The sequence below is a fragment of the Salmo trutta genome, chromosome 20 (genome assembly GCF_901001165.1).
Source record: "Salmo trutta chromosome 20, fSalTru1.1, whole genome shotgun sequence".
In the NCBI taxonomy this organism is placed as follows: domain Eukaryota; kingdom Metazoa; phylum Chordata; class Actinopteri; order Salmoniformes; family Salmonidae; genus Salmo; species Salmo trutta.
The window spans coordinates 51,932,406-52,004,494 of record NC_042976.1 but is presented as its reverse complement, the minus strand read 5'-3'; the positions used below and the strand labels follow the sequence as shown (position 1 = coordinate 52,004,494).

The window sequence follows — 72,089 nt, the reverse complement described above, 5'->3', positions numbered from 1 at the left end:
AGCAAGACGAGCTAAAATCTAACGAAGGAACATTAGATAAACCCTCTCAAATGTTTTCAGCTAGTTGGCCATCAAAATTGCCCTGAAAAACGATAGGAATTGTAGCCCCCTTGTCTTTCTGCAGCTTAACTGACAATGCATGCTTGTCCCAACCAAGCACCCAAGCTAACTTGCTAAAGTCATCTAGCTTGCTAGCTACTTCCAAACACAAATGAGAGAACACTTCACTCTGAACATTTTACTCGCCGAAGCAGAGATGGGAAGGCTGTTTACATGTTATCTTTAGCGTTATTGTATTAGTATTCCTTTATTTACCTACATTTACTGACATCTGTCATGTTCAGCTGCACATTTGTAAATCCAGCAGTTGTTCTGCACTCTGGCACACTCAGACGAGAGTGCTCTGAAATCAGAGTAGATGGCCAGAGGGAATTTGCGAAGGCAAGAGATATGCTAACTGGATAACAATCCTTCAAGTTCTTGCTAGCTAATCAAATTACATGTGCATCTCTAGCTGTGTATAGCCACTGAAAAACGATATGAGGGGAAAAAGTCAGTCACTCCCCCACTCCTCCAATGGCATGACATGACATCCTCCTAGCAGCTAGCTAGTTATCTAGCTAACGTTAGGCTCCATGTTTTTAGTTTGCTACTTATGTAACAAGGGTCGTCTAAAGGAGACCAAGGCGCAGCGTGTACAGTGCTCATTGTTTTCTTTAATGGAAAAAACACTTCAACAAAACAACAAACGACCGACAACAGTTCCGTAAGGTACACTTGACAAAACGGAAAACAACTTCCCACACCCACACATGAAAAACAAGCTGCCTAAATATGGCTTCCAATCAGAGACAACGATATACAGCTGCCTCTGATTGGAAACCATATCTGGCCAAAACATAAAAAACAAAAACATAGAAATAGAAATCTAGAAAACCCCATATAGAAACAGAGAACCAAAACCACCCAAAACACCCACGTGTCACGCCCTGACCACTCTACTATGGAAAATGACCTCTTACAAGGGTCAGGACGTGACCAAACCTTCCCCTAACTCGGACGATGCTGGGTCAATTGTGCGTCACCTCATGGGTCTCCCGGTCGCGGCCGGCACAGGGCTCAAACCAGCATCTGTAGCAACGCAATTTGCACTGCGACACAGTGTATTACACTGCTGCACCACTGGGGAGGCTTCATCAACAAAGTTTTTAATGCTTATCAAAGTATGAAAATACTAAAATACTATTAAAGAATTTCATTTAAATGTTAATTGGTTTTTTTCATCACAGAAACAATGAAAATATGGAAAACTAAATAATGAAATGTTAATTATATTAACCAGCCCGTGTAATCATCTGCCAGAGAGTAGCCCCAATCGGCCCAAGCCCCAAGTAATACATTTGGGCCAGATAGTGTCATGCTCTGAACTGTTTCACCTGTCCTTGTGATTGTCTCCACCCCCTCCAGGTGTCACTTATTATCCCTTGTGTATTTATCCATGTGTTTCCTGTTTCTCTGTGCCAGTTCATCTTGTATGTTTAAGTCAAGTCAACAAGTGTGGTTTTCCCTGTACTCCTTTTGCTATTCTCCTTTTTCTAGTTCTCCCGGTTTTGACCCTTGCCTGTTCTCTGGACTTTGTACCCGCCTGCCTGACCATTCTGCCTGCCTTGACCACAAGCCTGTCTGCCACTCTGTACCTTCTGGACTCTGATCTGGTTTTGACCTTGTTGCCTGTCCACAACCATTCTCTTGCCTACCCCTTTGGATTAATAAACATTTAAAGACTCCAATCATCTGCCTCCTGTGTCTGCATCTGAGTCTCGCCTTGTGTCATGATAGATAGCTCACAACAGAATAGGCCCAAGCTCAATCCCCACATCCTGGCCATAAGTAATACTGCCAAAGGCGGCCCAGACTGGGCCACATGACGTCAGCCGTGTCTGACTCTCAGCCGAGTGCCCCGACTCTCAGCCGGAATCGGTCCAGATCCACTGTGCTAGCTGGGTAATAGACAAGGCTGTTAAGATATTTTTGTTTCAAGAAAGGAGTGTATATATTTGGCTTTGTGAAGCGGTTTTATGCGCTGACTGAATGGAAGCTGATAATGGGTTTTATACTCGGCTGAGAAGAAATGTTGAGTCCTCAGTGTCTGAGATCAAGTACAAATGTATCTGACATCGAGACAAGACGATGACACTCAAAATGACAAGACTAAGACACTCAATATGTGGTCTCGATACCGGACTCGAAGCCAGTCTCGAGCACTACAACACTGGCAGTACTTGCTGCATTATGCAGGTAGCTAGATTAAAAACATTAGCTAAATAGCCAGCCAATAGCTAGCAAGCTAAATGAGATCATTGAAAAGAGAACTAATCAGCAAAGCAGTTCAGCTAATCTAGATGTCTTCCCATTTCAGTGTTTTAGACGGTTAGCTCGTATAAAATGAAAATAGCCTTGTCATTTTTGTTGTTTTTAGATGCAATGTGCTTACCATTTTGATGTGGGAAAATAGATATTCTTGCTCAAGTGCACGATAGCACTTTTTCATTTTGAATTTGATTGGCTAATGGGGAAGAATGGACAGAGTTGCTTAAACATCAGCCTTTGAGGAAGAAGCTCCTCCCAGACGACACCTAAATCACTTGAGCCAGAGAAGGAGGCCCAGCTCGGCAGAAAATCTGTCTCCCTCCAGCAGGTGGTGTTTTTTTCACTGTTTCACCTACCAAGCAAGGAGTTTTTGTATTGGGGTCATGAGTGTCGAATTTGGTCAACAAAAACATTTATGACTTATTTGCTACGTTTGGTTTATTTGACTGAAAATACATTTTGTAATGCTTAAGTTGTTATGAGTGTACTAATATAAGTAGGACACATGACATTCCGACAACTTTGAGAAAAAACACTTTATATCGGAGTTGTCTTGATTGCTATGCATATTCATGGCATTAGGCTTGTAGTATAGCATCTCTCTCCATTGAATACAGGTGGTTGAAGTCAACAACCCTCATCGAATATTCAAAAATGATTACAATGATGAGATGTATCCACCAATCCAAAGAGAGGATAGGCGGGAGCAAGACAGCCCACCATGCCGCTTTGTGGACAACAACTCTTATTGTTAGGGCAGAGAGACATGTGTCTTGTCAGTATGTTCATAATCTTTGCTTTAGTTCTCGCTTCGCCTCATCCTGTCTTGTGTGACTCACAAAATGTCAGTTAATTACTATAGCTCCCTCCTTGGGCCAATCAGTGTAATTTTGTTTAAATGCCGGATCTCTATGGCAACCCTTACAAAAATGAATGTGTTGCTTCAAACTTCCTGAAACTGTGTGGAAAATTTGCTGCAAACTAAATAGTGTGCCACAAAATGTTGCAAATGTTTGCCACTAGTGGTAAACATTTCACCAGAGGATTTTTACTTGCAAACAATTCCCTTAAGAATCTATTTTAATGTGAGAGAATTGTATTTTCTACTTAAAGTTTTACCAAATCATTGGCATTGATTGATTAATTCAATTTGCTTTTGCAAATTCATTCACGTCCAACTTCCACAGTACCGAACAATACTGATGGTTCATTAACATCTATAAATAGATTAAAATTGTCTTTGCAGCTCCCAACATTCCAAAACCAAATTTTGGAAAATTAGGAAAAACATTTTTCCTTTCAAATGTTCTAATAATGTGCAAGCTATCAGAGGGGGTAGTCCCCACTCGCCCGCTAAGTAGTGAACCTCCACCCATAAAAGGATTGATCTCTGACCTCAGCAGCGATACCAACCCTAATTATGCCATTAGTGGAAAAGCAGACAACGCTTTCCAAAATCAACCATCGGGCGCAGGCCTCGTAAAGGTTCTCTCCAGTCTAGCTCTGATGTCTTGCCATCCGAGATTGGCATCTGTCCAATACCGCAGTGCACAGCTGAAGCACGAGCAGGTAACGGTAGACATAAACGGACAGGTGGAGAGAACCGGGAAACAAATGACAAATGCAGAAAAGGGAAAAATTCTGCTAGCTGTGGAACTGCGCTTGAAAACTGAACAATTAAATGTAATTGCAAAAATGTATGACGATGAACAAGCACAAGCTCTTCAACAAAATCGTTTTCTACAGGAACAAGCACAAGCTCTTTAACAAAATTGTTCTCTACAGGAACAAAATAATATGCTACAGGAACAACTTGATTTAGCCAAAACTAAATACGATGATGTCCACGCCAAACTAGATAAATCTGAAGAGTTATCTACAAACAGGAGCGCTCAACTTGACAACATGCATGCTGTTTTGTTGAATGTTACTCAAAATAACACGGTTCTCCTCAAAGCGCTGCAGACCAAAGATGATCAGCTAACGAACACAATGACAAAGTTGGATGACATATCAGCAGAACTTATTGAAGTCGCTGACAAAATTAATGATGAGAGAACTCAGGTGATTAGGATGGAAATATTGATTTCTAAGCAAGCAGAGGAAATCTCATCACTGAATCTCTCGCTCCGTACTCAAGACCTCTATCTGCAAACCATGACAGATAAGTTTGAGACCGAAAGGAGCAGATGTGACACTCACGTGTCCAAAATCGGTAATCTAAGCGCTCAAGTGGACTCTGCAATGCAGCAGAATACCACCCTTAGGTACCATCTGGAGGAAATCCAGAATGGTCACGCTCTACAGCGCGACTACCCATCCAAGCAACCGGAGCCCTGTACTCACAGGAGTAAAGACAATAGGTTTCAGACCTTGCCTCCCTCATGTGTCCCCCAGTCTTCTCCTCTTGGCCCTTCGGCACTGAGTAATATGGCGCCTCTTGGCCAACAACAACAAGGCTTGGCTTCTCCTCTTGGCCTTTCGGCCCCAATCTCTCCACAGGATGAAGCCAACCCTCTCCGCCCGCTTGGCGCGGAATACCTTGACAAACTCGTCAAGAATTTCCCCACGTTTGACCCCGTTCCAGGTCAGCCAAACGATACTGAGACGTTCCTAGCTGACATAGAGGACGCGTTGGATGGCTACCCGAACGCTACGGGTTCTGACAGGGTTTACCTGTTGAAGCGAACGTCGAATAGACACGTGACAAGGTTCATTCGTCTACAACAGCAACACGTGCTAAATGACTACGCTAAACTTGCCACAGCTTTGAAATTAGAATTCAGTGGTTCTGCGACTCGCAAACACGATAGCTCACTGGCTAACACCGTCAAACAAGCTCGGAACGAACACCCACAAGCTTACTATCATAGGCTTCGTTCAGCTTACTTTGGCCTACTCACTGAAACAGGAATTGAAGAGCTGTTACCATTCAAACAAATGTTATTGTCGAACATGTATCCCACCTTCATTACCTATTTGGGCCCTGCCGCCCACGTTGGCTTGCCTATCTTACAACTCAGAGAACTTGCAAGCACAGCTTTTGAGGCATCTAAATTTCACAACGCTAAGAGCCCTGACCACTCGGTTTTGAAGTTTGACCAGGAGCACTCACTCCAGTTAGAGGGTGCATTATGAGGTATTGGAGCGTCGAGAGATGACGCACAACAACAGTTTCTACCACGAAACCATGATTCCAAAAACCGCCGCGGTCGAAATAACTGTAAAGTACGTCGCCATCAACATGACTACTGCTACAATCAACCTGTTTGCTACGTTCCTGCACCCAACCCACAAAAAGTGTCAGAGCACAAGGGTAACAAAGGGTTGAAGGGCAATCAAAACATAGACCAATGTTCTCCAGAAGTCCCAATGTTCTCCAGAAGAACCAATGTTCTCCAGAAGAACTAAAGCGAGAACAATTTCAGAAAAGGGTAAAAGATAAGTCACAAGGACTAGACGGGGAATTACCGGACACCAGGTCCGCAGAAATTAACACCCATAGCAAGGACGTTAAAGTTCAAATTTCTCCCGCTCTCATTCAAGACCCTATCCAGGGCCCACTTGATCAAGAAACAAGCCCACAGGCTTTGTCTATAGACTCTGATACAAAGGTTGCGAAGAAAAAGGTCAAACGCTTCGTTAAAGCCAAGCCCACTCAAAATCGGAAAAGTCAATCTGCTTCCACCTTGAACAGAAATGGCACATCACGTCATTGCGAACGACCACTCCACTTTGTGCGGAATATGTCCACTAAGCACGATTCTAAACGGCGATACCTGGAAACAGTCCTGGAGGACTGGGGCTAGAGGGCAGTATTTTCTTGTCCGGATAAAAAACGTACCCGATTTAAACTGGTTACTACTCTTGCCCAGAAATGAGAATATGCATATAATTAGTAGATTTGGATAGAAAACACTCTAAAGTTTCTAAAACTGTTTGAATGGTGTCTGTGAGTATAACAGAACTCATATGGCAGGCCAAAACCTGAGAAGATTCCATGCAGGAAGTGCCCTGTCTGACAATTTGTTGTCCTTCTGTTGCATCTCTATCAACATTACAGCATCTGTGCTGTTACGTGACACTTTCTAAGGCTTCCATTGGCTCTCTAAAGCGTTCAGAAAGCGGAATGACGTGTCTCCTGTCTCTGGGCAAAGTACAGCATCAGAGTTTGTAAGTGGCCTGCCTGTGGACAGTGAGACTGAGATGGGCGTTCACGAGACTTTTTTTTTCAGTCTTTGAATGAATACAACGTTGTCCGGTTGGAATATTATCGCTATTTTACGAGAAAAATAGGATAAGAATCTATTTTAAAATCTGACATAGCGTTTGCATAAAGGAGTTCTGTATCTATAATTCTTAAAATAATTGTTATGTATTTTGTCAACGTTTATCATGAGTAATTTAGTAAATTCACCAGAAGTTTTCGGTGGGTATGCTAGTTCTGAACATCACATGCTAATGTAAAAAGCTGGTTTTTGATATAAATATGAACTTGATTGAACAAAACATGCATGTATTGTATAACATAATGTCCTAGGAGTGTCATCTGATTAAGATCATCAAAGGTTAGTGCTGCATTTAGCTGTGGTTTTGGTTTTTGTGACATATATGCTTGCTTTGAAAATGGCTGTGTGATTATTTTTGGCAGGGTACTCTCCTGACATAATCTAATGTTTTGCTTTCGCTGTAAAGCCTTTTTGAAATCGGACAATGTGGTTAGATTAATGAGATTCTTATCTTTAAAATGGTGTAAAATAGTCATATGTTTGAGAAATTGAAATTATAGCATTTTTTGGTATTTGTATTTCGCACCACGTGATTCCACTGGCTGTTGACTAGGGTGGGACGCTAACGTCCCACATACCCCAGAGAGGTTAACTTGTCATGCGCTAATTGATTCGGGTGCGACAATATCACTCATCTCTCAAACATTGTTCGATGATCTCAAAAGGGCTTTGAAGCCAACTAAACGTTGGAACGAGTGCGACACTACACTTCGAGGGGTCACTCAGACTACCGCGCCTCTCACATTGAGAGTCATGCTGAAACTACACTTCCAGGACGTATCGCTCGTTCACCCTGTGTATGTTACCAGCCTCGAAACTGTACCCCTGCTACTTGGAGCAGACTTGATGGATCAGTTACTCCCATTGATGGAATGGAAAACCAACCAGGTATGGTCACAGACCACAGTGCCTTCTCCACTGACCACACTGTCTTCCCCTAACGCTAGCTGCAATGCAGTCATTCACGAGGGGTATCTGTCGAAAGCACTCCTTGGGAAAAAGACGTTTAGAAACCTCTTGGTACAGAATCCGATCCAAGGAGATAGTACGATATCTCGACACATTCCATCAGCCAACCTGATTGACCATTCTTTTCATGATTTCGAGCCAGCTGTCTCTGTGAATAAGCAACTTCCCTCCTCCTTGCAGTCGTGCAATACGATAGTTGAGATGAACTTCTCTTGCCCTTCAGACACTTCCGCAAGCACTGCGGCCGTCTCAGCAATAAAAACATCGATGCACAGAGTATACTCTGCTTCCGATGATACACCTTCCGCTTCGTTGGGGACTGTCACCCCTTACAATGACACTAATGGCGTCAGTCCAGCAACTGAGCCGATGACTCCCACTGGTGAAACACTTTGCGATGTCACAGACCGCTATCCTCGTCTCAGTTCGCAGGTACTGAAGAGGTTGCCACACGCGGACGCGGTGGTGACTGACATGCCTCGACAGCCACTGAGCGTTTTGAAGCACAAACACCAGGAGATTTGGTTGAAAGGTTACAGCCATTCTCATAACAACGCGGCCGCTGACAACTCGTACATAGGGTCCGACCTTTTCGTTTGCGCCTCGGACACCAACACCACCCGCTGGTGGGGGGGTCCCGAGACACAAAGGGGGGGAATAGTAGCCCAGACCCATGATGAGCCTCATTGAGGCCGGTGGGGGGGTCGAGGCTACGGACAATACCGTACGAGGCCGCCAGAGCATAAATCAAATCTAGTTGTAAACTCCCCTATGAGAACCGTGAGGAGCAGACAGGCCCCTAGATGGGGGTTATCTTAGAACACATCTAAGATAGTACTGAGGTGTACCACACTGGTCGTAAAGGAAGTCCAGTGGACTTGTCCACCTCCAAAACAAATGGCAACAATAATCATTCCTTGCCATTTGTAGGTTCAACTACAATACAACTAGTAAAATGCTCCAATCATGTGTTCCGGTACATAATATTTCATAATAAATCGGTAGGATAACTGGTCCCCTTGAGTACCAGTACCAATACCAGCAACAGTCAGTCCAGCTACAATCAGTAAGAAGGTTAGAGACCTAACCAATCAAATTACCCTTGACAACAGCGACATAGGAGTCACTCAGAGTGCAACATGTGGAAGGGAATCTCCAGTGCACTCTTCCAATGGTTAACACACATGTCACTAATAAATAGAATCCTCCATTCAGGAGGAAAATTATTACAAGTCATTAACCATGATCACACCACGTAGAACTGGTCCAATACTTAAAGAGTACTTCAGTCGTGAGGTTAGCTCCTCCGTGGATAACATAGCTATGAAATAGACTTCATACCTATCGCCCCTACAATAGTGGAAGACACATTGACTTGTAGAAAAACTACTACAGACTCCCTTGACACCAATTCTGACTGACCTCCAGGCATTGACCTGAAAATTACCTGACTACGTCAGACTCATTCTGAACAAGTTGTAATCTGCCAGGATACTTGGTTTTCTTCCCTTGACATGCGCGATTGTGTAAGCATAAACGCACATGCACAACGGAACATCCAATTAGGATTTATGCTAGGATCACTTAAGGGCCCAAGCAATATACCAGCCTTAGTAAAGTTGAACATTTACTTCTAGGCCTTTGACTCTACAGCACTCACCAGTATTCTTCCCAGAAGTCCATAGGTCATCCCTGTAGACTGCCCAAAACTAGTGCATTACAGCTGTAGACTTATCATATAGTTATCAACTTAGGATAGTGCCTAAGCAACACACCAAGTAGGAAAACCCTAGATATGGCATTGGAGACAATGCCATGATAATCATTTTGCCAGAACATTGGACGTATATAGAATAAAGTCCAATTAGATGATTTTTGTTTGAGAACTATATTTTGTATATCTTCTGTTTATGCTTTCATTCCTTTTCGGTTCAGTTCCTTTGACACTTAGGAAGTGATAGAGCCATAAACAAAGTCCCCATACAACCATCACTTAGTGCCACAACGCCACTCATTGGGGAATTAATGTAATTATATATATTTCATGAGTGTGTGCGTTGTTAACATCTGCCTAAGTTACTGCCCAGATCTTCCAGTCTGGACGACGGGTCCGGAACGGCGACCCCAAATCCGGACACCCACGGCCTATCCTTGTGGCGGCATGCCCGCTGTCAGAGAGCCTACCAAGGTAAACCACCAGAGGGGGGGACCGCAACGGCGATCACCAACCAGGACATCCCCTGGCCCTTCCTGGGGTACTTTGCAGCTTCCAGGGAACCTACCAAGCTACACCACTAGAGGAGACTGCAACGGCGATCACCAACCGGACATCAACTGCCCATCCTTGTGGTGGACTGCTCCGCTTTCAGAGAGCCTACCAAGTTCAACCACCAGAGGGTACTGCAACGATGATCTACAAATGGGACATCACATGGTCATGATTTTATGTTGATTTGTAACTTGCAGGATAAACAAGATCCAAACCACCAGAGGGGATATGTCATGACGTTGCCCTCTTTGAGTACAGCGAGCACAGTTGACCCCCTCCCCCTCTACCATCCCCCTACTTCTGCACCATCTCCCTCTGTCTCCTACACCCAGGCTGCTGTGGTCAGAAGGCGGTCGTAAATTCCAATTCCTCATGGCACCAGTTTTGACACAGAGTGGTCTCATAGAGAGACAAAGGAATTCTACCACCTCACAGGACGGGGGAACCGAATGACATTTATGTTCTGGAGAAGGTATAAAAGATCGGTGAAGAATCCAGCTACGAACTGGTCCGTTTGGTACATTTTTTACATTTACGTCATTTAGCAGACGCTCTTATCCAGAACGACTTACAGTAGTGAACGCATACATTTCATACATTTTTTTTCTGTGCTGGCCCCCCGTGGGAATCGAACCCACAACCCTGGTGTTGCAAACACCATGCTCGACCAACTGAGCTACAGGGAAGGTACAATGTTGTGAAACTCATGAGAGACAATACGGCCATATTACCATAATAATGTTTATATGATAGCCTCAGCTATGAGACTTACATCTAAATGGTTGTATAAAATTAATGAATAAGGATAAACCTATTTGGAATATGTTGGGATGCTTGTAAGATGTTAATGTGAGAGAATTGTATTTTCTACTTAAAGTTTTACCAAGTCACCGGTATGCCCCCAGGGACACAGACAGGACAAGGCGTCATGTGACAGCCTTTTCTACGTTCAGTATATGAACTCCCACCCAGGGTTTCTTTCTTTAGACCAGCTTACCTCGAGAAGAGAGGGCCAAGGTTTGACCATGTATTGTTCTACTGAACTTTAACCATAGCACGTGGTTAAACTATCGATACAGAATAAAAACAAATCTTTGATATTAATTACTAGTCTGCAGCTAGGAATTCAGTATCATTGAACGCGACAACCGACGAAACATCCATTCTATAACGACATTAATGAATGTCGCTTTGAAAGATCCATTCTAACCAAGAGAGAGAGAGAGAGAGAGAGGACGAAACTCTCCAACAAAGATCATGACGACACACTGTAAATATATATATTGATTGCAATTGTTTCCGAATGAGTGAGCGTTCATGTTCAAAGGATTAGCATATCAATTGTTAATATTTATCAACTCTGTAGTGTCTTCTCAGCTGACCCCCACTATCAACTTTTGTTTAACAAGCCGCCATGCCGGTTTAGCCCACTAGGGCACATTCCTCTACCATTTCTTTGTAACGATACCTACTGTATGTATGCTTTCTGTGAATTACTTAGTTTAGTAAATAAATTATTTTAAGACAATTGCTGTATGGATGACTTAGTGAAGACTGGGTTTGTGCAGATAACAACAATTTACGACGTTTGGAATGAGACTGACGCAAGGTAAAAATAATAAGTCATTAAATCAGAAGACTCATAGATCAGATATTATGATATCTGGAAAGTTATATTAGGAAAATTATAACTTTGTAATCTGAATATTTTCCTTGGTGCCCCGACCTTCTAGTTAATTACAGTTACACGATTAATCAGTTTAATCGCGTAATAATAATTACAGAGAGTTATTTGATAAACATGTCTTCAGTTTAATGATGCCCAAAGACACGACACTTGATACGATAAGCAAATGCATGTATTATTCTAGTAGCTAGTGCATCTTGATCATGTCTTGTTTCTTCTCTCTTTCTAGAAGCAATCAGTTACAAGGCAGAGACAGGCCTTGAATCAAAACTGAGGACATAGAAATGTGTCCACCAGGTCAAGGCTTCTTGTATGCCTGGCTTTGAGATTGTAAGTTAACGATAATTCACTTTGGGAAAATAATATGAATTGCCATATTAGGAATAACTAAATTTTATGTTGCTTTTCTTTCACCCAAGCCTTATACACCTGAGTCAGGAAGAAGAGACAACTAGTAAATGACTGTCTCCTTGTGCTTGGCCTGCATACTCACCAGACATGTCACCCATTGAACATGTTTGGGATGCTCTGGATCAACGTGTATGACAACGTGTTCCAGTTTCCACCAATATTCAGCAACTTAGCACAGCCACTGAAGAGGAGTGGGACAACATTCCACAGGCCACAATCAACAGCCTGATCAACTCTATGTGAAGGAAATGTTACGCTGCATTAGGCAAGTGTTGACCAACAGATGCATATCTGTATTTCCAGTCATGTGAAATCCATAGATAAGGGCCTAATGAATTTTTTTCAATTGACTGAATTTCTTAAATGAACTGTAACTGTAAAATATTTGACATTGTTGCATGTTGCATTTATTTTTGTCCAGTGTATATAGAATGCCAGTTTAATTGAGAAGCATAGCAACATCAAGGCAACTTTGTAATAGCTGACCCTGTTTTCCCAAAGCCAAACCTGCAGAGTCTACCTTAAGATGCCACAATAGAAAATGTTTTCAGTATCCTAGTTGTATTTTTGTTTTGCTTTTCTGGATTGTTTCAGTGCATGCATTCAACAAGCTTTGGACAAAGGACTTCCACTGGGAAGTCAAAGTTAGCTCAAAAAGGCAATGGTTCTGAAATGGGTTTTATTTAGTATTTTTTTATTTAATTATTTACATTTTGTTAATTATCTTTTAAGCTTCCACTGGTTGAAAGCTATTGCTCAGTTATCACTTGGCTCATGTAAATTCTGTAGTTTCCCCTTTAAACATTTTAAGGTCAAGATCCCCATAGTGTTCACATTTCTCTCATGTAAATGTTGTAGCTACATAAAAAGATTCAATAAACAATCTATTTGGGAAATATCCCATCTTTGCTCTTTTCTTCACTAGCATGCAGATGATTTCAAGTTGTATTGCACTCATTTTAATCTGTTAAGACATTGAATACATGTTTAGTATATTTAGTACATTTATACTGAACAAAAATATAAACACATCATGCTTCAATTTAAATGATTTTACTGAGTTACAGTTCATATAATGAAACCAGTCAATTGAAATAAATTCATTAGGCCCCACCCTATGGATTTCACATGGGTGGGCCTGGGCCAGAATATTTTTTTTTCCCCCACGAAAGGACTTTATTACATTCAGAAATACTTCAGTTTCATCATGCTCCCTCAACTTGAGACATCTGTGGCATTGTGTTGTGACAAAACTACACATTTTAGCGTGTCCTTATATTATCCCCAGCACAATGTGCACCTGTGTAATGATCATGGTGTTTAATCAGTTTCTTGATATGCCACACCCGTCAGGTGGATGGATTATCTTGGCAAAGGTGAAATGCTCACTAACAAGGATGTTAACAAATGTGTGCACAAAATGAGAGAAATAAGCTTTTTGTGCATATCAAACATTTCTGGGATCCTTTATTTCAGCTCACATGGGACCATTACTTTACATGTTGCATTTATTTTTGTTCAGTATAGTATGTTTAGTTCTTTGTGAGTAGCAAGTTTATTTAAAATTAGGTGATTTGGTTTATGTAGATACATCTAAATGTTAACACACAGTAACCAAAAATCTGATCTTATTTGCATATTCATACAGAGTTTGAAACAAATTTGCAAACAGTAGAATGTTCGCCACAAGTTTCCCCAGAATTGTTTTCCAAAAGTTCACAATTCGCCTTAAATTTGCCACAAAACTAATTTGCATGTGAAAATGTTTTTTTTTCAGTAAGGGAAGACGCATCATTCACCCAAGTTTACTTAAAATCGGGCCAGTGCTGTCAGACATCGTGTGTGACTGATGTACGAACAGACGGAGACCGATCTTGTCCCCTCCCCAATTTCATCGTGGGGGACAAGCAACAGAACTTGTTACACAGAACAGTCTTTATTTCTTAAATAGAATGGAAACGGTACAAAGCTGGAATGAATGAACGGTTACTTGTGTATGTGTGTGTGTGTGTGTATGTGTGTGTTGCAGCATGCAGTCAGTGGTTGAGTCCCTCAGGGTGGTGTGGTCCTGTAAAGCTGGTCCAGTTTGCGTCGCAGCATGTTGTAGTTGTCCCGGGTGCCTGGGGCTTCTGGATCCAGCTTCAGAGACAGCTCGTAGTGCTTCTTCGCCAGCTCCAGCTTCCCCCAGCGATGGTACAGCACCGCTAAGATGGAGGGGAGAGAGAGGAGAAACAGACATATTATTGTGAAGCCAAAGACACGGTGTGGAACACTCAGAATAAACATGCCTCTGATATTGAGAATAAGGAATCACAATTCATGTCAGCCTCTATTCATGACATTTCTACCTGCAACGTTCCACCTTGTATCTACTGAAGGTGGCCCATGCATTTACTTCATATGATGTTTGACCAATAATGTTTCTAAGTGTTACTCTTGCTTGAGACCAAACCCATCACATTATCCCAAAACAATTAATTAAACACACCACATTGATCACATTGAATTTCATGGAGGTATAATGGATTTATTTACGTGGCAAGTGTCTTAATACAAAGGACAAATACTGTATATGGAAAAACATTTCTGTGGGTCTATAAGAACTATGGGTCGACATCAAACGTATCTCGGAACCCACTGGTCTTACCCAGATTGCCATGGCAACTGGCAGCATTTGGGTTGATCCTCAGAGCCTGGAGGAAGAAGCCTTCGGACTCCTGATTGGGCACAAAACACAGGACATGTTTCAGTGTGTGTGTGTGTCTGTGTGTGTGGCTGAAATTAGGAGTGCAGTCACACACACACAGACACACCTGTACCCCTGCACATTGACTCGGTACCAGTACCCCCTGTATATAAGCCTCATTTTAGTTATTTTATAGTGTTATTTTTTATTTTAGTTTATTTAGTAAATATTTTCAGAACTCTATTTTCTTAAAACTGCATTCTTGGTTAAGGGCTAAGGGCTTGTAAGTAATAATTTCACGGTAAGGTCTACACCTGTTGTATTTGGCGCATGTGACATAACATTTGATTTGATTTTGATTTGAGTCCAAAAAATAGTTTAAATCTCATTGACTTCAATGCTGAATGTCAAACATGCACTTATCTGAAGTTTGGATTGAGTTGAGGTGAGGGCTGGCACAATTACCAGCTGAGTGAAGACGGTCGGACATTCATGCGGTTAAGTCCGTTTCTGCGCTAACATGGACTCTTAACCACGTGATGAAAATGTGTTGCTCCTTGCAGAAACAAGCAAGGTGTTGTAGCAAACGAGTGTTAGGTTGCCTAGGCAATGCCCCCATCCCTGCAGGAGCAGCACACACACAGAAATAGAATGAATAGAACGGGCTTAGAACCTCTAACCCTGAAAATGTGACTGGTAAACTCATGGGTACACTCGCAATGGCTGCCTGGTACTGTGATACAATCATTTCCATGGTAAATGTAGAATGTTCATTAAAATTATGTTAACTGATGGGGCTCATGCAATGTAATGTATTTTTTGTAATGTCAGTTGAGTTGAATCAACAAATCACAGCACAAATAGACAGGTACACTTCCTGGTTTCAGTTCCTGCCTTACTCCTAGCTTGAAGATAAAAGTTAGGACTCCATGTGAAAGCTTTTAGAAAATAAACATTCACGTGACCAGCGCCGTTGCAAACTACCAGCGCCGTTGCTAACTTGCATAGCTGGTCCCATTGCTGCAGAGTTATGGGGTATTAGAATCCTCGTTTTAACCTTTGTCATCTTCAACCTAGCTTTTCTCCTTTGCTGCTATACTTGCAATGGCCGCCAGTCCACTCATTGTGCCATCAATGACTTGAATGAGGATGTCCATTTTACTCATTCTATTTCTATGGCAGCACATGCAGTCAGGAGCGGAGGAGAGGAGAAAATGTGTCTTAATCACATGATTATAATTTTTTTACTAAATTGCTATTCCAACGGTTAAAATGTGACCGTGGTCATTTGGCTGACCAATTACTGTCATCCAAAAATGTCATGACCGTCACAGCCCTATTTGAGGTAAATTATTGTAAGTAATTTCTCTCGCCGGGCTTACTGACCTTAAACTTCTGTAGTTTGCCCAGGACGTTGGCCAATGAGAACATGATGGTGTGGTCGTTAGGGAGGAGCTTTAGGGCCTCTCGGCCAATTGCCTCCGCCTGGGCTAGGTTGCCTAGACGACAAGAGAGAGAAGGGATAGACATGAGAAGGACAGACGGATAGTCAGACACAGACAGGCGAGATTGAACTTGCTAGTTCAAAGCCTGTGAACATGCAAGGTGGAAATCCAAGTCATGAGGAGAACAAAGTTTAAAACCGACAGACTATAAGTCAGCTTTAAAAGTCTTAATTGGAAGTCGATGCATTCATAGAATACAAATGTCAACTGCTTGTACGAATGTACAGAGCTTTAAAGCAAGTGCTTATACCGTTATACTGTGGATAAAATGATGAAACCCAATATAAACTGAGCGCCCAGTGTGTCCATGTGTGTGTTGTCTGTGGTGTGTAGAGCAGAGTTTTTCCTCTCCACACATGGAAGAGCGCTTTAGCTTCCTAATTAGGAGCTGAACACAAGGACCACTGGCTTATTGATCTCTGTCAGACCTGTCTGACCAGGGAGGGAAGGTGGGAAGGAGAGAGATAGAGAGCGGGAGGGAAGGTGGGAGGGAAAGAGAGCTAGAGGGAGGGAGAGAGATGGGTGGGGGTGGAGAGAGGCCCTGAGTCATGCTCTGCGTGCACGTGTGCTATATGTGTGCACATAAACTCAGCAAAAAAAGAAAAGTCCCCTTTTCAGGACCCTGTCTTTCAAAGATAATTCGTAAAAATCCAAATAACTTCACAGATCTTCATTGTAAAGGGTTTAAACACTGTTTCCCATTCTTGTTCAATGAACCATAAACAATTAATGAACATGCACCTGTGGAACGGTCGTTAACAAACTATAGTTTGGCAAGTTGGTTAGGACATCTACTTTGTGCATGACACAAGTCATTTTTCCAACAATTGTTTACAGACAGATTATTTCACTTATAATTCACTGTATTACAATTCCAGTGGGCCAGAAGTTTACATACACTAAGTTGACTGTGCCTTTAAACAGCTTGGAAAATTACAGAAAATTATGTTATGGCTTTAGAAGCTTCTGATAGGCTAATTGACATCATTTGAGTCAATTGGAGGTATACCTGTGGATGTATTTCAAGGCCTACCTTCAAACTCAGGGCCTCTTTGCTTGACATCATGGGAAAATCAAAAGAAATCAGCCAAGACCTCAGAAAATAAATAGTAGACCTCCACAAGTCTGGTTCATCCTTGGGAGCAATTTCCAAACGCCTGAAGGTACCACGTTCATCTTTACAAACAATAGTATGCAAGTATAAACACCATGGGACCACGCAGCCGTCATACCGCTCAGGAAGGAGATGCGTTCTGTCTCCTAGAGATGAACGTACTTTGGTGCGAAAAGTGCAAATCAATCCCAGAACAACAGCAAAGGACCTTGTGAAGATGCTGGAGGAAACAGGTACAAAAGTATCTATATCCACAGTAAAACGAGTCCTACATCGACATAACCTGAAAGGCCCCTCAGCAAGAAAGAAGCCACTGCTCCAAAACTGCCATAAAAAAGCCAGACTACAGTTTGCAACTGGACATGGGGACAAAGATCGTACTTTTTGGAGAAATGTCCTCTGGTCTGATGAAAAATAGAACGGACCATCGTTATGTTTGGAGGAAAAAGGGGGAGGCTTGCAAGCCAAAGAACACCATCCTAACTGTGAAGCACAGGGGTTGCAGCATCATGTTGTGGGGGTGCTTTGCTACAGGAGGGACTGGTGCACTTCACAAAATAGATGGCATCATGAGGTAGGAAAATGATGTGGATATATTGAAGCAACATCTCAAGATATCAGTCAGGAAGTTAAAGCTTGGTTGCAAATGGGTCTTCCGAATGAACAATGACCCCAAGCATACTTCCAAAGTTGTGGCAAAATGGCTTAAGGACAACAAAGTCAAGGTATTGGAGTGGCCATCACAAAGCCCTGACCTCAATCCTATGGAATAATTGTGGGCAGAACTGAAAAAGCATGTGCGAGCAAGGAGGCCTACAAACCTGACTCAGTTACACCAGCTCTGTCAGGAGGAATGGGCCAAAATTCACCCAACTTATTGTGGGAAGCTTGTGGAAGGCTACCCGAAACGTTTGACCCAAGTTAAACAATTTAAAGGCAATGCTACCAAATACTAATTGAGTCTATGTAAACTTCTGACTCACTGGGAATGTGATGATAGAAATAAAAGCTGAAATAAATCATTCTCTCTACTATTATTCTGACATTTCACATTCTTAAAATAAAGTGGTGATCCTAACTTACCTAAAACAGTGAATTTTTACTAGGATTAAATGTCAGGAATTGTGAAACTGAGTTTAAATGTATTTGGCTAAGGTGTATGTAAACTTCCGACTTCAACTGTATATGTACATAAATGTTTAAAATCCATAATATTTCTGATTATTTATTTGAATTGCGCACCCTCCAGTTTCACCGGAAGTTGTCCCGCCAGGGAAACACCGATCCTTAAGAGGTTTTAAGACACTAACAGCTTACAGACGGTAGGCAATTAACGTCACAATTATGAAAACTTAGGACACTAGAGGCCTTTCTACTGAAGAGGCCTTTCTAGGGTCCCTGCTCATCTGCGTGAACGTACCTTAGGCATGCTGCAAGGAGGCATGAGGCCTGCAGATGTGGCCAGGGCAATAAATTGCAATGTCCGTACTGTGAGACGCCTAAGACAGCGCTACAGGGAGACAGGACGGACAGCTGGTCATCCTCGCAGTGGCAGACCACGTGTAACAACACCAGCACAGGATCGGTACATCCGAACATCACACCTGCGGGACAGGTACAGGATGGCAACAACTGCCCGAGTTACGCCAGGAATGCACAATCCCTCCATCAGTGCTCAGACTGTCCGCAATAGGCTGAGAGGCTGGACTGAGGGCTTGTAGGCCTGTTGTAAGGCAGGTCCTCACCAGACATCACCAGCAACAACATCGCCTATAGGCACAAACCCACCGTCGCTGGACCAGATAGGACTGGCAAAAAGTGCTCTTCACTGACGAGTCGCAGTTTTGTCTCACCAGTGGTGATGGTCGGATTCACGTTGATCGTCGCAGGAATGAGCGTTACACCGAGGCCTGTACTTTGGAGCGGGATCGATTTGGAGGTGGAGGGTCCGTCATGGTCTGGGGGGGGTGCGTCAGCATCATCGGACTGAGCTTGTTGTAATTGAAGGCAATCTCAACGCTGCGCATTACAGGGAAGACATCCTCCTCCCTCATGTGGTACCCTTCCTGCAAGCTCATCCTGACATGACCCTCCAGCATGACAATGGCACCAGCCATACTGCTCGTTCTGTGCGGGATTTCCTGCAAGACAGGAATGTCCGTGTTCTGCCATGGCCAGCGAAGAGCCCGGATCTCAATCCCATTGAGCACGTCTGGTACCTGTTGGATCAGATGGTGAGGGCTAGGGCCATTCCCCCCAGAAATGTCCAGGATCTTGCAGGTGCCTTGGTGGAAGAGTGGGGTAATATCTCACAGCAAGAACTGGCAAATCTGGTGCAGTCCATGAGGAGGAGACACACTGCAGTACTTAATGCAGCTGGTGGCCACACAAGATACTGAATGTTACTTTTGATTTTGAACCCCCCTTTGTTCAGGGACACATTATTCAATTTCTGTTCGTCACATGTCTGTAGAACTTGTTCAGTTTATGTCTCAGTTGTTGAATCTTGTTATGTTGATACAAATATTTACACATGTTAAGTTTGCTGAAAATAATCGCAGATGACAGTGATAGGACGTTTCTTTTTTTGCTAAGTTTATGTGTGCTAACTCAGCTTTGTCTCTGTACAATAAAAGAATAAAGGAAGCACACCCCGGTTACTTTATGGTTTTTGGTGACATGTAGTCTTGGCAGATTTGGGGCAGAAATTATGTGGAGAGGGGGTGGAGGAGGGGGATTCTGAATTCTGAGGGGGCACTTCTCTGTGTCTGCCTTGCGTTTGATCATGGGCACGCTGGCTGGCGATTGGATGGTTCTAGAGCCCTCCTGGGAGACCCCGCCCCCCTCGGGAGAGGCTTCTGACAAAAGCGGCGCCAACGTCTGGAAATCAGCGCATTCTCCACACGGCAGGGAAGAGTGCCTTTAGAAAACTCCACACACAAAGCTTTAATACATAAATTTCAAGCATTGCCGGTTCCTGCTCTTCCAGTCTAATCACATTGGGCGCTAAGATCAAATTTCCCCAATTTTTTTTATCTTTGTCTCCGTCTTCACTGCTGTTAACGTACAGAAACAATCTTTGAACAACTGTGCGTACGGATGAATGAGTAAAAATATGAGGCATTTGACTAACTCTGCGGCGCATGTAATCAATGGAAATTCATCCATTACTCAACTATTAAAGATTGATTTTGAATACCAAAATAGTTTGGGCACAAAACAAAGCAAGTGATGGGTATTGTCACTCATAGTATCTCCCATTAGGCAGCAACTGTGGTGTGTGTTTCAAAGTGTGTGTTTGTGGTGTGTGTGTATGATGTGCGCACAGGGCTCTAAAGTACGACCATTTTGGTTGCTTATGCTCCTAGATATATGCTCCCAGATAATAATTGTTGTAATGATAGTCTTCATTGTGCAGTTGTTTCCAAGTGCCCTAGAGAAGAACATGAACGCAGATTCGTGCAATCCAAAGCCTACTTGTAAAGAATGTTAAAGAATGCATCAGTGACTTGTATTTCTTGCAACTTTCTGAAGACGTAACGGCATGGAAATGCCTGTGTCTACCACTTTGTGTAGCCAGGTAGTGATGCCGAAATAGTCATTTCTAAAGGCTTTCCCATAAAACTTTCCAAATTAAACGTTAACTGTAAAGTAAACTTACCTGGCACAACAATATAATATTATGATGATCTGTATCAATCGAGTGCCTTTTGTTTCATAAACAGAATTGAAATTAAAAAAGGGCAAATATGTGCTTTATTGTCTTCCCCAGACCTCAAATGTGGTCTCCTGATGTGGTTTAAGCATTCTTGTGGACTTAGAACATCCAATTTTGTTGTTTCTCTATTAAAAAAAGGTGTGATTTTGAGAGTGAAAACCTGAAGAAAAGAAAACTAGGGAAATCGGAAACATGGAGAGAAAAAAACTAGACCATTTTTTGGAGTGATTTTTGGTGTTATTATGGCGAATAAATGTATTGACTGGTAAGAATTATGAGTGGCTGGTAGATTTTTTCATCTACCTGCAAAAGTGCTTGGTGGACCAAACAAGGTGTAAACAAATGTGTGGTTTTTGACAAGAGCCTAAAAACGTACATTTGTTTACACCTTGTTCAGTCATGTTACCTCATTAGCTAACAACTCGGTTACTTTACCAGTATATCTAAACATTTGGGGGCACAGAAAGAAAGAGAGAGCTTGGGATGAGAGAGGGTGCTTTAGCGGGTGGAAAAGTGGAAGTCAATTGTAGCAATGCAAATATCATGGCACAGCTATATGGACACTCAATCACTATGGTACATTTACAAACATATCATGATAAATAGATTTGAAACTTGTATCTCATTATGGTAAATGGTGAAATAAGTTTTGCCAGTTTTAATTGTAATGGTTTAGCAGATAATAAGAAAATAATAACAATATTTACCTGGCTCAAAGAGAAGGAATATAATATCTATTGTTCACAGGAAACTCATGAAACAATTTTAGATGAAGTTGTGTGGAAAAATATACACTACCGTTCAAAAGTTTGGGGTCACTTAGAAATGTCCTTGTTTTTGAAAGAAGAACACATTTTTTGTCCATTAAAATAACATAAAATTGATCAGAAATACAGTGTAGACATGGTTAATGTTGTAAATGACTATAGTAGCTGGAAACGGCTGATATTTTATGGAATATCTACAAAGGTGTACAGAGGCCCATTATCAGCAACCATCACTCTTGTGTTCCAATGGCACGTTGTGTTAGCTAATCCAAGTTGATCATTTTTAAAAGGCTAATTGATCATTAGAAAACCATTTTGCAATTATGTTAGCACAGCTGAAAACTGTTGTTCTGATTAAAGAAGAAATAAAACTGGCCTTCTTTAGACTAGTTGAGTATCTGGAGCATCAGCATTTGTGGGTTCGATTACAGGCTCAAAATGGCCAGAAAGACATTTCTTCTGAAACGCATCAGTCTATTCCTGTTCTGAAAAATGAAGGCTATTCCATGCGAGAAATTGGCAAGAAACTGAAGATCTTGTACAAAGCTGTGTACTACTCCCTTCACAGAATTGCGCAAACTGTCTCTATTCAGAATAGAAAGAGGAGTGGGAGGCCCTGATGCACAACTGAGCTAGGGGACAAGTACATTAGAGTGTCTAGTTTGAGAAACAGACGCCTCACAAGTCCTCAACTGGCAGCTTCATTAAATAGTACCCGCAAAACACCAGTCTCAATGACAACAGTGAAGAGGCGACTCCGGGATACTGGCCTTTTAGGCAGAGTTGCAAAGAAAAAGCCACATCTCAGACAGGCCAATAAAAAGAAAAAATGAAGATGGGCAAAAGAACACAGATACTGGACAGAGAAACTTTGCCTAGAAGGCCAGCATCCCGGAGTCACCTCTTCACTGTTGACATTGACACTGGTGTTTTGTAGATATTCCATAAAAATAAAAAAATCTGCCGTTTCCAGCTACAATAGTCATTTACAACATTAACCATGTCTACACTGTATTTCTGATCAAAAACAAGAACATTTCTAAGTGACACAAAACTTTTGAACGGTAGTGTACTTCTCCCATGGGCAAAGAAACTCAAAAGGGGTGATATTAATTAGCAGTAATTTTGATCCGAATGTGCAATATGTTTATGTTTAAATATGTTATTGGACCATAAATAGATATGGCTCATTAACCTTTACGATCCAAATAATTATGATCCACGCTTCTTTGAAAATATAAATAATCAATTATCAACCCTGCAAGGAATACAATACTCTATTATTATGGTGGGAGATTATAATATTGTTTTAAATACCTCAATGGACCGTAAAGGAAATCACACTACAAACTATCACCCTCATGCTCCTAAGGAAATCATGAATGTCATGGATATATTGGAACTAGTGGATATATAGAGGCTTAAATATCCTGACCAAGTTAGATATACATGGCAGAGACTCAATCAAGCTAGTCGTCTTGACTTCTTTCTTATGTGTCATTCTCATTGGCACCAAAAGTTTAAAAAGTGTTGATAGGGGTTATAATGCAGTCACACCATCAGATAATTTGCATATACATTACTCTTACTGAATTTCCACGTGGGCGAGGATATTGGAAACTTAATCAAAGCCTTTTGGATGACAACTTGTTTTTAACTAGGACAGAGGAATTTATAACAGAATTTTTCCGAAGTAACATACAGTTCAAGTCGGAAGTTTACATTCACTTAGGTTGGACTCATTAAAGCTACTTTTTTCAACCACTCCACAAATTTCTTGTTAACTTCTTATGGATACGTGGGACGGTAGCATCCCACCTGGCCAACATCCGGTGAAATGGCAGAGCGCCAAATTCAAATTAAATTACTATAAATATTAAACTTTCATGAAATCACAAGTGCAATACATCAAAAACAGCTTAACTTGTTGTTAATCCAGCCAAGGTGTCAGATTTCAAAAAGGCTTTACGGCGAAAGCAAACCATGCGATTATCTGAGGACAGCGTCCAGCACACAAATGCATAACAAATCATTTTCAACCAGGGAGTTGTGACACAAAAGTCAGAAATAGCGATATAATATATGCCTTACCTTTGAAGATCTTCTTCTGTTTACACTCCAAAATGTCCCAGTTGCATTACAAATGGTCCTTTTGTTCGATAAATTCCTTCTTTATATCCATAAAAACTCAGTTTAGCTGGCGCGTTTCAGTCAATAATCCACTCGGTTTCCCTCCTTCAAAATGCATATAAAATGAATCCCAAACGTTACCAATAAACTTATCCAAACAAGTCAATCAACGTTTATAATAAAACCTTAGCTACCCTAATACGCAAATAAACAATAAAATTTAAGACGGAGAATCGTTATTGTCTTTACCGGAGATAAACAAAAAGAACGAGCTCTCTCGGCCATGCGCTTGGAAACACTACAGCCCAAATGGGAGCCACTTAGAAAAACTACAACTTCTCCCTAATTTTTCCAAAAACCAGCCTGAAACTCTTTCTAAAGACTGTTGACATCTAGTGGAAGCCCTAAGAACTGCAATCGGGGATGATTTCGCCCTATTGAAATCAGATGGTTTGTCCTCGGGGTTTCGCCTGAGCAGCCTGAGTAGCAGGCAGTTTACTTTGGGCACGCTTTTCATCCGGACGTCAAAATACCGCCCCCTATCCCAAAGAAGTTAAACTGTAGTTTTGGCAAGTTGGTTAGGACATCTACTTTGTGCATGACACAAGTAATTTTTCCAACAATTGTTAACAGACAGATTATTTCACTTCTACAGACTGATTCATTCACTGTATCACAATTCCCGTGGGTCAGAAGTTTACATACACTAAGTTGACTGTGCCTTTAAACAGCTTGTAAAATTTCAGAAAATGATGTCATGGCTTTAGAAGCTTCTGATAGGCTAATTGACATAATTTGAGTCAATTGGAGGTGTACCTGTGGATGTATTTCAAGGCCTACCTTCAAACTTAGTGCCTCATATCATAGGAAAATCTAAAGAAATCAGCCAAGACCTCGGAAAAAAATTGTAGACCTTCCCAATCTGGTACATCCTTGGGAGCAATTTCCAAATGCCTGAAGGTACCACGTTCATCTGTACAAACAATAGTACGCAAGTATAAACACCATGGGACCACAGAGCCGTCATACCGCTCAGGAAGGAGACACGTTCTGCCTCCTAGAGATGAATGTACTTTGGTGCAAAAAGTGCAAATCAATCCCAGAACAACAGAAAATGACCTTGTGAAGATGCTGGAGGAAACAGGTACAAACGTATCTATATCCACAGTAAAACGAGTCCTATATCGAAATAACCTGAAAGGCCACTCAGCAAGGAAGAAGCCACTGCTCCAAAACTGCCATAAAAAAGCCAGACTACGGTTTGCAACTGCACATGGGGACAAAGATAGTACTTTTTGGAGAAATGTCCTCTGGTCTGATGAAACAAAAATAGAACTGTTTGGCCAGAATGACCATCGTTATGTTTGGAGGTTGTCATCTGAATCATTCAGATGTTCATTGGCAAACTTCAGACGGGCATGTATATGTGGTTTCTTGAGTAGGGGGGACCTTGCGAGCACTGCAGGATTTCAGTCCTTCACGGCGTAGTGTGTTACCAATTGTTTTCTTGGTGACTATGGTCCCAGCTGCCTTGAGATCATTGACAAGATCCTCCCGTGTAGTTCTGGGCTGAGTCCTCACCGTTCTCATGATCCACGAGGTGAGATCTTGCATGGAGCCCCAGGCCGAGGGAGATTGACAGTTCTTTTGTGTTTCTTCCATTTGCGAATAATTGCACCAATTGTTGTCACCTTCTCACCAAGCTGCTTGGCCCATTCCAGCCTTGTGTAGGTCTACAATCTTGTCCCTGACATCATTGGAGAGCTCTTTGGTCTTGGCCATGGTGGAGAGTTTGGAATCTGATTGATTGCTTCTGTGGACAGGTGTCTTTTATACAGGTAACAAGCTGAGATTAGGAGCACTCCCTTTAAGAGTGTGCTCCTAATCTCAGCTCGTTACCTGTATAAAAGACACCTGGGAGCCAGAAATTTTTCTAAATGAGAGGCGGTCAAATACTTATTTCCCTCATTAAAATGCAAATCAATTTCTAACATTTTTGACATGCGTTTTTCTGGATATTTTGGTTATTCTGTTTCTCACTGTTCAAATAAACCTACCATTAAAATTATAGACTGATCATTTCTTTGTCAGTGGGCAAATGTACAACATCACAGGGGATCAAATACTTTTTTCCCTTGCTGTAAGACTCCAGCTTCAGTGATTTTTGCACTTCGTTACCATCATTGGCAGCAGAGAACTGGAAGGAAAGGCGGCCAAAGCAGGAGTTGGCTTTGGGGATGACCAGTGAAATATACCTGCTGGAGCGTGCGCTATGGGTGGGTGCTGCTATGGTGACCAGTAAGCTGAGATAAGGCGGGGCTTTACCTAGAAAAGACTTATAGATGACCTGGAGCCAGTGGGTTTGGAGACAAATATGAAGTGAGGGCCAGCCAACAGGTCGCAGTGGTGGGTAGCAAATGGGGCATTGGTGACGAAACGGATGGCACTGTGATAGACTACATCCAATTTGCTGAGTAGAGTGTTGGATGGTATTTTGTAAATTACATCGCCGAAGTCAAGGATCGGTAGGATAGTCAGTTTTATGAGGGTATGTTTGGCAGCATGAGTGAAGGATGCTTTGTTGCGAAAGCCGATTCTAGATTTAATTTTGGATTGGAGATGCTTAATGTGAGTCTGGAAGGAGAGTTAACAGTCTAACCAGACACCTAGGTATTTGTATTCTAAGTCAGAACGTCCAGAGTAGTGATGCTGGATGGGCGGGCGGGTGCGGGCAGCGATCGGTTGAAGAGCATGCATTTAGTTTTACTTGCATTTAAGAGCAGTTGGAGGCCATGGTAGAGTGTTGTATGGCATTGAAGCTCGTCTGGAGATTTGTTAACACAATGTCCAAAGAAGGGCCAGAAGTATACAGAATGGTGTCATCTGCGTAGAGGTGGATCAGAGAATCACCAGCAGCAAGAGCGACATCATTGATGTACACAGAGAAAAGAGTCGGCCCGAAAATGGAATCCTGTGGCACCCCCATAGAGACTGCCAGAGGTCCGGACAACAGGCCCTCCGATTTGACACACTGAACTCTGTCAGAGAAGTAGTTGGTGAACCAGGCGAGGCAATCATTTGAGAAACCAAGGCTGTTGAGTCTGCCGATAAGAATGCGGTGATTGACAGAGTCGAAAGCCTTGGCCAGGTCAATGAAGACGGCTGCACAGTATTGTCTTTTATCGACGGCGGATATGATATCGTTTAGGACCTTGAGCGTCGCTGAGGTGCACCCATGACCTGCTCGGAAACCACATTGCATAGCGGAGAAGGTACGGTGGGATTCGAAATGGTTGGTGATCTGTTTATCTTGTCTTTCGAAGACTTTAGAAAGGCAGGGTAGGATAGATATGTCTGTAACAGTTTGGGTCTAGAGTGCCTCCACCAGCTTGTGTCTCCACCAGCTTTCCAATCTTTAGGGATGTCAGACGATACGAAAGAGAGGTTGAACAGGCTAGTAATAGGGGTTGCAACAATTGCGGCGGATCATTTTACAAATAGAGGGTCCAGAATGTCTAGCCCAGCTGATTTATAGGGGTCTTGATTTTGCATCTCTTTCAGAACATCAGCTATCTTGATTTGGGTGAAGGAGAATTGGGGGAGGTTTGGGCAAGTTGCTGTGGGGGGTGCAGAGCTATTGACCGGGGTAGGGGTAGCCAGGTGGAAAGCATGGCCAGCCGTAGAAAAATGCTTATTGAAATTCTTGATTATCGTAGATTTATCGGTGGTGACAGTGTTTCCTAGCCTCAGTGCAGTGGGCAGCTGGGAGGGGGTGCTCTTGCTTTCCATGTACTTTACAGTGTCCCAGAACGTTTTGGAATTGGTGCTACAGGATGCAAATTTCTGTTTCAAAAAGCTAGCCTTTGCTTTCCTAACTGCCTGTGTATATTGGTTCCTAACTTCCCTGAAAAGTTGCATATTGCGGGAGCTATTCAATGCTAATGCAGCAGTATGCCACATTATGTTTTTGTGCTGGTCAAAGGCAGTCAAGTCTGGAGTGAACCAAGGGCTATATCTGTTCTTAGTTCTACATTTTATTTACGATGGTGAGGAAAGCACTTTTAAAGAATAACCAGGCATCCTCTACCGACGGAATGAGGTCAATATCCTTCCAGGTTACCCGGGCCAGGTCAATTAGAAAGGCCTGCTCGCTGAAATGTTTCAGGGAGCGTTTGACAGTGATGAGGGGTGGTCATTTGACCGTGGACCCATTACGGACACAGGCAATGAGGCAGTGATCACTGTGATCCTGCTTGAAGACAGCAGAGGTGTATTTAGAGGGCAGGTTGGTCAGGATGATATCTATGAGGGTGCCCGTGTTTACGGATTTAGGGTTGTACCTTGTAGGTTCCTTGATAATCTCTGTGAGATTGAGGGCATCTATCTTAGATTGTAGGTCGGCCGGGGTGTTAAGCATGCTCCCAGTTTAGGTCACCTTACAGTACAAACTCTGAAGATAAATGCGGGGCAATTAATTCACATATGGTGTCCAGGGCACAGCTGGGGGCTGAGGAGGGTCTATAACAAGAGGCAACAGTGAGAAACGTATTTCTGGAAAGGTGGACAGCTCGAACTGTTTGGGCACAGACCTGGAAAGCATGACATAACTCTGCAGGCTCTCTGCAGTAGATTGCAACTCCACCGCCTTTGGCAGTTCTATCTTGGTGGAAAATGTTGTAGTTGGGGATGGAAATTTCTGAATTTTTGGTGGCTTTCCTAAGCCAGGATTCAGACACGGCTAGGACATCAGGGTTTGCGGAGTGTGCTAAAGCAGTGAATAAAACAAACTTAGGGGGGAGGCTTCTGATGTTAACATGCATGAAACCAAGGCTTTTATGGTTACAGAAGTCAACAAATGATGGCGCCTGGAGAATAGGAGTGGAACTGGGGGCTACAGGGCCTGGGTTGACCTCTACATCACCAGAGGAACAGTGGAGGAGTAGGATAAGGGTACGGCTAAAGGCTATAAGAACTGGTCGTCTAGTGCGCTGGGGACAGAGAAAAGGAGCAGATTTCAGGGCATGGTAGAATAGATTCAGGGCATAATGTACAAACGATGGTATGGTAGGATGTGAGTAGAGTGGAGGTAAACCTAGGCGTTGAGTGACGATGAGAGAGGTTTCGTCTACGGAGGCACCAGTTAAGCCAGGTGAGGTCTCCGCATGTGTGTGGGGTGGGACAAAAGAGCTATCTAAGGCATTTTGAGCGGGACTGAGGACTCTACAGTAAAATAAAACAATAAGAACTATCCAAGACAGCAGTAGACAAGATATATTGGCATTAGACAGAGGCATAAAGCAATCACAGGTGTTGATCAGGAGAGATAAGACAACAACGGGTAAATGGCGATGGATGGGCAGAGCGGGTCAGTTAGGTACATACAGGACCTGAGTTCGAGGCTGGGGCCGACAGGTAAACAAAATGAGGTATCGTGTTATTGAAACAGTCCAGGGGGCATCAGCTGTGTAGCCTAGTGATCTTAGGGTCAAAAGAGCAGCAAAAGGTGAGTCAGGGTGCCGTTCGGTAATCGCTACTACGCTAGCGGGCCGGGGATAGTAGATGATTCTTTGGTAACATTTTTACAGAATAGCCTGTTAAGACCACATCGGACGATCACGTCAGCAGTCCAGTCGTGATGGATCGGCAGGGCTCCGTGTCGACAATAAAAGGTCCAGGCCAATTGGCAAAGGAGGTATTGTAGACCTAGAATTAGCTGGTATATGGGCCTAGCTCCAGGCTAGCTGGTGCTTGCTCCGGGACAGAGGCGTTAGCTAACAGTAGCCACTCGTTTGCAGCTAGCTAGCTGCGATGATCAGCTGTAATGGTCCAGAGCTTGCGGCAGGAATCCGGTGATGTGGTAGAGAGAAGCAGTCCGATATGCTCTGGGTTGATATCACGATGTACAGACAGGCAAGTGTTGTCCGAGCTAAGGCTGGCTGGCGACCGAGAAAAAGGTGAAGACCGTTAGCCGTGGCTAACAAAGACTAGCAGCTAGTTAGCTGGCTAGCTCCTGATGGAGGTTCCAGTTATAAGGTATAAAAATAGCAGATCCGTACCACATTGGGTGAGGCGGTTGCAGGAAAGTATATTTAGTTCGTAGATAGAAAGTGAGATTAAAATATATACGAAAAAGACTGGCTATTTACACGGGATAAGACAAAGACAAACACACACGTCCTACTGCTATGCCTTCTTGGATTCATATGGGATCCACAATTTGGATCCACAATTTGGATCCCTCCACTATCAGCATGTCTATTTATTATGGCCATCGAAATGTTAGTTATTAAAATCAGACCCAACAATAATATCAAGGGTTTAGAAATCCAGGGCTTAAAAACAAAGGTGTCATTGTACGCTGATGATTCATGTTCTTTTACATTTAAATCCACAATTTGGATCCCTCCACAGCCTCATAGAGGATCTAGATACTTTTTCTAACCTCTCTGGATTACAACCAAATTATGATAAGTGTACTATATTATGTATTGGATCACAACCTCTCACTTTCAGTTATTTGAAAAGGAAACTATCTCCCAAATATCGTCATTTTTAAAACAAGCCATAGAAAGTTGGTTGCAATTTCAATTTAATCCACCAGAAAAGACAGAACAAATAATACAACAAATATTGTGGTTAAACTCATATAATATTTGATAAAAAAATATATATATATTATAAAAAAAAAGGTATAATCTTCGTAAATTATATCAATAGGACTGGTGAAGTTGTCACACACGCAGATAACAAAAACATATGGAAATGTTTGCTCTACACAAAATTACAACCAACTAATTGCAGCATTCCTGTGAAAATGAAAGAGGAAGGGGGAAAATGTAAGGAACTTGTCTGTCGGCCCTGTATTAAAGACCAGAATTGGTTAAAGAAAATTGTGATAAATCAAAAAGTATACTCGTTTCATTCGATCAATAACATATGTTTACTTTCAATATACAATCTGTAGAAACAATGAGAATAGAAAGGTTCAGAACTTTTGAGAAACTTCACAGCTCAGTTGAAAAATACATGGCAAATAAAAATCCAATATGGTTGGTGTTAAGCGATAGATAGGAGGGGTTCAATGGAGCTGAAGGTTGAGACTAACAACAACTAATAACACAAGGTAACTTACGTAAAAACATACTGTGTCCGTAAAACGTATATACACTACCGTTCAAAAGTTTGGGGTCACTTAGAAATGTCCTTGTTTTTGAAAGAAAAGTACATTTGTTTGTCCATTAAAATAACATTCAATTCATCAGAAATACAGTGTAGACATTGTTAATGTAAATTACTATTGTAGCTGGAAATGGCAGATTTTTTATGGAATATGTACATAGGCGTACAGAGGCCCATTATCAGCAACCATCACTCCTGTGTTCCAATGGCATGTTGTGTTAGCTAACCCAAGTTTATCATTTTAAAAGGCTAATTGATCATTAGAAAACCCTTTTGCAATTATGTTAGCACAGCTGAAAACTGTTGTCCTCATTAAAGAAGCAATAAAACCAGCCTTTAGACTAGTTGAGTATCTGGAGCATCAGCATTTGTCAGTTCGATTACAGTCTCAAAATGGCCAGAAACAAAGACCTTTCTTCTGAAACTCGTCAGTCTATTCTTGTTCTGAGAAATTAAGGCTATTTCATGTGAGAAATTGAAGATCTCGTACAACGCTGTGTACTACTCCCTTCACAGAACAGCGCAAACTGTCTCTAACCAGAATAGAAAGAGGAGTGGGAGGCCCCGGTGCACAACTGAGCAAGAGGACAAGTACATTAGAGTGTCTAGTTTGAGAAACAGATGTTATGTTGTGCTTATGTTGTGTTCACTTTAGGTGAACCAGTGCTACCAATTTAAATGTTTTTATTTAGAGCCCTCGGTGCGCATGCATGTGGTAGTGTGTGTGTGTCTGTGAAAGTGTGTTAGTAGTGTGTATGTGGTGTGCGTGCACGTGGCAGTGTGTGTTTACCAGTGTTGTCCAGTAGTATGACCATGTTGTTCCATGCCAGGCTGTGGTCAGGCTTCAGCACTGTAGCATTCCTCCACGCATTCAGAGCATCTAGGTGTCTGTTCAGGTCTGCATACTGGAGAGGAAATGAGATTGAAAATTGGTTATAATTTATACATTTCAAATAAAAAGCATGAGCACACCCAGAGAAAATGATTTAGGTGCTGACTAACGGTGAATAAACTGTAAGCTATAAAAACAAAGAGCTGCACACTCCATATGTATAACCTCCCAGTAATTTATTGGGTACTTCCGGATGCTGGAGTGAGTGGTCGTGCTGCACCTCGCTCCGCGGGTAATATTACATTTCATTACATTACATTACATTGGAACGATTTCATTAGTGTATTGTTAGCTAGCTACATAGTTGTATCTGCTGTCTTTGTATCAAGGATAAAGATGTAGCTCTGAGGAACTAACAAGGTTAGCTAGCCAGCTGTATTCGTTCGTTCGCGCCGTTTTCAAAACGGCATCAACACCATAACACCACAGCCACTGCTAGCTAGCCAACTTTACCAATTAGCAGTACTGTAGAAACTATATACATTACAACGGAACGATTTGACTAGTGTAATGTTAGCTAGCTACATAGTTGTCTTTGTATCAAGATAAAGGCGTAGTACAGAGTAACTATCGAGGTTAGCTAGCCAGCTACATTTTCTAACATAGTCTACAACGCGCCCACTGCTAGCTAGCTAACCCTACCAGCTAGCTGTATCATTTTTACATCAATTTTAATTTCTAGTGGTAGCTAGAAAAGTTATATTTTAGCGTTTAAGTGTTTCAGTGAATTGTTAGTGAGAGAGGCCCTGCTCTCTCGCTTCCCCAGTTGTTTAGTTAATTTTCATGCCAATCTCCTTTGCATTAGCGTAGCCTCTCCTGTAGCCTATCAACTATGTGTCGGTCTATCCCTGTTCTCTCCTCTCTGCACAGGCCATACAAACGCTTCACATCGCGTGGCCGCTGCCACTCTAACCTGGTGGTCCCAGTGCGCACGACCCACGTGGAGTTCCAGGTCTCCGGCAGCCTCTGGAACTGCCAGTCTGCGGCCAACAAGGCAGAGTTCATCTCAGCCTATGCTACCCTCCAGTCCCTCGACTTCTTGGAGCTGAAGGAAACATGGATTACCACAGAAAACACTGCTACTCCTACTGCTCTCTCCTCGTCTGACCACGTGTTCTCGCACACCCCGAGAGCATCTGGTCAGCAGGGTGGTGGCACTGGAATCCTCATCTCTCCCAAGTGGACATTCTCTCTTTCTCATCTGTCTATCTCCTCATTTGAATTCCATGCTGTCACAATCACTAGCCCATTCAAGCTTAACATCCTTACCATTTATCGCCCTCCAGGTTCCCTTGGAGAGTTCATCAATGAGCTTGACGCCTTGATAAGTTCCTTTCCTGAAGATGGCTCACCCCTCACAGTTCTGGGTGACTTTAACCTCCCTACGTCTACCTTTGACTCATTTCTCTCTGCCTCCTTCTTTCCACTCCTCTCCTCTTTTGACCTCACCATCTCACCGTCCCCCCCTACTCACAAGGCAGGCAATACGCTTGACCTCATCTTCACTAGATGCTGTTCTTCCACTAATCTCACTGCAACTCCCCTCCAAGTCTCCGATCACTACCTTGTATCCTTTTCCCTCTCGCTCTCCTCCAACACTACTCACTCTGCCCCTACTCAGATGGTATTGCGCCGTCGCAACCTTCGCTCTCTCTTTCCTGCTACTCTCTCCTCTTCCATCCTATCATCTCTTCCCTCTGCTCAATCCTTCTCCAACCAATCTCCTGATTCTGCCTCCTCAACCCTCCTCTCCTCCTTTTCTGCATCCTTTGACTCTCTATGTCCCCTATCCTCCCGACCGGCTCGGTCCTCCCCTCCTGCTCCGTGGCTTGACGACTCATTGCGAGCTCACAGAACAGGGCTCCGGGCAGCCGAGCGGAAATGGAGGAAAACTAGCCTCCCTGCGGACCTGGCATCTTTTCACTCCCTCCTCTCTACATTTTCCTCCTCTGTTTCTGCTGCTAAAGCCACTTTCTACCACTCTAATTTCCAAGCATCTGCCTCTAACCCTAGGAAGCTCTTTGCCACCTTCTCCTCCCTCCTGAATCCTCCCCCCCCCCCCTCTCTGCGGATGACTTCGTCAACCATTTTGAAAAGAAGGTTGACGACATCCGATCCTCGTTTGTTAAGTCAAACGATACCACTGGTCCTGCTCACATTGCCCTACCCTATGCTTTGACCTCTTTCTCCCCTCTCTCTCTAGATTAAATCTTGCGTCTTGTGACGGCCGGCCGCCCAACAACCTGCCCGCTTGACCCTATCCCCTCCTCTCTTCTCCAGACCATTTCCGGAGACATTCTCCCTTACCTCACCTCGCTCATCAACTCATCCTTGACCGCTGGCTACGTCCCTTCCGTCTTCAAGAGAGCGAGAGTTGCACCCCTTCTCAAAAAACCTACACTCGATCCCTCCGATGTCAACAACTACAGACCAGTATCCCTTCTTTCTTTTCTCTCCAAAACTCTTGAACGTGCCGTCCTTGGCCAGCTCTCCTGCTATCTCTCTCAGAATGACCTTCTCGATCCAAATCAGTCCGGTTGCAAGGCTGGTCATTCAACTGAGACTGCTCTTCTCGGTGTCACGGAGGCTCTCCGCACTGCTAAAGCTAACTGTCTCTCCTATGCTCTCATCCTTCTAGACCTATCTGCTGCCTTTGATACTGTGAACCATCAGATCCTCCTCTCCACCCTCTCCGAGTTGGGCATCTCCGGCGCGGCTCACTCTTGAATTGCGTCCTACCTGACAGGTCGCTCCTACCAGGTGGCGTGGCGAGAATCCGTCTCCGCACCACGTGCTCTCACCACTGGTGTCCCCCAGGGCTCAGTTCTAGGCCCTCTCCTATTCTCGCTATACACCAAGTCACTTGGCTCTGTCATATCCTCACATGGTCTCTCCTATCATTGCTACGCAGACGACACACAATTAATCTTCTCCTTTCCCCCCTTCTGATAACCAGGTGGCGAATCGCATCTCTGCATGTCTGGCAGACATATCAGTGTGGATGACAGATCACCACCTCAAGCTGAACCTCGGCAAGACGGAGCTGCTCTTCCTCCCGGGGAAGGACTGCCCGTTCCATGATCTCGCCATCACGGTGGACAACTCCATTGTGTCCTCCTCCCAGAGTGCTAGGAGCCTCGGCGTGACCCTGGACAACACCCTGTCGTTCTCCGCTAACATCAAGGCGGTGACCCGATCCTGTAGGTTCATGCTATACAACATTCGCAGAGTACAACCCTGCCTTACACAGGAAGCGGCGCAGGTCCTAATCCAGGCACTTGTCATCTCCCGTCTGGATTACTGCAACTCCCTGTTGGCGGGGCTCCCTGCCTGTGCCATTAAACCCCTACAACTCATCCAGAACGCCGCAGCCCGTCTGGTGTTCAACCTTCCCAAGTTCTCTCACGTCACCCCGCTCCTCCGCACACTCCACTGGCTTCCAGTTGAAGCTCGCATCTGCTACAAGACCATGGTGCTTGCCTACGGAGCTGTGAGGGGAACGGCACCTCCGTACCTTCAGGCTCTGATCAGGCCCTTCACCCAAACAAGGGCACTGCGTTCATCCACCTCTGGCCTGCTGGCCCCCCTACATCTGCGGAAGCACAGTTCCCGCTCAGCCCAGTCAAAACTGTTCGCTGCCCTGGCACCCCAATGGTGGAACAAGCTCCCTCACGATGCCAGGACAGCGGAGTCAATCACCACCTTCCGTAGACACCTGAAACCCCACCTCTTTAAGGAATACCTGGGATAGGATATAGTAATCCTTCTAACCCCCCCCAAAAAAGATATAGATGTACTATTGTTAAGTGGTTGTTCCACTGGATATCATAAGGTGAATGCACCAATTTGTAAGTCGCTCTGGATAAGAGCGTCTGCTAAATGACGTAAATGTAAAAATGTAAATGTAAAAAAACACCAGCGTTTCGGCATCGCTGTGCCTTCTTCAGGGTAATGTCATGAATGCTTGAACCAGGTTATGTAGATCTCATACATTACCATTCTAGCAAACCACAATCTGCAGTCTGTGTTTGAGGCTCACAGCAGCCTTGCTACTAGGTTTGGAACAGAACAAGCTACAGTACCTCATCGGGAAGAGTTACCACTCTCAAATCTATTGAATTAACTTTTTCTGCATAGACTGGTCAACATGATAGATTTAAACATGTAGTTTATTTAACCTTAGATTTTGGGTTACAACAGTACTAAGCTCATAAGGCATTTAATAACATATTCATCAATAATTAATTAGTGCAAATTGTATTGACTGTTTAAAAGTAGGAAATCTTACAGATTGTGGCTTTAAATCCAACCTCGGATTGTGGCTTTAACCTGTCTGGGGTATGTGGGACGCTAGCTCTTATTCTCTCCCTATTCTATGTCTTATTCTCTCCTCTCCTTTATTCTCTCCCTATTCACAGTAGAAGCATGAAAAAACAAACGTTCTAAAGACAGTTTACATCTAGTGGAAGCCTTAGGAAGTGCAAAATGAACCCTAAATTACTGTTTACTGTATAGGCAATCACTTGAAAAACTACAAACCTCAGATTTCCACACTTCTTGGTTGGATTTTTCTCAGGTTTTTGCCTGCCATATGAGTTCTGTTATACTCACAGACATCATTCAAACAGTTTTAGAAACTACAGAGTGTTTTCTATCCGAATCTACTAATATGCATGTCCCACCTTCTGAGCCTGAGTAGCAGGCAGTTTACTACGGGCACACCTTTCATCCGGACGTCAAAATACTGCCCCCTACTCTAGAGAAGTTAAGTCCAACATTTACTCACCAGGCGTCCCAGGTTGTAGTAACAGTCAGGGTATTTCTTCCGGAAATGGATGGCGTTCCAGTAGCTCTGTTCTGCTTCCTTAAACTTCTTCAGACTGTTTTGTACTATTCCCAGATTCATCCACGCTGCTGCAAAGTCCGGCCTTTCTCAGAAGAACACCACAGTTGCATTTAATGTCAAGAATGTTTTATTTTGTGTGAAGTCAAAGGCTAATAAAGTTATTTCTGTGATTTTTTCTGTGCGCATGTACATTGAGGGAAAAAAGAATTTGATCCCCTGCTGATTTTGTACGTTTGCCCACTGACAAAGAAATGATCAGTCTATAATTTTAATGGTAGGTTTATTTGAACAGTGAGAAACAGAATAACAACTAAAAAATCCATAAAAACGCATGTCAAAAATGTTAGAAATTGATTTGCATTTTAATGAGGGAAATAAGTATTTGACCCCCTCTCAATCAGAAAGATTTCTGGCTCCCAGGTGTCTTTTATACAGGTAATGAGCTGAGATTAGGAGCACACTCTTAAAGGGAGTGCTCCTAATCTCAGCTTGTTACCTGTAAAAAAGACACCTGTCCACAGAAGCAATCAATCAATCAGATTCCAAACTCTCCACCATGGCCAAGACCAAAGTGCTCTCCAAGGATGTCAGGGACAAAATTGTAGACCTATACAAGGCTGGAATGGGCTACAAGACCATCGCCAAGCAGCTTGGTGAGAAGGTGACAACAGTTGGTGCGATTATTCGCAAATGGAAGAAACACAAAATAACTGTCGATCTCCCTCGAACTGGGGCTCCATGCAAGATCTCACCTCGTGGAGTTGCAATAATCATGAGAACGGTGAGGAATCAGCCCAGAACTACACGGGAGGATCTTGTCAATTATCTCAAGACAGCTGGGACCATAGTCACAAAGAAAACAATTGGTAACACACTACGCCATGAAGGACTGAAATCCTGCAGCGCCCGCAAGATTCCCCTGCTCAAGAAAGCACATATACATGCCTGTCTGAAGTTTGCCAATGAACATCTGAATGATTCAGAGGACAACTGGGTGAAAGTGTTGTGGTCAGATGAGACCAAAATGGAGCTCTTTGGCATCAACTCAACTCACCGTGTTTGGAGGAGGAGGAATGCTGCCTATGACCCCAAGAACTGCATCCCCACCGTCAAACATGGAGGTGGAAACATTATGCTTTGGGGGTGTTTTTCTGCTAAGGGGACAGGACAACTTCACCGCATCAAAGGGACGATGGACGAGGCCATGTACCGTCATGTTCCTTCCAAGATGGCGTAGCAGTTCAGACGTCCTGTCGTGTCCCGTGTATATATATATATATTGACATATTTTTTTCATCACTTATCTTTTTACATTTTTTTTTATTCTAAATACTCAACCTCAAAGCACTCTCCTGCAACCCGCCTCTTCAATTAAAAAAAAAAAAGAAAGTATTATTTACCTCATCTGAATTCCACGACAGAAGCTAACCAGAGGTTAGCCAGAGGTTAGCCATTTTCACTGGCTAACGTTGAAGTTCAGCTAGCTACGGTTAGCTGTCCTCAGCTATCCATTAGCTCGAAAAGCTATCGCCAGTTTGTGTATAGCGCGACTCAGACCAGAGCATATCGGACCTATTCTCTCTCCTTTCCTCGATTTCTACCGCAGGCTCTGGACATTTACACCTGGATCTTGCAGCTAACTAGCTGCTACCTGAGTGACTATTGGCAACGTCGGTCACGGAATTTAACACACACTATTACGGAGCTTGCTAGCTAGCCAGCTGAAGAGTTCCGTCAGCCACTCGTGGGCTATTCCTGAGCTAGCCAGCTGAAGTGTCTCCTGGGCTACAACTCACCTACCCTGACCCGTTTTACTGCCGATGCGGAGCCCCTTTGGGTCTTCACGACTGGATCACCGACGTTATCTGCCCGAGGGAGTTGTCCAACTGGCCCTCCGTCGCGACGTAACCTGATCGCCCATCTGCGGCCAGCTAATCGTTAGCTGTCTTTTCGGCTGCGATCTGAATAGGTCTGTCGGACACTTTTCTTGGGCCACTATAACTAACTATTTTGCCAACTTGGACAGGTCCCCACTTCCACACGGAACCCCACTAACCCACAGACGGAAACGCACGAGGCGGCTAAAAACAGACCTCCCTCCCATCTTCCACCAGCTTGCTACCTATGGCCCGGCTAGCTGTCTGAATCTCACTGGACCCTCTGATCACTCGGCTAAGCATGCCTCTCCTTAATGTCAATATGCCTTGTCCATTGCTGTTCTGGTTAGTGTTTATTGGCTTATTTCACTGTAGAGCCTCTAGCCCTGCTCATTATACCTTATCCAACCTCTCAGTTCCTCCACCCACACATGCTATGACATCTTCTGGTTTCAATGATGTTTCTAGAGACAATATCTCTCTTATAATCACTAAATGCCTAGGTTTACCTCCTCTGTACTCACATCCCACCATACCTTTGTCTGTACATTATACCTTGAAGCTATTTTATCGCCCCCATACACCTGCTCCTTTTTCTCTCTATTCTGGACGTCACAGACGACCAATTCTTATAGCTTTTAGCCGTACCCTCATACTTATTCTTCTCTGCTCCGCTGGGGATGTAGAGGTGAATCCAGGCCCTGCAGTGCCTGGCTCCACTCCTACTCCCCAGGCGCTCTCTTTTGATGACTTCTGTAACCGTAATAGCCTTGGTTTCATGCATGTTAACATTAGAAGCCTCCTCCCTAAGTTTGTTTTATTCACTGCTTTAGCACACTCTGCCAACCCGGATGTCCTAGCTGTATCTGAATCTTGGCTTAGGAAGTCCACCAAAAACTGTGAAATCTTCATCCCTAACTACAACGTTTTCAGACAAGATAGAACGACCAAAGGGGGCGGTGTTGCAATCTACTGCAGAGATAGCTTGCAGAGTTCTGTCCTGCTATCCAGGTCTGTACCCAAACAATTTGAACTTCTACTTTTAAAAATCCACCTCTCCAAAAACAAGTCTCTCACCGTTGCCGCCTGCTATAGACCCCCCTCGGCCCCTAGCTGTGCTCTGGACACCATATGTGAACTGATTGCCCCCCATCTATCTTCAGAGCTCGTGCTACTAGGCGACCTCAACTGGGACATGCTTAACACCCCAGCCATTCTACAATCCAAGCTTGATGCCCTCAATCTCACACAAATTATTAATGAACCCACCAGGTACAACCCCAAAGCCGCAAACACTGGCACCCTCATAGATATCATCCTAACCAATGTGCCCTCTAATTACACCTCTGCTGTTTTCAACCAAGATCTCAGCGATCACTGCCTCATTGCCTGCACCCGTAATGGGTCAGCGGTCAAACGACCTCCACTCATCACTGTCAAACGCTCCCTGAAACATTTCAACGAGCAAGCCTTTCTAATCGACCTGGCCCTGGTATCCTGGAAGGATATTGACCTCATCCCGTCAGTAGAGGATGCCTGGTTATTTTTTAAAAATGCCTTCCTCTCCATCTTAAATAAGCATGCCCCTTTCAAGAAATTTAGAACCAGGAACAGATATAGCCCTTGGTTCTCCCCAGACCTGACTGCCCTTAACCAACACAAAAATATCCTGTGGCGTTCTGCATTAGCATCGAACTGCCCCCGCGATATGCAACTTTTTAGGGAAGTTAGAAACCAATACACACAGGCAGTTAGAAACGCCAAGGCTAGCTTTTTCAAACAGAAATTTGCTTCGTGCAACTCCAACTCTAAAAAGTTCTGGGACATTGTAAAGTCCATGGAGAATAAGAACACCTCCTCCCAACTGCCCACTGCACTGAGGATAGGAAACTCTGTCACCACCGATAAGCCCACTATAATTGAGAATTTCAATAAGCATTTTTCTACGGCTGGCCATGCTTTCCACCTAACTACCCCTACTGCATTCAACAGCACTGCACCCCCCACAGCTACTCGCCCAAGCCTCCCCCATTTCTCCTTCTCCCAAATCCATTCAGCTGATGTTCTGAAAGAGCTGCAAAATCTGGACCCCTACAAATCAGCTGGGCTTGACAATCTGGACCCTTCCTTTCTAAAATTATCTGCCGAAATTATTGCAACCCCTATTACTAGCCTGTTCAACCTCTCTTTCGTGTCGTCTGAGATTCCCATAGATTGGAAAGCAGCTGCTGTCATCCCCCTCTTCAAAGGAGGTGACACTCTTGACCCAAATTGCTACAGACCTATATCCATCCTACCCTGCCTTTCTAAGGTCTTCGAAAGCCAAGTCAACAAACAGATTACCGACTATTTTGAATCCCACCGCACCCTCTCCGCTATGCAATCTGGTTTCAGAGCTGGTCATGGGTGCACCTCAGCCACGCTCAAGGTCCTAAACGACATCGTAACCGCCATCGATAAGAAACATTACTGTGCTGCCGTATTCATTGACCTGGCCAAAGCTTTTGACTCTGTTAATCACCACATCCTCATCGGCAGACTTAGTAGCCTTGGTTTCTCAAACGATTGCGTCGCCTGGTTCACCAACTACTTCTCTGACAGAGTTCAGTGTGTCAAATCGGAGGGCCTACTGTCTGGACCTCTGGCAGTCTCTATGGGGGTACCACAGGGTTCAATTCTTGGGCCAACTCTTTTCTCTGTATACATAAATGATGTCGCTCTTGCTGCTGGTGAATCTCTGATCCACCTCTACGCAGACGACACCATTCTGTATACTTCTGGCCCTTCTTTGGACACTGTGTTAACAACCCTCCAGACGAGCTTCAATGCCATTCAACTCTCCTTCCGTGGTCTCCAACTGCTCCTAAACACAAGTAAAACTAAATGCATGCTCTTCAACCGATCGCTGCCTGCACCTGCCCGCCCATCCAGCATAACTTCTCTGGACGGTTCTAACTTAGAATTTGTGGACAACTACAAATACCTAGGTGTCTGGTTAGACTGTAAACTCTCCTTCCAGACTCACATCAATCATCTCCAATCCAAAGTGAAATCTAGAATTGGCTTCCTATTTCGCAACAAAGCATCCTTCACTCATGCTGCCAAACATACCCTCGTAAAACTGACCATCCTACCAATCCTCGACTTCGGCGATGTCATTTACAAAATAGCCTCCAATACCCTACTCAACAAGCTGGATGCAGTCTATCACAGTGCCATCCGTTTTGTCACCAAAGCCCCATATACAACCCACCACTGCGACCTGTATGCTCTCGTTGGCTGGCCTTCACTTCATAATCGTCGCCAAACACATTGGCTCCAGGTCATCTACAAGACCCTGCTAGGTAAAGTCCCCCCTTATCTCCGCTCACTGGTCACCATAGCAGCACCCACCTGTAGCACGCGCTCCAGCAGGTATATCTCTCTGGTCACCCCTAAAGCCAACTCCTCCTTTGGTCGTCTCTCCTTCCAGTTCTCAGCTGCCAATGACTGGAACGAACTACAAAAATCTCTAAAACTGGAAACACTTATCTCCCTCACTAGCTTTAAGCACCAGCTGTCAGAGCAGCTCACAGATCTCTGCACCTGTACATAGCCCATCTTTAATTGAGCCCAAACTACTACCTTTTCCCCTACTGTATTTATTTATTTTATTTATTTTGCTCCTTTGCACCATATTATTCATATTATTTATATTTTAACTTTTAACTTTCTTCAAACTACAAATCTACCTTTCCAGTGTTTTTCTTGCCATACTTTATTTACTCTGCCACCATGGCATTTTTTGCCTTTACCTCCATTATCTCACATCATTTGCTCACATTGTATATAGTCTTATTTTTTTTTTCTAGTGCATCATTGATTGTATGTTGTTTTACTCCATGTGTAACTCTGTGTTTTTGTATGTTGTCGAACTGCTTTGCTTTATCTTGGCCAGGTCGCAATTGTAAATGAGAACTTGTTCTCAACTTGCCTACCTGGTTAAATAAAGGTGAAATAAAAAAATAAAAATAAAAATCTTGGGTGAGAACCTCCTTCCCTCAGCCAGGGCATTGAAAATGGGTCGTGGATGGGTATTCCAGCATGAAAATGACCCAAAACACACGGCCAAGGCAACAAAGGAGTGGCTCAAGAAGAAGCACATTAAGGTCCTGGAGTGGCCTAGCCAGTCTCCAGACCTTAATCCCATAGAAAATCTGTGGAGGGAGCTGAAGGTTCGAGTTGCCAAACGTCAGCCTCGAAACCTTAATGACTTGGAGAAGATCTGCAAAGAGGAGTGGGACAAAATCCCTCCTGAGATGTGTGCAAACCTGGTGGCCAACTATAAGAAACGTCTGACCTCTGTGATTGCCAACAAGGGTTTTGCCACCAAGTACTAAGTCATGTTTTGCAGAGGGGTCAAATACTTATTTCCCTCATTAAAATGCAAATCAATTTATAACATTTTTGACGTGCGTTTTTTGGATTTTTTTGTTGTTATTCTGTCTCTCACTGTTCAAATAAACCTACCATTGAAATTATAGACTGATCATTTCTTTGTCAGTGGGCAAACGTACAAAATCAGCAGGGGATCAAATACTTTTTTCCCTCACTGTACATGCATGCCTACGTTCGTGCATGTCAGTGTGTGTGTGTCCACCTACTGTATGAGTACAGCTTTTGCCAGAAGCTCCTCTGCCTCCACCAATTCGTTCCTCTCTTTCAGGATGTTGCCTAGGTTGTTCATAGCATGGACATACGTAGGGTGCAACCTGACACAAAACACAGCTGAGAGGTTCAATGGTTTCGGTCGTAGGTTTGATAAAGTATTATCGTGACGTGCTTTCCAATGCGACTCTGTTCCAATATCCACAGTACCATAACACCTAGTATGAAACAATGTTTTGGGTGTAAGTGATATACAAGTATGGACATTGGAATGTAACCTACACGTACCCAAGAGCCATACTATAGAACTAGAGAAAAACTCATATTGAGAGTGTGAACCTGTAGTACTCGTACCTGACTGCCTCTCTGTAGTACTTGATGGCAGCACTGGTGTTCCCTCTGTCTGCTAGGTTCTTACCCACATTATAATGCACCTGGAGAGGGAAAGAGGCAGCAAAAGTGAAAACGAAATAAATAAAAACAAATCAAATTAAAATCAAACTTATTTTGAATAGTTTGGGAATCATTTTCATGACTGCTTGAGGACCCAATATGGTCTGACAAAGACGCAGACAGACAGACACACCAATCGATGCACCAGTAATCCTGACAGACAGACAAGCCAGCCAGAAAGATAGACACATCAGACAGACAGACACCACCTTGGCATTGAGGGGACAGACTGACAGGGCGCTGGTGAAGAGGCTCTGCTCGGAGCGCCACTGGTGACTGCGCAGGGCACAGCGAGCCACATACACACATAGCAGGGCCAGCAGAGAGGCACGGAGCAGACCCTACAACACACAAGATTGAGGACCATCCGTTACGCCAGGACAATGAAGTGAAGGCAATGAAGTGAACCCTGTTTGATTCAGCTCCATCCTAACAGTCTTAAAATCCTCCATCTCTTTTCAATGTCCAACAAAAGACTAGATCATGTGACAAGAAAATTGGGAGAACCTCAAATGTATGTGATGTGTAGCTTTTAGCTGGGCGAGGATGTGTGTGTGTGTATATTCTCTACCTTGTGTCTGCTCCAGCGGCCGCAGCAGTGTCCCAGGGCGTAGGCCAGTAGCAGACAGTAGCCAGCGGAGGAGAGGTAGAGGACCCTCTCTGCAATGACGAAGCCAACCCTGAAGAATATGTTGCAGGCGGGCAGGAAGGGGACTACCAGAAGCACTAGACCCAGGGTCAACGTCCTGACAAGATTTACAGGGTCAAAGTAACACTTTATAATATGTCATGAAAAAAGTATTCATAATCCATTTATAAAAAGCTTACATGCGATTTAATTGATCGATTAGTATTTGAACAGTCCCATCCGACAATGAACTCAAACTGATCATAAAAAAGGGCAAACCATATGTCAGTGTATCAGGTTGTTGAAGACCCTGAGATGAGGTGCAGTCATCCAATACTACAAGTGAACTCCCCAAAGTTCTGCTGCAAGAAAGTCATTGGTTCCAGTTGCTATTCACAATGGTCTGTCTGCAGTTCTTCTCCGTAATCACGTACCAAATCTTTCCAGGCCATTTCTTCAACTTTTGTATTTGACAAAACAGCTACTGTATGCTATGCAAAACTCTCTCACTTAACAATCTGCAATGGAAGGTAAAGTTTGGCTGAGAAGAAGTGCTTTCCCCACTTTAATAATGTTTTTTGTTTCGCCGGTCTGTCTCTTTCTAATAGTCTTCGACTCCTATTTATAGATTGTACAAATACTTCGAGTGAAACCACAAATCGTATGTGTACATTTTGAGATTAACCAATATAAGGTCTGTATCGGAGTCAGTGGGTCCTTCTTCTCTCCTATAATAAGTACACTTTAATTGCTATTTGCTAAACAAAGATATCATTCAGCTTTACAAAACATTTCTTGGTTAAAAAGGTTTTTAAAAAGTGTCAATCAAAAATTTGACATACCAGTTAGGATCTGTCAAAAAATGCCTGAGGACTACCTGGCCTGATGACGCCTTGCTGTCCCCAGTCCACCTGGTCATGCTGCTGCTCCAGTTTCAACGGTTCTGCCTGCGGCTATGGAACCCTGACCTGTTCACCGGACGTGCTACCTTATCCCAGGCCTGCTGTTTTTGACTCTCTCTCTCTCTCTCTCTACCTACCTCACCTGCTGTCTCAAACTCTGAATGCTCGGCTATGAAAAGCCAACAGACATTTACTCCTGAGGTGCTGACCTGTTACACCCTCTACAACCACTGTGATTATAATTATTTGACTGTGCTGGTCATCTATGAACATTTTAACATCTTGGCCATGTACTGTTATAATCTCCACCCGGCACAGCCAGAAAGCGGGAAAAATCCATATATTAGCCGCGTCATTGTTTAAGCCGCGAGGTTCAAAGCCTGGGAAAAAAGTTGCGGCTTATAGTCCAGAATTTACGGTATGTAAAACATACTGTGCCCGTAAAACGGGTGGCAAAGCGGTCTAAGGCACTGCATCTCAGTGCTAGAGTGTCACTACAGACCCTGGTTCGATTCTAGGCTGTATCACAACCGGCCGTCATTGGGAGTCCCATAGGGCGGCGCACAATTGGCCCAGCGTCATCCTGGTTAGGGTTTGGCCGGAGTAGGCCGCCATTGTAAATATGAATTTGTTCTTAACTGACTTGCCTAGTTAAATAATGGTTAAATAAATTGAAAAAATAACTTTTTGGAAAGAGTTTGAAACAGTTTGAAAGATATGGCATAGAAAAAAAGCTACCAGAAATAGATGGGAGAGATGGGATATATATCTTTAAATATATATATATTTATATCTACACGTATATATATATATCTACATATATATCTACACACACACACACACATACATACATACACTACCGTTCAAAAGTTTAGGGTCACTTAAAAATGTCACATTTTTGTTCATTAAAATAACATCAAATTGATCAGAAATACAGTGTATACATTGTTCATGTTTTAAATTACTATTGTAGCTGGAAACAGCAGATTTTTTATGGAATATCTGTCTCAACAGTCTCAACGTCTACAGTGAAGAGGCGACTCCGGGATGCTGGCCTTCTAGGCAGAGTTCCTCAGTGCAGAGTGTGTTCTTTTTCCCATCTTAATCTTTTCTTTGTATTGGCCAGTCTGAGATATGGCTTTTTCTTCGCAACTCTGCCTAGAAGGCCAGCATCCCGGAGTCGCCTCTTCACTGTTGACGTTGACACGGGTGTTTTGCGGGTACTATTTAATGAAGCTGCCAGTTGAGGACTTGTGAGGCGTCTGTTTCTCAAACTAGACACTCTAATGTACTTGTCCATACCGCCCCTGGTATGTAGATCCACTGCTTTGTCCCTCTTCACAAACCATCCAGTAGAGCTCCCCTGCTTCGCACAGCTCAGTAAGACACATCTGATGTGACAGTTGATTTTCAAGTATCTGTGGCCATGGATGCACAGTGAGAACAACCTTAAGTACTTGAGTGTGTCCAGCGTAGAAAGAGTGAAGTGTGTTCCATCCTGCCCTGCCAGTGGTAACTCTTTTGTCAAGAGTGTGTTATATAGTAGCCACCATCCCAAGTTCCTGTGTGCAGACACACTGATGTGCATGCAGACACACTGATGTGACCTCACTTACATAGTAATTTATTAGAAAAGCCAAGCACAGTTGTGATAAACTCTTTTTTTTAATCGCAAGCGGTCTTTTCTGATTCACACCTTTATCGAGCACCCCTCCTTTCCTTTGTTCATTGAAGCACAGAGGCCCAAATCAAATCAACGTTTATTGGTCGAGTGGTGACTGTTCAACAGTCTGATGGCCTGGAGATAAGCAGTTTCTCAGTCCAGATGGTAGCAGGGTGAACAGGCCGTAGTTCGGGTGATTGATGATCTTCTTGGTCTTCCTGTGACACCAGGTGCTGTAGATGTCCTGGAGGGCAGGCAGTGTGCCCCCCGGTGATGTGTTTGGCTGACCGCACCACCTACTGGAGAGCCTTGCTGTTGCAGACGGTGCAATTGCCATACCAGGCGGTGATAAAGCCCAACAGGATATTTTCAATGCTGCATCTATAGACGTTCTTTAGAGTCTTAAGGGCCAAGCCAAATTTATTCAGCCTCCTGAGGTTGAAGAGGTGCCTTTGCGTCTTCTTCACAATACTGTCTGTGTAAATGGACCATTTCAGGTTGTCAGTGATGTGGATGCAGAGGAACTTGAATCTTTTGACCCTCTCCACTGCGGCCCCGTCAATGTGCTCTCTCGACTGTCCTGTAGTCCATGATCAGCTTCTTCATCTTGTTAACGTTGAGGGAGAGGTTATTTTCCTGGCACCACTCCGCCAGGGCTCTCACCTCCTCCCTGTAGGCTGTCTCATCATTGTTGGTAATCAGGTCTACCACTGTTGTGTCATCAGCAAACATGATGATTGAGTTGGAGACGTGTGTGGCCACGCAGTCATGGATGAACAGGGAGTACAGGGGGCCCCCATGTTGAGGATCAGAGGGGCGGACGTGTTGTTGCCTACCTTCACCACTTTTGGTCGGCCCACCTGAACTCACACCTATTATTTGAATGAGGGTCTGCAGTGATCAGGACGTGAGAAGGAAGAGGTGGGTGGGTGTTTCACTGCTTTCACCAGTCTATAGAAAAGGTCATGGTTTGTGTTCATGGTCATACCGAAATCATTTTAAAAAAAACTTGGTGGAAGTGGAAACATAACACTGGACTAATGAAGAATAGTAGAAAAAAACAGAAAGGCCTGCACACTATATATGCTTCCAATTACCACCTTTATTGGCAACATTTCAAAGGACCTTCATCAGAGCATATTCAGTGTGCTGGCCTTTGTTCTTTTCACTGCTTGGATCCCTAAAAAACACTGTTACATAATACTTACAACAAATAGACATACTGTGTAATATACAGTTGTAAGTCAGCTGAAATTATTCTGAATGTTTCTATAAAGTGATCAGAGTTGATGCTTGAGTCACATTCGATCCACTGTTCATAACTGAGTAACCAACATTGTAACCAAACATGTTTTATCTTGACAACAGTGTGTGTGTGTGTGTGTGCGCGCACACGTGTCGGCTGAGCTCTCTCCTACCTCCTCCTCTGGCTGTCCTGTGAGCATAAGGCTTGGCTTATCAAGCCTATCAGGAAGCACCAGAGCAGCAGCAGCCAGGCCGTCCTCCAATCAAACGCTGACTTAATGAGGGGCACACAGCCCATGGACCAATCAAAACACAGCCACCAGGGACACAGCAGCACCCAGGCATTCAATGAGTAGTAGTAATTATAGTTGACTATCTGCCAATCACACAGAACAGGACAGGGGATGAGAATGAAAGAGGGGAGGGAGAGAGTGGGAGGGAGGGAGGGATAGAGAGAGAGCAGAGCGAGATGGCAGAGTGTGAGGGAGAGAGGGAGGGAAAAAATAAGAACATTTCAAATAAAAAAGCACAGACAATCAATGGATTGATACGATTATGATTAGTGTAGAGGTCGACCGATTAATCGGAATGGGCGATTAATTAGGGCCGATTTCAAGTTTTCATAACAATCAGTAATCGGTATTTTTGGCCACCGAATTGACAATTATTATTATTTATTTTTTTACACCTTTATTTAACTAGGCAAGTCAGATTAAGAACACATTCTTATTTACAATGACGGCCTAGAAACGGGGGTTAACTGCTTTGTTCAGGGGGGATTCGTTTTTGCAACCTTCGGTTACCAGTCCAACGCTCTAACCACCTGCCTTACATTGCACTCCACAAGGATTAACAGGCTGACTACCTGTAACGCGAGGGCAGCAAGAAGCAAAGGTAAGTTGCTAGCTAGCATTAGTTTTTTATAAGTCTATCAGTCTTAACATAATCACTAGTTAACTACACATGGTTGATGATATTACTAGTTTATCTAACGTGTCCTGCGTTGCATATAATCGATGCGGTGCCTGTTAATTTCTCATCGAATCACAGCCTACTTCGACAAACGGGTGTTGATTTAACAAGCGCATTTGTGAAAAAAGTACTGTCGTTGCACCAATGTACCTAACCATAAATATCAATGCCTAACAGGAATATTTAGACTTAGTCACCCGTTAGATAAAATACGGAACGGTTCCGTATGTCACTGAAAGAAAAAAACTTTTGTTTTCGAGATGATAGTTTCCAGATTCGACCATATTAATGACCCAAGGCTCGTATTTCTGTGTGTTTATTATATTATAATTAAGTCTATGATTTGATAGAGCAGTCTGACTGAGCGGTGGTAGGCAGCAGCAGGCTCGTAAGCATTCATTCAAACAGCCCTTCGCTGTGCTTCAAGCATTGCGCTGTTTATGACTTCAACCTGGATGGGTATAATTTGTGGAACGTTCCAACAGGAATCTATTCCAAAAACTTCGTAAATAACAAGGTTTCCAAAAAACAACGCATACAAAGTTGTATAGCGGCAGAATAAGATACCGGGTAGGGAGTGGTCCATTTCATTGCGTTTTTCACTCATCACGTTTATTCCGAAAAATGTCTGTCCTCACATGTCTGTTTGCCTATGGACAAACATTAAGAATAAGCTACGTGGTGAGTTGATGCCAATTCGGCAGCTAGTTAGCTAGGTTTGTATGCGTTGCTACTTTGTATGCGTTGTTGGTTGGCAACCTTTTACTTTACGTTTTTTGGAACAGATTCCTGTTGGAACGTTCCACAAATTATACCCACCCCTTCAAGCCTATCAACTCCCAAGATTAGGCTGGTGTAACCGATGTGAAATGGCTAGCTAGTTAGCCGGGTGCACGCTAATAGCGTTTCAAATGTCACTCGCTCTGAGACTTGGAGTAGTTGATCCCTTCCTCTGCATGGGTAACGCTGCTTCGAGTGTGGCTGTTGTCGATGTGTTCCTGGTTTGAGCCCAGGTAGGAGCGAGGAGAGGGACGGAAGCTATACTGTTACACTGGCAATACTAAAGTGCCTATAAGAACATCCAATAGTCAAAGGTATATGAAATACAAATTGTATAGAGAAATAGTCCTATAATTCCTATAATAATATAATAACTACAACCTAAAACTTCTTACCTGGGAATATTGAAGACTCATGTTAAAAGGAACCACTAGCTTTCATATGTTCCCATGTTCTGAGCAAGGCACTTAAACAGCTTTCTTACATGGCACATATTGCACTTTTACTTTCTTCTCCAACACTTTGTTTTGCATTATTTAAACAAAATTGAACATGTTTCATTATTTATTTGAGGCTAAATTGATTTTATTGATGTATTATATTAAGTTAAAATAAGTGTTCATTCAGTATTGTTGTAATTGTCATTAGGGGGGAAAAAATAGAAAATAATCGGCCGATTAATCGGTATCGGCTTTTTGGTCCCCCAATAACCGGTATCGGCGTTGAAAAATCATAATCGGCCGACCTCTAGATTGGTGTACTACTATAGAGGTCTGCGCGGTGATAGATGTTTTCAACTATTAAGAGCACGTCCTAAAAAGACAATTCAAAACCCCAAAAATAATTTCCTTCCATAGAGGAGGGTGAGATTACAAATTACCATAAGAGTCGTTATTTAACCTACATACTCCATCCAGTATCATTCAAATAGGTAAAACATGACTCACTCTGAGAAAGACATTTTCTGCAAAGGATGCTGGGTTGTCTACTTCAGTGAAGGCGGGGGGCCCAGTTCCCATGATTCTCCAGCGGGCGTACAGCAGGGAGGCTCCGCCCATAGCCAGCAGAGCCAATCGGATCAGGAGGCCCGTCTTCACCCGCTCACTCACCTGACACGACACACACCAGACAAACATAGTAATAATTCCTGCATCTTGCAAAACTAATCATGTTTGCATCATTCAGTGTAGAGGAGTCCACAACAACAACAACAGCCCGAGTCCAAATTAAGTACACTTACCTAACCATAACCATAGGGTACATGATCAGTACATGTTAGAAGGCTATTCTGGTGCATTTCCATGCAGGATTTACCCCAGTGTTTTACCCAAAAGGCTCAGACATTTTTTTCCATCTACGCGGGGCCGACATGTCTCTCACTCGACCATGGCTCCACCGGACATGCTCTCACTTTGGGTCAAAGCCAAGCAACTGGTACTTTTCAGCCTTCATTTACATAACAATGGCAAACTGTGAACTTTCTCATTCTCACAAAGCCACTGTTATTATTATGCAGAGGTTGTTGATTCTGCTTTTCACAAACCCTTACTGTCAGCCCTAGCTACGGAAATACAACTTCCTTAGTATAACATAAGGGCATATACAGTAGTGTAGCACGAAACGCAACATAATTAGTGTAAGAGGTAGAGCCCGACCAATATTATCAGACGATATTATCCTTTTACTGATGTATTTGTATCGCCGTTTGATCCATTGGAAAGGACGTATGTAAGATGCGGAGAAAGTAGTAGTTCATAGAATTTGACTTTATTGTGCATTTCATTATTTGTCTTGAGGGCGGCAATAGTAGTACTTGTCCATTTTGAAACGCTGTAGCTAGTATACACTTCCTCAAAATAGTCAGAATTAATCTACGATAACTCAAGAAATCTCTCATTAATTTTGATGTTTTTGCAGAGATCTTCGTCCCTCAGTTTTACATTAACTAAGATGTTTGTTGCAGAAAAACTGAATGAAAACGAGTCATCTCTCGTTGAATGACAACAAAGACTTGAAGAATCCCTACTGTTGACCAATCACCGACGAAAGGGCGTAGACTTCGGCTTGCCTCGAGAAAAGATGGCTTGTGCCCGAAAAGTACAAAAACGGCACAAAATGTCATCATAATATACGCACAAACACTTCCAAACTGTTTCAGCTGGGAAGCATGAAGATACCTTAAGTCAGAGAGGAGAGTGAACAACTGTGAACTAACTCTTAGTCTTACTGCTACCACTTTATTGAGCTGGCCAGAAATGCACTCTGGGCATATACCATTACGTGAAGTGTCATGGTAGGGTGTCAGGTGTCTTGACAGACAATTGATGGTACACCCAAATGTAAAGTAAGAGCAGTGCTAAGAACATTCAGCTCTGTGGTAACGTTAATGCCCTTTAGTGAAGCCAGCGAAATCTAGTGTTATATTTGTTCTTTGAGAAGCTTATTCCTCAAGCTCTGTCATTCAAATGTTTTCTGAGACACACAAAAAAATAATAACTTTGCAGTTTACAAAGTAGCACTTTGTAGCTACGTTTTGATGTATGGATGCATTGTCACTTGATAGGGATTGGTTCAAATTCACGTTTCGCCAATCGCAAATTTTTTTTTTTTTTGGGGGGGCTATACTCGGCCTTGTCTTCGGACGGTAAGTTGGTGGTTGTAGACATCCCTCTAGTGGTGTGGGGGCTGTGCTTTGGCAAAGTGGGTGGGGTTATATCCTGCCTGTTTGGCCCTGTCCGGGGGTATCATCGGATGGGGCCACAGTGTCTTCTGATCCCTCCTGTCTCAGCCTCCAGTATTTATGCTGCAGTAGTTTATGTGCCGGGGGGCTAGGGTCAGTCTGTTTCATCTGGAGTATTCTCTTGTCTTATCCGGTGTCCTGTGTGAATTTAAATATGCTCTCTCTAATTCTCTCTTTCTCTCTTTCTTTCTTTCTCTCGGAGGACCTGAGCCCTAGGACCATGCCTCGGGACTACCTGGCATGATGACTCCTTGCTGTCCCCAGTCCACCTGGCCATGCTGCTGCTCCAGTTTCAACTGTTCTGCCTGCGGCTACGGAACCCTGACCTGTTCACCGGACGTGCTTGTTGCACCCTCGACAACTACAATGATTATTATTATTTGACCATGCTGGTCATTTATGAACATTTTAACATCTTGACCATGTTCTGTTATAATATCCACCCGGCACAGCCAGAAGAGGACTGGCCACCCCTCATAGCCTGGTTCCTCTCTAGGTTTCTTCCTAGGTTTTTGGCCTTTCTAGGGACTTTTTCCTAGGGAGTTTTTCCTAGCCACCGTGCCTCTTTCACATGCATTGCTTGCTGTTTGGGGTTTTAGGCTGGGTTTCTGTACAGCACTTTGAGATTTCAGCTGATATACGAAGGGCTATATAAATAAATTTGATTTTTGATTTTGATAATTCTTTCCTTGACAAGTGCTAGCTAGCCAGCCATCTAACTAGCTGTGTGAGAGTTCTTGATGCCATTCACTGAAGCTTAGTAGTATCAAGAATCCTTGGGACGTCCCTACGCTAAACCTGAACCATTACACTAAACACTTGTTTGGAGGTCCCAAGGATCCCAGATAGCACAAAGACAACAGTTGTTTTTCCTTTCAAGTGATTACCAGAATTCAGTGGCTACAGCCTTACAATCGATGAAAACATAGCTAAATACTAATACACTGAAAATGTGTCCTGTCGTTGTTTTCCAGCTGGCTAGCATGAGGCAGCTCATTCTTCAGAGCCTAGGCATTTATTTGTTGATGATGGAATCAGTGCAGTTTATCCTCCTTTCACTAGATTAAAGTAACACACAATTTTTACATAAAAAAATCTCTTTCTGGTGCTCCTAAATTATTACATTAATGTTCTTTCCTCAAATGTAAGAAATCAACGTTGAGTATCTTTTGTACGGATGTTTTTTTTAAATTTCAGCTAAAATAAAAAGAAATCTGCACATATCAGTTATCGATTAATATTTCCACTCTCTAAAATCGGAAAAACTAAAAATCCCATATCGTTCGGGCTCTAGTTAGACTCAGAGGGCTTAGTATGGATGGTTTACATGGTTATATGAGTATATGGTGAAATTATGTTACAATGGCTACGTTACAAAATCCAAACCTTCATTCTACCGACGGTATGATTTTAAATACCGTACAAAAAATGTTGCTGAAATATTCAATTGAGCCAGTTACATAAGTGTATGTTTCTTTACAAAAAGCTAATGGAGCAAACGTTGACGATCCACTGTTGAGCAGCCCAAGAGAGTTGATCAGTTTACACTTTAAATTCACTACTAATGTTTGCCAGCTAAATATCTTATAACTATAAGTTAACTACGTAAGAAGTGCCAAATACATTTTCTCCAGCTCAGGGCTCCGGCTATGCATTTAGTTTGCTAGTTTTCTAGCTAGCCCAGAGCATTCGAAAAGTATTCAGACTCCTTCCATTTTCCCACATTTTCTTACGTTAAAGTCTTACTTTAAAATACCCCATGATGGCAAAGCAAAAACTGTTTCTTAGAAATGTTTACAAATAAATAAAATAATACCTAATTTACGTAAATATTCAGACCCTTTGCCATGAGACTCAAAATTGAGATCAGGTGCATCTTGTTTCCATTGATACTTCTTGAGATGATTCTAGAACTTGATTGGAGACCAGCTGTGGTAAATTCAATTGATTGGACATGATTTGGAAAGGCATACACCTGTCTATGTAAGGTCCGACAGTTGTCCATAGATCTCCGAGACTGGATTGTGTCGAGGAACAGATCTGGGGAAGGGTACCAAAACATTTCTGCAGCATTGAAGGTCCCCAAGAATACAGTGGCCTCCATGATTCTTAAATGGAAGAAGTTTGGAAACACCAAGACCCTTCCCAGAGCTGGCCGACCAGCCAAACTGAGCAATCGAGGGAGAAGGGCCTTGGTCAGGGAGGTGACCAAGAACACGATGGTCACTGAGAGAGCGCCAGAGTATCTCTGTGGAGACGGGAGAACCTTCCAGAACGACAACCATCTCTGCAGCACTCCACCAATCAGGCCATTATGGTAGAGTGGCCAGACGGAAGCCACTCCTCAGTAAAAGGCACATGGCAGCCTGCTTGGAGCTTGCCAAATGGCACCTAATGACTCTCAGACCATGATAAATAAGATTCTCTGGTCTGATGAAAACAAGATGGAACTCTTTGGCCTGAATGCCAAGCGTCACATCTGGAGGAAATCTGGCACCATCCCTACGGTGAAGCATAATGGTGGCAGCATCACGCTGTGAGGACGTTTTTCAGTGGCAGGGACGGGAAGACTAGTTAAGATCGAGGGAAAGATGAACAGAGAAAAGTACAGAGATCCTTGATGGAAACCTGTCCAGAGCGCTCAGGACCTCGGAAGGTGAACAATCGCCCCAGTCTAACAGGATAACGACCCTAAGGACACACCTGTATTTGGGGAGACAACGTAGGAGTGGCTTCGGGATAAGTCTCAATGTCCTTGAGTGGCCCAGCCAGAGCCCGGACTTGAACTCAATCTTACACCTCTGGAGAGACCTGAAAAAAGCTGTGCCGCGATGCTCCCCATCCAACATGACAGAGCCTGAGAGGATCTGCAGAGAAAAATGGGAGAAACTCCCCAAATACCAGTGTGCCAAGCTAGTAGCGTCATACCCAAGAAGACTCAAGGCTGCCAAAGGTGCTTCAACAAAGCACTGTGTAAAGGTCTGAATACTTATGTTTAATTTTTTTTTACATTTAACAATTTTTTATTTTATTAGGTAAGTCAGTTAAGAACAAATTCTTATTTTCCATGACGGCCTAGGAACAGTGGGTTAACTGCCTTGTTCAGGGGCAGAACGATAGATTTTTACCTTGTCAGCTCGGAGATTCGATCTTGCAACCTTTCTGTCACTAGTCCAACACTCTAACCACTAGGCTACCTGCCGCCCCAAATGTGTAAATGTAAATGTGATATCAGTTTTGTTTTTAATACATTTGCGCTTGTTAGCATTTATCTAGCGCCTGCTATGGGAATTCGCGGGTACTTTGTTAGCATAATATACACTACAATTAAAAAGTTTGGGGTCACGCAGAAATGTTCTTGTTTTTGAAAGAAAATCAATTTTTTTGACCATTAAAATAACATCAAATTGATCAGAAATACAGTGTAGACATTGTTAATGTTGTAAATTACTATTGTAGCTGGAAACGGCGACTTTTAATGGAATATCTACGTAGGCCCATTGTGAGCAACGATCACTCCTGTGTTCTAATGGCACGTTGTGTTAGGTAATCCAAGTTTATAATTTTAAACGGCTAATTGATCATCAGAAAACCCTTTTGCAATTATGTTAGCACAGCTGAAAACTGTTGGGCTGATTAAAGAAGCAATAAAACTTCTTTAGACTAGTTAAGTATCTGGAGCATCAGCATTTGTGGGTTCGTTTACAGGCTCAAAATGGCCAGAAACAAATAACTTTCTTCTGAAACTCGTCAGTCTATTCTTGTTCTGAGAAATGAAGGCTATTCCATGAGAGAAATTGCCAAGAAACTGAAGATCTCGTACAACGCTGTGTACTACTCCCTTCACAGAACAAACTGTCTCTAACCAGAATAGAAAGAGGAGTGGGAGGCCCCGGTGCAGAACTGAGCAAGAGGACAAGTACGTCAGAGTGTCTATTTGAGAAACAGATGCCTCACAAGTCCTCAACTGGCAGCTTCATTAAATAGTACCTGCAAAACACCAGTCTCAACGACAACAGTGAAGAGGAGACTCCGGGATGCTGGCCTTCTAGGCAAAGAGTTGCAAAGAAAAAGCCAAAGCCAAATGACCCAAAGTACAGCTCCAAACTATGCAATAACTATTTAGGGAAGAAGCAGTCAACTGGTATTCTGACTATAATGGATAGGCCAGCACAGTCACCCGATCTCAACCCTATTGAGCTGTTGTGTTAGCAGCTTGACCGTATGGCACGTAAGAAGTGCCTATCAAGCCAATCCAATTTGTGGGAGGTGCTTCAGGAAGCATGGGGTGAAATCTCTTCAGATTACCTCAACAAATTGACAACTGGAATGCCAAAGGTCTGCAAGGCTGTAATTGCTACAAATGGAGGATACTTTGATGAAAGCAAAGTTTGAAGGACACTATTATTTCAATTAAAAATCATTATTTATAACCTTGTCAACGTTTTGACTATATTTCTTATTCATTTTGCAACTCTTTTCATGTATGTTTTCATGGAAAACAAGGACATTTCTCAGTGACCCCAAACTTTTGAACGGTAGTGTATATTTTTTACGTTTGGAAAGAAATAGCGCCCCTTGTGTGCAGTGCCGGTAATACCATACATCCCAGTATGGTACAAGAACATTATGAATTTATGAAAATCTGGATACCGCCCAACCCTAGCGAATGTCACTGTTCCAATGTCCACACTAGCATACCTTATAGAATGAAAACATGTATTGGGCATTGTAAGTAGTATGCTAGTTACTCACGTCTTCTGCTTTCCTCCTGAGGAACAACCTCTGGCTCAGTTCGTAGACATTTACATTACAGATCAGAAGGACATCAAAGGCAGCGTTCACCCCCTGAGAGAAGAGAAGAAAGAAACATTAGAGATTAGACATTCAAGCACAATGTAAACCAGCGACAGACATCTTCATCAGATAATTGCTGGGTCGAGTTCACAAGAGTTAAATATAGGCTACAAATGTATTTGGCTTCCATTACACAAGCTTAGTCATTAACACAATGTACTGTATATGACCATCAAGAGAGTGGCGCTAGCTATGCCAAGGTTGTGGGTTTAATTATCGCAGGGATCACATACTAAATATTTGGATAAAAGCGGCTACTAGGTCGCATTTATTTAGAAGTAAAGTGAGGATGTTTTGACGCCCCTACCAGGACTGTGATGCCTTGTTCTTTGCAGAGCATGGCCGCAGCGCACAGCAAGAGGCTCACAGCAATCCAATGGATGGAAAACTTCTCCTCGTTTTCCCTACCTGCAGAAGACATCCATAGATGAGTGAGACGTAGTTCATAAATTAAATATTTCAAACGATAAAATGGTTTCTGCATTAAATATTCAAACAATAAAATGCCAAGACTGTGCAAAGCTGTCATCAAGGCAAAAGGGTGGCTACTTTAAAGAATCTCAAAAATGTAATATTTTGTTTAACACGTTTTTTGGTTACTACATGATTCCATATGTGTTGTTTCATTGTTTTGATGTCTTCACTATTATTCTACAATGTAGAAAACAGTAAAAATAAAGAAAAACCCTTGAATGAGTAGGTGTGTCCAGACTTTTGACTGATACTGTGTGTGTGTGTGTGTGTGTGTGTGTGTGTGTGTGTGTGTGTGTTAGTGTATAATATATATACCTCCAAGACATATCAACTATGTTAACTTAGGGAATCTGAAAACATGAATGAGACTTGTGTACATTGCCTATAGCTGTGATGCATGTTCTTACTCTCTCTGTATACATTCAAGCAACCATGACACACCATCCTTAATGCATACACAACCTACCTCCTCTGAAGGCTTTGCAGTAGGTCAGAAAGGAGAGCTGGAAGAACAGTGCACAGAGTAGGTCTGCCCGGCCTACAATCCCTGCCACCTGAAACAGAGAAAGAGGGGTGTAACTGCTGTATGAGAGACAGAATTCCGTCATTTGACATGTCCAGTTAAAAATCTACATCTGTTATCTAATCTGCCCTTGGACACTTCTGGTAGAGCAGAAATTATCAGATGAAGGCAACTGTGTCAGCCAACAGAGAGTCGGAATGTATATTTTAACAACCTGCACATGATCAAACGTAATAACGCAAATACACTCTCTTCCTGTATCTGCTCCTGTACTGTATAACAGCCTTACTGACAGCAACCAACTAATATCCAGCGCAGGAGTCTCATTACTGGCCTGTGTGTGCAGTGCATGTGTGTGTGTGTGTGTCCTTCTCTGTCGCTGTGTGTGTGTGTATCTCTCTCCCCCTTTCTGTCGGTGTGTGAGAGAGAGAGTATATTACATATAGTGTGTGTATGATTTATACTGTGTCTGCATAGTGTGTACTGCATACGTCCTGGGATCCTGGGGGCTATCTCCTTTGATACATGCAGCAGGCCTTGGGTCTGAGGTCTGCCCGCTCCCACCCCCAGGTCTCCCTCAGCCCCTTGCCCTCCCTGATTAAAGCCAGCCGAGAGCAGGGGGGGTGCAGCCCTCCAGCCGGGCAACGCAGCCCTCACACACCACCACCGGGTATGAATAAGCTTTTAATAGTCTGGGCCTCGCTCAAAACGCACACCTTTCCGATGCACATTCCGATTGAGATGGGCCTTTGTTCCTGGCATGGCTCTAACGCATGTTTAATACAACAAACACCCGCGGATGTTGGAACACATGTAGTGATGGGAGGCTGTTATTATTTTGGAAAGTAAGTGAAGAAATATTGTTTGCCAGAGGGGGAATCATAGAATTGGACAAAGTCTATCAGTTCAAAATTTTACATATCAAATGGTACACCAGATATGGCCGCCATTACACGATTATCCACCACGGAACATTGCTCTGATTAAGGACGTCCCTTCTAGTCCATTCTGATTCAATTGAGCTAACAACCCAGTGTCATCATAGCTCCAGTGCCGGAGTTTGGTTTTGGTAACAGCACTGCCGACTCCGGACTATGCATTGCCCCTTGTGATGGGTCCGGGTTCAATCCCCAAGACTCCCACTTTTCATATTTGCGCACAGTATCCATCTCATAGGTCTCCGCCTCTCATTTCAGTCAATCGCAATAAAACAAACAAATATTATGTGATAGCCACGCAACAATGGTTGCTTCATAGTACCAGTCTGTGTGTTTTCACTATTTCCTACATCCCTCCATCCCATACAATGTTTGTCTACTTACGCTTTCGGTGTGAACGGGGTGCGCTGCAAAGAGAAGACCAGCCAGGAGAGAAGCTTTGGGTGCGTGGTTGAGCCTGTTCCCATTCCCATCGTATGCCAAGCCACCGATCAGTATGGAGAACATGTCGATCATCAGCGCTGATATGAGACTGTGCAGGCCGATGTTCAGCACATGGAAGCCTACTGGGTGCAGCCCACCAGCCATGAGGTAGTTGAGCCTGGGTCCATAATAAAAGAGATGACAGCATGAATTCAACAAACAGATTTGAAAAATGGATATCAATAATACACAATGATAACAACAAAGTACATACATGTACAGTTGAAGTGGGAAGTTTACATTCACTTAGGTTTGAGACATTAAAACTCGTTTTTCAACCACTCCACAAATTTCTTGTTAACAAACTATAGTTTTGGCAAGTCGGTTAGGACATCTACTTTGTGCATGACACAAGTAATTTTTCCAACAATTGTTAACAGATTATATCACTTATAATTCACTGTATCACAATTCCAGTGGGTCAGAAGTATACATACACTAAGTCGACTGTGCCTTTAACCTCTTGACGGTCGCCTAGGATAGGGGGCGCTAGAGCGATTTTTGAAAAAAATTTGTTCCCATTTTAAACGGCCTCCTACTCAAACTCAGAAGCTAGGATATGCATATAATTAATACTTGTGGATAGAAAACACCCTAAAGTTTCTAAAACTGTTTGAATGGTGTCTGTGAGTATAACAGAACTCATATGGCAGTCAAAACCCCGAGACAGATCGTAACAGGATGTGGAATTCTGAATTGCGGACTCAACTTCATCACTTTGCCTATAAATCACACCGTGAGCTTTGGTTCATTGAGCACTTCCTATTGCTTCCACTAGATGTCCCGAGTCTTTACAATGTGGTTTGAGTCTTCTACTGTGAAAACTGACAGAAAGAGAGTCTGTGGAACGTGGTCACATGGGGAGGACCATCACCATTATGACGCCGGCGCCCCTGGCTACCCTCCCCTTTCGAAACGTTTTGAAAGACAATGCAATCGTCCCCCTTGAATGTTATTGGATCTCTGGTTGAAAAAGGCCCTAAAGATTTATGTTATACAACGTTTGACATGTTTGAACGAACTTAAATTTTAAAAAAAAATCCATTTTGGTAAGAGAGGAGTCCCGCGCACGACGATACTTTTGGTGCAGCCTTCAGAACGCGCTAACAAGAAGACAAAGGATTAACTTTTTCGAACGAAAATACATTTGTTGTGGACCTGGGATTCCTGGAAGTGCCTTCTGATGAAGATAATCAAAGGTAAGGGATTATTGACAATAGTATACAAGACTAGATTTGATATGCGATTGTTCCAAGATGGCACTGACCTGTATTGCTAGCCTATTTTTCTGAGTATCGCATCCCCTTTTATCGCAAAGTGTGATTACCCAGTAAAGTTATTTTAAATCTGGCATTGCAGGTGCTTTCAAGAGATGCTAATCTATAAATCTTAGAATGACAATATTACATTTTAAAAATGTTTTCGAATAGTAATTTAGTAAATTGTAGCGCTGTTTCACCGGACGCATTTGAGGGAAAATAGTTAGTCAACGTCACGCGCCGATGTAAAATGCTGTTTTTATATATAAATATGAACTTTATCGAACAAAAGAATGCATGTATTGTGTAACATGATGTCCTAGGAGTGTCATCTGATGAAGATTGTCAAAGGTTAGTGCTGCATTTAGCTGTTTTTTGGTTATTTGTGATGCATGTGGTTGGTCGGAAAATGGCTATGTGGCTACTTTTACGATATACTCCTCTAACATAATCTAATGTTTTGCTTTTGCTGTAAAACCTTTTTGAAATCGGACAATGTGGTTCGATTCAGGAGAGGTGTATCTATAAAACGATATAAAATAGTCCTATATTTGAAAAAATAAAAATATTACATTTTGTTATGCAAATGGCGATAGGATTTTTCGCTGGATGTCCGTCCAGCCCGTCCAGAGGTTAAACAGCTTGGAAAATTCCAGAATATTATGTCATGGCTTTAGAAGCTTCTGATAGGCTAATTGACATAATTTGAGTCAACTGGAGGTGTACCAGTGGATGTATTTCAAGGCCTACCATCAAACTCAGTGCCTCTTTGCTTGACATCATGGGAAAATCAAAACAAATCAGCCAAGACCCCAGAAAAAAACTTTGTTACGATTTGCACTTTGTTACGAAAAGTGCAAATCAATCCCAGAACAACAGCAAAGGACCTTGTGAAGATGCTGGAGGAAACAGGTACAAAAGTATCTATTTCCACAGTAAAAATGAGTCTTATATCGACATAACCTAAAAGGCCACTCAGCAAGGAAGAAGCCACTACTCCAAAACTGCCATAAAAAAGCCAGACTACGGTTTGCAACTGCACATGGGGACAAAGATCGTACTTTTTGGAGAAATGTCCTCTGGTCTGACGAGACAAAAATAGAACTGTTTGGCCATAATGACCATTGTTAATGTTTGGAGGAAAAAGGGGGAGGCTTGCAAGCCGAAGAACACCATCCCAACAGTGAAGCACGGGGGTGACAGCATCATGTTGTGGGGGTGCTTTGCTGCAGAAGGGACTGGTGCACCACAAAATAGATGGCATGGATATATTGAAGCAACATCTCAAGACATCCGTCAGGAAGTTAAAGCTTGGTCGCAAATGGGTCTTCCAAATGGACAATGACCCCAAGCATACTTCCAAAGTTGTGGCAAAATGGCTTAAGGACAACAAAGTCAAGGTATTGGAGTGGCCATCACAAAGCCCTGACCTCAATCCTATGGGGCAGAACTGAAAAAAGTGCGAACAAGGAGGCCTACAAACCTGACTCAGTTACACCCAACTTATTGTGGGAACCTTGTGGAAGGCTACCCGAAACATTTGACCCAAGTTAAACAATTTAAAGGAAATGCTACCAAATACTAATTGAGTGCATGTAAACTTCTGACCCACTGGGAATGTGATGAAAGAAATAAAAGCTGAAATAAATAATTCACTCTACTATTATTCTGACATTTCACATTCTTAAAATAAAGTGGTGATCCTAAATGACCGAAGACAGGGAATTTTTACTAGGATTAAATGTCAGGAATTGTGAAAAACTGAGTTTAAATGGACTATCAAATTGGCTTAGCTTGAGATACAATGGGACATTGTGTACTTACTTGATAATACATTACCAGTCAAAACTTTGGAAACATACTTATTCATGTTTTTTTCTTTATTTTTACTATTTTCTACATTGTATAATAATAGTGAACACTTCAAAACTATGAAATAACACATATGGAATCATGTAGTAATCAAAAAAGTGTTACACAAATCTAAATATATTTATATTTCAGATTCTTCAAAGTAACCACCCTTTGCCTTGATGACAGATTTGCACACGCTTGCCATTCTTTCAACCAGCTTCACATATGTTGAGCACTAGTTGGCTGCTTTTCCTTCACTCTGCGGTCCAACTCATCCCAAACCATCTCAATTGGGTTGATGTCGGGTGAATGTACAGGCCAGGTCATCTGATGTAGCACTCCATCACTATCCTTCTTGGTCAAATAGCCCTTACACTGCCTGGAGGTATGTTGGGTCATTGTCCTGTTGAAAAACAAATGATAGTCCCACTAAGCGCAAACCAGATGGGATGGCATATCACTGCAGAATGCTGTGGTAGCCATGCTGGTTAAGTGTGCCTTGAATTCTAAATAACTCACTGACAGTGTCACCAGCAAAGCCCCATCACACCTCCTCCTCCATGCTGGGAACCACACACGTGGAGATCATCCATTCATCTACTCTGCATCTCACAAAGACTCAGCAGATGGAACCAAACATCTCAATTTGGATTTCATGTTTTAAAGTAATGATGGGCCTATCATTTCTTTTTGCTTATTGGAGCTGTTCTTGCCATAATATGGACTTGATATTTTACCAAATAGGGCTATCTTCTGTATACCACCATTACCTTGTCACAACACAACGAATTGGCTCAAACGCATTAAGAAGGAAATGACTTCGACAAATTAACTTTTAACAAGGCACACCTGTTAACTGAAATGCATTACAGGTGACTACCTCATGAAGCTGGTTGAGAGAATGCCAAGAGTGTGCACAGCTGTCATCAAGGCAAAGGGTGGCTAATTTGAAGAATATAAAATATATCTTGATTTGTTTACACTTTTTTGGTTACTACATGATTCCATGTGTTATTTCATATTTTGATGTCTTCGCTATTTTTCTACAATGTAGAAAATAGTAAAAATAAAGAAAAACCCTAGAATGAGTAGGTGTCCAAGCTTTTGACTGGTACTGTATATCTGAATATTTATACAGAACAAAAAATACAAACACAACATGTAAAGTGTTGGTCCCATGTTTCATGAGCTGAAATAAAAGATGCTAGACATTTTATATACGCACAAAAAAGCTTATTTCTCTCAAATTGTGCAGAAATTATTTTACATCCTGTTAGTGAGCATTTCTCCTTTACAAAGATAATCCATCCACCTGACAGGTGTGGCATATTAAGAAGCTGATTAAACAGCATGATCATTACACAGGTGCACCTTGTGCTGGGGACAATAAAAGGCCAGTAAAATGTGCAGGTTTGTCACACAACACAATGCCACAAGTTTCTCAAGTTGAGGGAGCGTGCAATTGTCATGCTGATTGTAGGACACAACTGCATTTTATCAAAAGCAATTTGATAAAACACCGTGACGAGATACTGAGGCCCATTGTCGTGCCATTAATCTGCCGCCATCGCCTCATGTTACAGCATGATAATGCACGGCCCCATGTCGCAAGGATCTGTACACAATTCCTGGAAGCTGAAAATGACCTAGTTCTTCCATGGCCTACATACTCACCAGACATGTCACCCACTGAGCATGTTTGGGATGCTCTGGATCGATGTGTGTGACAGCGTGTTCCAGTTCTTACCAATATCCAGCAACTTCATACAGCCATTGAAGAGTGGGACAACATTCCACAATAAACAGCCTGATCAACTCTACGTTAGGGAGACTTGTCCTGCTGCATGAGGCAAATGGTGGTCACACCAGATACTGACTGGTTTTCTGACCCCCCCCCCTACAATTTTTTAAGGTATCTGTGACCAACAGATGCATATCTGTATTCCCAGTCATGTGAAATACATAGATTAGGGCCTAATGCATTTATTTCAATTGACTGATTTCCTCATATGATCTGTAACTCAGTAAAACCTTTGAAATTGTTGCACTTTGCGTTGAACATTTTGTTCAGTGTACTTCAAATGTATGTGAAGGTAACTTAGAGATTTAAAGTAGTATTTGAACCCAGATCTGGTTGTAATAGGTGATGTGATGAGTCCAAATATGAGCAACAAAATGAATAGCAGTTTGGTTTAGAATTGTGAAGGGTTGAGGTCAGGGCTCTGTGCAGGCCAGCCAACTTCTTCCACACTGACCTCGACAACCATTTCTGAATGGACCTCACTTTGTGCACGGGGGCATTGTCATCCTGAAACAGGAAAGGGCCTTCCCCAAACTGTTGCCACAAAGTTGGAAGCACAGAATCATCTAGAATGTCCTTGCATGCTGTAGAGTTAAGATTTCCTTTCACGGGAACTAAGGGGCCCGAACCATGAAAAATAGCCCAAGACCATTATTCCTCCTCCACCAAACGTTACAGTTGGCACTATGCATTGGGGCAGGTAGCGTTCTCCTGGCATCCGCCAAACACAGATTCGTCCGGCGGACTGCCAGATGGTGAAACGTGATTCATCACTCCAGAGAACACGTTTCCACTGCTCCAGAATCCAATGGCGGCGAGCTTTACACCACTCCAGCCGACGCTTGGCATTGTGCATGGTGATCTTAGGCTTGTGTGAGGCTGCTCGTCCATGGGAACCCATTTCATGAAGCTCTCAACGAACAGTTCTTGTGCTGACGTTGCTTCCGGAGGTAGTTTGGAACTCGGTAGTGACTGTTGCAACCCCAGACAGACGATTTCTAAGCGCAACACTCTTTAGCACTCGGCAGTCCCATTATGTGAGCTTGTGTGGCCTACCACTTTGCGGCCCAGCCGTTGTTGCTCCAAGATGTTTCGACTTCACAATAACAGCACTTACAGTTAACCGTGACAGCTCTAGCAGGGCAAAAATGTGATAAACTGACTTGTTAGCAAGGTGGCATCCTATGACAGTGCCATGTTGAAAGTTACTAAGCTATTCAGTAAGGCCATTCTACTGCCAAGGTTTGTCTATGGAGATTGCATGGCAGTGTGCTCGATTTTATACACCTGTCAGCAAGGGGTGTGGCTGAAATAGCCGAATACACTCATTTGAAGGGGTGTCCACATACTTTTGTATATATAATGTATGTCAGGGGAAAATAAAATGCAATTTTGAGATCCTGAAACCAGTAAAAGTAAAATACTGTACATATTCATCGCCTATCAATTGCAATTCTATAGAGAAGAATAGCACTTGGGACCCATCTCTGACATCCTCACAGAGAATCAAATCGTGTTTTCAACAATTATCCATCAATACATTCCAAGGTCATGTTGGCATTATGTTCTTTACAAAAGTTGAGGCAGTTAATTGAGGCAGCTGTGATCCTACTTTTAGATCTGTCCGTCTTTCTGTACATTGACAGAGCTACCTTGCGGACAGTCTTGTGAGTGCGTACATGAGTTCATGGCATGCATGTGTGTATCCTACCTAAAAGTGAGGACAGTGAGCGGCCTGTAGGACTTGTGGCTGTTGTTGCTGCTCAGGTTACTTCCCCAGAAGTCATTTCTCCAGATGTTGTTGAGAGGCGTGGCTGGGTTCAGGTCCTGCGAGAGACACATCAGAAAAGAGATGTGACAAAAAACAACTTTAGATGCCTAGGGATATATATTTTATTTTTTACACATACATTGATGTGTGCATGTATGACTTGGAATATTTACATTTACATTTTAGTCATTTAGCAGACGCTCTTATCCAGAGCGACTTACAGTAGTGAATGCATACATTTCATACAATTTCATACATTTTTTTTTTCCTGTGCTGGCCCCCCGTGGGAATCGAACCCACAACCCTGGTGTTGCAAACACCATGCTCTAGCAACTGAGCTACAGGGAAGTCGAAAGTTTACTTAGACAGATACATTTAAACTCAGTTTTTCACAATTCCTGACATTTAATTTCAGTAAAGGTCAGTTAGGATCACCACTTTATTTTAAGAATGTGAAATGTCAGAATAATAGTAGAGTGAATGATTTATTTCAGATTTTATTTCTTTCATCACATTCCCAGTGGGTCAAAAGTTTACATACACTCAATTAGTATTTGGTAGCATTGCCTTTAAATTGTTTAACTTGGGTCAAACGTTTCGGGTAGCCTTCTACAAGCTTCCCACAATAAGCTGGGTGAATTTTGGCCCATTCTTCCTGACAGAGCTGGTGTAACTGAGTCAGGTTTGTAGGCCTCCTTACTCGCACACGCTTTTTCAGTTCTGCCCACACATTTTTTATAGGATTGAGGTCAGGGCTTTGTGATGGCCACTCCAATACCTTGACTTTGTTGTCCTTAAGCCATTTTGCCACAACTTTGGAAGTATGCTTGGGGTCATTGTCCATTTGGAAGATCCATTTGCGACCAAGCTTTAACTTCCTGACTGATGTCTTGAGATGTTGCTTCAATATATCCACATCATTTTCTTATGATGCCATCTATTTTGTGAAGTGCACCAGTCCCTCATGTAGCAAAGCACCCCCACAACATGATGCTGCCACCCCTGTGCTTCACGGTTGGGATGGTGTTCCTCGGCTTGCAAGCATCCCCCTTTTTCCTCCAAACATTAACGATGGTCATTCTGGCCAAACAGTTCTATTTTTGTTTCACCAGACCAGAGGACATTAATCCAAAAAGTACGATCTTTGTCCCCATGTGTAGTTGCAAACCGTAGTCTGGCTTTTTTATGGCGGTTTTGGAGCAGTGGCTTCTTCCTTGCTGAGCGGCCTTTCAGGTTATGTAGATGTAGGACTCGTTTTACTGTGGATATAGATACTTTTGTACCTGTTTCCTCCAGCATCTTCACAAGGTCCTTTGCTGTTGTTCTGGGATTGATTTGCACTTTTTGCACCAAAGCACGTTCATCTCTAGGAGACAGAACGCGTCTCCTTCCTGAGCGATATGACACCATGGTGTTTATACTTGCGTACTATTGTTTGTACAGATGAACGTGGTACCTTCAGGCATTTGGAAATTGCTCCCAAGGATGAACCAGACTTGTGGAGGTCTACAATTATTTTCCTGAGGTCTTGGCTTATTTCTTTAGATTTTCCCATGATGTCAAGCAAAGAGGCACTGAGTTTGAAGGTAGGCCTTGAAATACATCCACAGGTACATCTCCAATTGACTCAAATGATGTCAATTAGCCTATCAGAAGCTTCTAAAGCCATTACATAATTTTGTGGAATTTTCCAAGCTGTATGAAGGCACAGTCAACTTAGTGTATGTAAACTTCTGACCCACTGGAATTGTGACACTGAGTTATAAGTGAAATAATCTGTCTGTTAACAATTGTTGGAAAAATGACTTGTCATGCACAAAGTAGATGTCCTAACCGACTTGCCAAAACTATAGTTTGTTAACAAGAAATTTGTGGAGTGGTTGAAAATCTAGTTTTAATGATTCCAACCTAGGTGTATGTAAACTTCCGACTTCAACTGTAAGTATACGCTGTACTGTATGCAGTATGTACTGTGGCTGTGAGGTTATTTTAAGCTTCTGTTGAAATTATGCACAAAATACAGACTTTGAATAGATCATGCTTTTATAGACACTGCATCTTTGAAGATGTACCTTGGAACATGTAGTGAGTATGTGATAAGTAGATTATTACCTTGTTATTGACAATGGCTTCGGAATCATCGAACACAAAGTCTCCATCATAGCTATTGATGAAGCAGAGCAGTGCCACTAGTGCCACAGCGATCTTGGCATGGAATGGGGAAAGCTTTGGTAAAGGTATCTGTTGGTCCCAATTAATTTCAGTCTGTGCCATGATGCATAGGGTCTTTGGTCATCCTGCATCATCACCTACTCCCTACAGGAAATGGGCATGGAATGGTGTGATAAGACTTTAGTGTTGGTGGCAGAATAACAATAGCCTACTCCTTACAATATTTTTTAGGCTTTACCTTGTAGGAAATGAAGATATTGGTTAACTATTGTTATGTGTACAATATTACGATTGTATAAATATCCTCACATAGTCTGTTCGCAAGCTACAGGAATTGTAGGGACACGCACGTAGAACATGCATACCTCATTATATTGGAAGGCGTTTTGGAGGAAGTGCACGTAAGTATGAGTTCCATTGCAGCGGCTTTATAGTTAACTACAGCTGGCTGGCTAATCTTACTAAAGTAATTTCGTTACAAGCATCATCAGAGCAACTGCTAATAAAGCCAATTCATATAGCCTGTAGGCTAACTAAAATGATTGCAAAGGTTGCCAAGTGAAATTTTTGGCAAGTAAATACTGCTTGCTAACTATTAGCTAGCTAACGTTAGCTGATGCTGTTAGCCGGCTAGCGGCAACAAATGTATCTCCTACGTCTGCATATGCACCGAAAGAAAACACTCAAAGTCGGCGAGAAATGCAGGTTGACCGTCACGTACACCACTAACAATTTGTCAACACTGTCTGTCTATCTAGTAAATAAACAACTCGCGACTGTATGCATGAATGGTACTTCCTCGTTGGCTGGCGCGTGGAATGAGTTTGGATGATGACGAAGGAAAGTGGATGTCACGTGACACCAACTGGGTAACGTAACAACACAAGGCCACGGAATGTAGAAATTGAGATATCTAGTTCTATTTAGATGCAGCTAACAGCTTAGATACATATATGAATAGATGTTTTACCAATAATGTATGTATTGCAATATCTTTCCATTTAAGTTTTTGAACAATTGATGGTCCTGACAGCCTATTAGCACCTGCAATTAATCTAAAAACAAAACTCAATTAGCCTATACAATGTCTAATGGCATTTGGTCTCTGAATATAGGTCTTTGATTTTGGAATATGGATGTAAATAAGAATGCAGAATATTTGATATTCTGAACTTTGTTATGACATAACAGTTACTCTTTTGCAGAAAACATTTGCCTACAATGTGGAAGAAACGACCTGCCCTCCAGGACACCCAATGTCAAAAATGCTGGAGGAAACAGGTACCACCACCCGAGCCACTGCCTGTTCACCCCGCTATCATCCAGAAGGCGAGGTCAGTACAGGTGCATCAAAGCTGGGACCGAAAGACTGAAAACAGCTTCTATCTCTAGGCAATCAGACTGTTAACACCAGTCTCAACGTCAACAGCGAAGAGGCGACTTCGGGATGCTGGCCTTCTAGGCAGAGTTCCTCTGTCCATTGTCTGTGTTCTTTTGCCCATCTTAATATTTTATTTTTATTAGCCAGTCTGAGATATGGCTTTTTCTTTGCAACTCTGCCTAGAAGGCCAGCATCCCGGAGTCGCCTCTTCACTGTTGACGTTGAGACTGGTGTTTTGTGGGTACTATTTAAAGAAGCTGCCAGTTGAGGACTTGTGAGGCATCTGTTTCTCAAACTAGACACTCTAATGTACTTGTGTTCTTGCTCAGTTGTGCACCGGGGCCTCGCACTCCTCTTTCTATTCTGGTTAGAGACAATTTGCACTTCTGTGAAGGGAATAGTACACAGCGTTGTACGAGATTTTCCAGTTTCTTGGCAATTTCTCACATGGAATAGCCTTCATTTCTTAGAACGAGAAAAGACTGACGAGTTTCAGAAGGAAGTTCTTTGTTTCTGGCCATTTTGAGCCTGTAATCGAACCCACAAATGCTGATGATCCAGATACTCAACTAGTCTAAAGAAGGCCAGTTTTATTGCTTCTTTAATCAGCCCAACAGTTTTCAGCTGTGCTAACATAATTGCAAAAGGGTTTTCTAATGATCAATTAGCCTTTTAAAATGATAAACTTGGATTAGCTAACACAACGTGCCATTGGAACAACTGAGTGATGGTTGCTGATAATGGGCCTCAGTACGCCTATGTAGATATTCTATTAAAAATCAGCCGTTTCCAGCTACAATTCTAATTTACAACGTTAACAATGTCTACACTGTATTTCTGATCAATTTCTTGTTATTTTAATGGACAAAAAATTGGATTTTCTTTCAAAAACAAAGACATTTCTAAGTGAACCCAAACTTTTGAACGGTAGTGTACTGTATTTTATTCTATTCTAATGTATCTTAGTCTATGCCGCTCTGACATTGTTCGTCCATATATTTATATATTCTTAATTCCATTCCTTTACTTAGATTTGTGTGTATTGGGTATATGTTGTGAAATTGTTACTTTTTACTTGGTAGATATTACTGTACTGTCGGTTCTAGAAGCATAAGCATTTCGCTACACCCGCAATAACATCTGCTAATCATGTGTATGTGACCAATAAAGTTTGATTTGATTTGAAAGACAGCTGGCCCCATGCAATGGAAGAATGACAGTAGACCTACAAGTACCAGATATCAACCAACAAGATCGATAGATGTGTCAGTATTTATTTAATTGTGCTGACTAATGCTTTGCAAGGAGAAATATACTTTAAGTGAGCAAAGACCAATAAGAGGGTCATGCCCTGGCCTTAAATATAGGTGAAAAGTCAAAAGTCAATAAAAAAAAGAAGAAAATACTGTTGTAATGTAGTGCATTACCATTAATATTGAATCATGTGATGGTATTGCATATTATATATGTGTAAGCATGAGAAAGACACTTCTTTTGATAACATAACTGTTAATGATAAACTGCATCTACATGAACAAGAGGAGAAACTTCCCCCCCATTCCTGACATTGTAGTTTTGAGATATCAGTGTAGGAAAGGTCTGATTAATAGACATATGTACATGCTATGATGTAAACACAAACTGCCCAGCACTCTGACCCTCACTTTGCAACACAAATGCCATTCAGAGCCCTTCCTCTGTCCACACACACACACACACAACAACACCTTTTCCTCCTCAGGAGACTGAAAATATTTGGCATCGGGTCCCCAGATCCTCAAAAAGTTCTACAGCAGCACCATCGAGAGCATCCTGACCAGTTGCGTCACCGCCTGGT

At 42.7% G+C, this 72,089-nt stretch overlaps 1 protein-coding gene across 3 annotated transcripts; it reads right to left on the bottom strand.

Moving 5' to 3' along the window:
• Nucleotides 1–13,430: 13,430 nt before the first annotated feature.
• Nucleotides 13,431–69,688, bottom strand: tmtc4 (transmembrane O-mannosyltransferase targeting cadherins 4). Of its 3 annotated transcripts, XM_029703660.1 has the most exons (18): nucleotides 69,237–69,687; nucleotides 68,812–69,015; nucleotides 66,640–66,755; nucleotides 59,916–60,132; nucleotides 58,537–58,624; nucleotides 57,904–58,004; nucleotides 57,495–57,587; nucleotides 50,947–51,108; nucleotides 48,421–48,623; nucleotides 44,381–44,555; nucleotides 44,019–44,150; nucleotides 43,711–43,790; nucleotides 43,353–43,460; nucleotides 36,773–36,914; nucleotides 31,885–31,999; nucleotides 16,068–16,180; nucleotides 14,643–14,712; nucleotides 13,431–14,199 (listed from the first exon to the last, which is right to left on the bottom strand). In XM_029703660.1, the coding sequence occupies exons 2-18, from the start codon at nucleotides 68,971–68,973 to the stop codon at nucleotides 14,048–14,050; spliced, it is 2,229 nt and encodes a 742-aa protein (XP_029559520.1). In that variant the 5' UTR covers nucleotides 68,974–69,015; nucleotides 69,237–69,687; the 3' UTR covers nucleotides 13,431–14,047. The 3 variants fall into 3 exon arrangements, with proteins under 3 accessions (XP_029559520.1, XP_029559519.1, XP_029559521.1); XM_029703659.1 differs by lacking the exon at nucleotides 16,068–16,180 and having other exon boundaries at nucleotides 69,237–69,688; XM_029703661.1 differs by lacking the exons at nucleotides 16,068–16,180; nucleotides 44,019–44,150 and having other exon boundaries at nucleotides 69,237–69,688.
• Nucleotides 69,689–72,089: the final 2,401 nt, after the last annotated feature.

Coding starts and splice junctions, on each gene's coding strand:
- tmtc4 (XM_029703659.1), bottom strand. CDS start 68,973: ATGGCACAGACTGAAATTAATTGGGACCAACAGATACCTTTACCAAAG. Junction 57,588..57,903: donor AACAAGGCATCACAGTCCTG/GTAGGGGCGTCA, acceptor CTCTTCTCTCAG/GGGGTGAACGCTGCCTTTGA. Junction 43,791..44,018: donor TCTGTCCCCTCAATGCCAAG/GTGGTGTCTGTC, acceptor TTCCCTCTCCAG/GTGCATTATAATGTGGGTAA.